At 37.7% G+C, this 72089-nt stretch overlaps 2 protein-coding genes across 2 annotated transcripts; one reads left to right on the plus strand and one right to left on the minus strand.

Annotated features, from left to right (window-relative positions):
• The first annotated feature begins 36826 nt into the window (after positions 1-36826).
• LOC140235941 (phosphatidylinositol 4-phosphate 3-kinase C2 domain-containing subunit alpha-like) lies at positions 36827-49061 on the plus strand. The gene is made up of 11 exons (XM_072315933.1): positions 36827-36850; positions 38833-39002; positions 40193-40349; positions 40595-40704; positions 41073-41195; positions 42026-42101; positions 42925-43167; positions 44864-44945; positions 45866-45993; positions 46364-46489; positions 48888-49061. The coding sequence occupies exons 1-11, from the start codon at positions 36827-36829 to the stop codon at positions 49059-49061; spliced, it is 1413 nt and encodes a 470-aa protein (XP_072172034.1).
• A 9001-nt stretch (positions 49062-58062) lies between these two features.
• Positions 58063-59364, minus strand: LOC140235942 (QRFP-like peptide receptor). Its single transcript, XM_072315934.1, has one exon. It carries the CDS (start codon positions 59362-59364, stop codon positions 58063-58065), a length of 1302 nt encoding a protein of 433 aa, XP_072172035.1.
• Positions 59365-72089: the final 12725 nt, after the last annotated feature.

The raw sequence follows: 72089 nt of genomic DNA on the forward strand, positions 1-72089 counted from the left end.
GGGTGGGATGTAGTTGGCTGGTGAACAAAGTCTATGGGGAAGTTTAGAAAGTTGATAGGAATAAAACAAAATCAGCATAGAGCAGAATCTAAATCACAATATAATATGACAAAATTCCCGACCCCAAAGGCGGTTGATTCTATGATGCTTTATGTCAAAATACATTCCACCCAAAATACATGTGATTGATAGGAGGAAAAAGTATAGTACATTAAAAGCAATATATTTCAACTAACCCCATTAGTCCAGCAGCATAATGAAATGATTGTTAAGTTTTATCGCCTTGTCAATTGAAGATGATGTTACATAATGACAATTATCAAAGTCAGCTAGATCTACTAGTATATCAAGAAACCAAAAAGAAGGGGTGGGGTGGGGTGGGGAGAGAAGAATGAAGTAAGATATTAGTATCTGTAGTTTTGGTTTTCAGTATATTCATTTTAATTTCCTTAATTTCCGTTAGGTCATCATGGATTGGAGCATTTGTGTACTAGTAATCTGCCAGGAACAAACACAAGAAAAACTTAAAGGTCCTATATATACACTTTTGGGAGAGTGACTTGAAAAAAATGTTCAGGATATCACATTTTATGCATAATATGTGTAGGTCTGGGGGCATTTCATGAAACATTTTGTCCGACAAGTTGTCGGACCAATTTGCTCTCTGCCAATCAGATGCAAGGATTTCTGTAGTTTGTAACAGTTTGTCAGAAAAATATCTGACCAAACTGCTTCATGAAATGCCCCCCCCCTGTTGTATCACAAGACATCCTACCATATACAGTTTTTGCAATCAAAGCAAACATATAAAGAGATGTCAGTGTTTTTCTCATTAAAGCATAAATGCGGACGGTTTAGTCTGGAAACATGTTATCATAGAAATATTGTTCACATTTTGTGTTATTAACAATACTTAACATTGATTATACAGATTCATTTTTACAGAGGTTCTTTCTATCCGTAACTCACACTTAAGAATAATTTTCAAGCACTAATTTTGGGTTTTTGCCTTTAGTTATGCACAAAAAGGAGGAATGTTGAGGAGATCAGGAAAATTATATATATTGATGTAGATTTTGGACCTGAAGGAGCAGTTGAAGCATTGTTAAAGGACAAGTTCACCTTCATAGACATGTGGGTTGAATGAATGCAGCAATATTAGTAAAACACATCAGTGAGAGTTTGAGCAAAATCGGACAATCCGTTCAAAAGTTATGAATTTTTGAAGTTTCTGCTCAGTCACGGTTGGATGAAAAGGCTACTATAGCTTGTGATGTCACATGAGTACAACGATATAAAGAAAGAATAAAGAAAATTCAACATATTTCCATTTTTCTCGCATAACAAAACAACACTTGACTTCTCTCTTTCAGAAGTCAGGGGGAATAATATTACCCTTAACATACGTCAGTAGCAAGTCCAAGAAATGTGCACTTTATTCAAAAAGTAAAGTTTTGTGAAATTCTCTTTTTATTTTCCTTATTCAGTTGTATACATGTGACATCATACACTGTAGTAGTCTTCTCTTCCAGCAGTGACGGCGCAGATACGTAAAATATTCATAACTTTTGAACGGATTGTCCAATTTTCCTCAAACTTTCACTGATGTTTTCCGCTAATATTGCTGGATCCTCTCAATCCTTATGTATATGAAGGTGGACTTGTCCTTTAAGAAACAATACCTTATGGCATCGTTCTTATCATCAAAAATTAATAAAGACAAAAACTCAAATGAAAATTGGAGGGGGGAAGAAAAGATGAACATAATGACATGAGACAGCTTGGTAAAGATTAAACGCTAAAATAGACAATGCAGCCTCTTTTCTCAGTTCATACTTATCCAGAGTGTGTGCTTTCTTTCCAGTACCGGTATTATTATTTAGATAGGTTAAGGGAATCCCTTTGAATTGTGTGATACATCATTTTAAAGCTTACCAGTCTGCTCTTTCAGAATCTGTCCTTAAAGGACAAGTCCACCTTCATGCACACGTGGATTCAGTGAATACAACAATATTAGTAGGACACATCACAGAAAGCTTGGAAAAATCGTACAATCCGTTCAAAAGTTATGATTTTTTAAGGTATCTGCACAGTCGCGGCTGGATGAAAAGACTACCACAGTGTATGATTTCACATGCACACATTCTAAGGAAAATAAAATGAGAATTACACAAAACCATACTTTTTGAAGAAAGTTCACATAGTTTCTTTGACTTGCTACTGACGTATAGGGTAATATTATTCCCCCTGCCTTCTGAAAGAGAAGTCGAGTATCCTTCTGTAAGTGAAAATAATTTATGTTGAATTTTCTTTAAACATTCTTTATATCGTTGTACACATGTGACATTACAAGGTATAGTGGTCTTCTCATCCAGCCTCGACTGCATGAGCAGAAACTTCAAAAATTCATAACTTTAGAACGGATTGTCCAATTTTCCTCAAACTCTCACTGATGTGTTCTACTATTGTTGCTGCATTCACTCAACCCACATGCTATAAAGGTGACAAATCTTTGTCTGGCAACTTTTTTGTTGATCAATATACCAACCCTGATGGAAATCTCTACAAATTCATAAGTTCTGAAGTTTCCTTTAAGTTTAACCAAAATCTATATATGTGACCCTGCACCTCAAAACAAACAAAAAGTCGCCAGACATGAATTTTTAGTTAAGACCATATTCTGAAAGAGTAGACTTTAAGCTTTAAAATGATGTATAACTCAAATCAAATGGACTCTCCTAACCTATCTAAATATTGGAAAGAAAGCACAAACTCAGGAAAAGTGTGAACTGAGAAAAGAGGCTCTGAAGTACAGTGTCTATTCAAGCGCTTAATCTTTACCAAACCGTGCTTGCTGTGCGACGAATGGGACAAAAAACAGGAAGTAAACCGCCAGAGTAACAACAATGAAGGGATTCTCAGATTAAACTGAAATTAAGCATGCCTCATTAACACATTCTGTCCATAATTAATGCCAACTTTCAAAGCAGTAGCACTATCCTTTAGTTGAAAGTGAAGAGTGTGGACAGGGTTTTTCAGAAATGAAAAAAAAAAATCTGAAGACACACCTAATCACACTATTCTATCAAAAATGTTCGAGATAAACCGCTAAAAAAAACACACTTTCCTGCCCGTTTTATGATACCAAATTTTAGCATTAATGTAAAAGAAGACCCGCTCTTTCAGAAAATATGAAAAAGTCAAGTTCGGCTAGGTTGACCCATTTCTCTTATTTTCAGTCCTCACGCAACATCAGTGTGTGCGACTTTATGTTCGTTTTGAGGTGCACAGTCACATATGTAGTTGCCCTGGCAACATACCACTTAACACTAATGAAAAGTATTTCAAACCTCTATACATCCCGTCGATCAGTTGTACCTATTCAAATGGAATCTCTTCCAAACTGGAAAATAGCCTCCTGTAACTAACTTCAATCAAAACCCCTAGTTTTGGGTTGCCATGGCAACGCACAAACCAACAATTATATTTGACCCCTGGTTTATACTCTTGGTACCTTTTATACAACGTTCATATCAAAGTTTGTGAAAATTGAATCTTCCTACCTGGAGAAATAAACAAAAACATGATTTTTAGAAAAAGTTCATTGACCTTTGACCTTTGACCTTTGGAAAATTCACTCCAAATTCAATCAAAATATTTTACTTGTTCTCAATATTCTTCCTGCCAAGTTTTATCCAGACTGGATATTCCTGACCTGAGAAATATCCAAAAAACCTTTTTCACAAATAAAGGTCATTGACCTTTGACCTCTGACCTCCTTCCCAGCATCAATTTTCTTGGAGCACCCTATTTTTTGAGAAGGTACATCATGAAGTACCTTTGGTGAAAAAATCATGCTTTTGTCCGCCGTGTCACGATAATTTCACTAAGCCACCCCACTATAATTACGTGTATGTATCATGCGGTTGAAACATCACATTATTGCAACTTAAATATACATGACTGATCGACAAAAACGATGAATCGAGAGGTAGCAGAATAAAGGGTGGCCCAAAAAGAACGGAACACCTAAGATCTTTAATTACAGCAATATTGTTGAAAATATTTCATTATTTTGCATATTATTGAAAAGACCCTTCTTTTTCCAATAGAATGACACCAAGTTCTTTAATTTTGGTTAATGCGTTAGGATTTTAGGACCATTTTTGTGAACCCTTGCACTTTTCAAAATGTGATAATTTTGCACTCTCAAAGATACCGAAATCAGCGATAATTCGGCTTGCCATAAAACCAATAACGTTCACACTGGGCGTTTTCACATCAGCCCGATGTTTCCAAATAGCGCAATATTTTCTGACTTGGAAAATTAACCCGATCACGAAATAGCGCGCTATTTGATAATGTGAACACAAATTAGCGCGCTAATTGTATAGCGCGCTAATTGTATCGCTCTGATCGAGAAAATTTCTCGAGTCCAACTCGGGAAATTTCTGAAATAGCGGGATAGTAGCGCGCTATTTGATAATGTGAAAACGACTCGAGAAATTAGCGCGATGCATCCCATCATGCCTAGCGTGTGTGACCCGATCGATCGAGGCAAACTGCACACAAATCATGAGAGATATTTGAAAGTCCAGACATTACTGATGCTGTGGAATTAGCTCGAAATATTTTCGGGCTAATTCTCTTCGGGCTGATGTGAATAAGAAATGAAATAGCGCGCTAGTTCGCAATCTCTAAAAATATCTCGAGCTTGGATTTTTGTCGGGCTGATGTGAAAACGCCTACTGTGTGGAATGTGGAAAACAGCTCTTTACTGTGAATGGAAGAGAGAGTGGGCGGGGCGGACGGTGTGATTGTCATTGTCCATCATCATTGTAAATGACACGACATGTTGGGCTTAATGAGATGCAAAATTTAGCTGGAAAATAGCGAGGTTAAGTCAAAGGCATGATTGGCAGTGACGTGAGTTCACGACTGGTTTAGGAATATTCTAAGCACGTACTTTTCTGATTGTAAGTATATGCATTGATAAATAAAGTGAGAATATCCCTGTATCTATGAGTGGGTTCATACCAAGCAAGTTCTATAAAATGCACACTAGGTGGTTCTGTGAACAGAGGTGCAAGTACACGAAGGGCATTTTTTTTTTCACAGCCATTCCCCCCCCCCCCCCCCCCGCTCCCCCTTTCGCGCTCTTCGTCGCTGACATGGAAAATGAAATATTCGGGTAGGAAGCCGGGTGCTTGTGGATTCGGCCGAATTCGGGTCCTCTTTTTTTGTGCAAAATCCTGGATCCGCGCCCGCACCAGTTAAGCAGTTGCATAGATATCTTGATTATAAGGGTCAGAAAGCTCAGATTGAGAACTTTTAAAATCGGTCAGCCACATTGTGTCTTTCAATTTCTTGCACGACTGCATAGCTCGGTGAGACCGTAATTTCACAAAAGACGTCTCAGAGTCGTAGGCTATCGGAGACACCTCTGCAATTTACTGCTCTACAGTCGCGAACTAGTTTCAAGCCGGGTGAGATACCTCTTAATTCGTTCATAAACCGACACAGCAACATTCTCAGTTCTCGCTGTATTTATCAATGTATACTTAATCAAAAGTACGTGCTTTATTCCTAAACCATTCATGAACTCACGTCACTGCCAATCATGCCTTTGCATTAACCTCGCTATTTTCCATCTAAATTTAGCATCTCATTAAGCCCAACATGTCGGCTCATTCACAATAGGCGTTTTCACATGTTTCGAAATAGTGCGCTATTTTCTGACTTGGGAAATTAACCCGATCACGAAATAGCGCGCTATTTGATAGTGTGAACACAAATTAGCGCGCTAATTGTATCGCTCTGATCGAGAAAATTTCTCGAGTCCAACTCGGGAAATTTCTGAAATAGCGGGATAGTAGCGCGCTATTTAATAATGTGAAAACGACTCGAGAAATTAGCGCGATGCATACAATCATGCCTAGCGTGTGTGACCCGATCGATCGAGGCAAACTGCACACAAATCATGAGGAATTTTTGAGAGGGCACACACATTACTGACGCTGTTTGCACATACTCAGCTGTCGAATTAGCTCGAAAAAAAATTCGGGCTAATACTCTTCGGGCTGATGTGAATAAAAAATGAAATAGTGCGCTAATTCGCAATCTCTAAAAATATCTCGAGCTTGGATTTTTATCGGGCTGATGTTAAAACGCCTAATGATAACGGACAATGACAATCACACTGTCCGCCCTGCCCTCTCTCTCTTCCATTCACAGTAAGGGTGGGATTTCACGGAGCACGCGAACGATTTGCGAAGGACGTGAATAGCAAAATCCAGCATTCGTATTTTAGTCTGCAAAAGATCGCCAAACGAACGTGAGGGTTCGGAAGCGTCGTCAATTGTTCGCGAATGTCGTTTTTACTTCTGTAGGGGGGCCGAGTGGGCGGAGAATGAGAAGAGAGATATGGAGAAAAGGGCGAGATGATGTGAAGACGGTGTGGGTGTGTATGTGTGTCTATGATGGAGATGGTTATACGGCACGCGGGTTCGGGTGGGAGGTCGTGCAGTCAATAAAGACAAACACTAGACAGGAGTCCTGTGAACAGCAAGCAGAGAGGTCTCTTTTATTGACTCATAATAAAGTCACAACACAATTACAGCTCCTAAAATGTACTTTAGGAGAACCCTTGATACACTATGTTGTGCACATCATCAAATCCGCACATGTTTAACACCAAAACAACTCATTCATTATAACACACAGATACCAAGTGAATTATTGTCTCTATAACTACAAAAATCCACAATGGAGTATCAATAATAGTATCATAACTAGTGAAAGCATCTGCCATATAATCAGCTGTATGTGACATAAGTCTCTCTCTCTGTATTATTTCACTTATCATGACTGTTAAAAACCATTTATAATACATTAAACAGACTGTAAATGGTTGGGTACAAAATGTTGTGGAACCATTTGATACAATGTAAATGTGTTGTAACAATATCTGCTTTTTGAGACTTATGAGTTGCAACACTGTGATGTCTATTCACATAAAGGGCTCACTCTATGGAATGAAATCATACTCTCCACACTTCATGATAAGCAGCCAGTGTCATGTCCACTCTGTTAGTGTAATGTCAGACCCCATATAGTAGGATAAAGGCGTTTTACATGTGTGACTACCAGTCCTTTCATATACATATACAATACATATCTTATTCATCATTATTTGTGAAAAGAATAATACCTGTTTTGTTTTAGAGTCCAGCGAAGATCTGACTCAAACTATGCTATTTTGTTTAAATAATAATAAAAACAAATGAGACAGCAGTTCTCTCTTCAATGATTTGAATTGCTGAACAGTTTACCAGAGCCTGAATGCATCCTATTATTAACACTTCCACATAACCCTTCTATAAGATCACCTTTGCTCTTAGATAAAAGTCACGCAATATCATATGGATAAATCCTCTCTTCCACCAGCCATTCCTAATATCTACAGATCACTTCGTCACAGTCAAATCACCTATCCCTACTCAAAACAATTACAATCACACATCTGATCCATATAGGTCCCACTACATCAAATCTAGAATGTCAGCAAGATAAGATGGGGGTATAATAATGCTGAAAAATTACATTATACCAAACTACTGCGGATCTTACAACTTTAGATCACAGGGTACACCAACTATGAAAAACAAATGCAAATCTACACAATGTCTCAACATGACAAACCTTAAATGATGGTAACGGCAGTGCAATACACCTGTATTCTTAAGTCCTCCATTGTGTGTGTCAAAACTATTATGATCGATACTCGGGTGACTTCTTAAATCTCTTGCTAGACGACACACCTACAAGATACCCTTGTCCCTATCAATACAGAATCTTACTCTATTAGGGGAAATAAAATGAATAATATTCCCTCTTACAACCTCAGTGGTATTACATCATAAACCCACAACACTGTACCTACACTGTACATCTCTGACTCTATCTCTAAACTCTTCCACCTTAGATGCATTACCAAAATGTAATATAGGTAAATAGCTTCCATCAAAAACCATCAACTCAGCATCTTATCACACTATTATAGGCACCCCATACTACACAGCACCATGTAATACCAGAGTACACAGATCACACTAAACGCCCTATACTGTTACACAGCGCTACATAATACACTGTTCAGTACCGTAATTAGTCACGTACACAAACCTACGCAGGCCTGCAGCCCTTGCATTGTACTACTGCACTACGAATACATTGTGCGCACAAGACTACGGCAGCCGCAATTAACTACATATGCCCGTACACACAACATACGTCCGTAGACTGACTTAACACAGGTACGTACATACATAAGTTACCGTGCATTCAGTGCCACTGAACAAAACCACCATCAACCAGAGACAAATAGAATGGCTTCATGTAAATTCTGACAAACACTCTCACTCCACATAATATGCCTGTTTTGCCCTTAAAACTCTTCATAACAATTACCAATACTGATAATACAGCACCGTAACATATAAGCACTGAAATTCTTGAGTAATTTGTGACGTTCTCATTTCCATCAACTCACCTGTGAACAGCAAGCAGAGAGGTGCCTGCCACATGGGGGCGCCCCTCTGTTGCTGATGTCTCTGCATAATTAGCACATCCCCACAACTCTTCCCCGCTTAGAGGTCATCGTCCCTGATGACCAATTATGTAAGTATGTACACACACATGTACTTCATGGGATAACTATGGACGCAAAGTTACTCCATTTGTAGGCCTAAGTACCTCACATATTTAACACTTCAAGAAACAATGCTGCTTCCTACATTAAAGGAACATTGTTAAACCAACTGAACATAAGCTAAATGCTTTACCCTCAGGCTTTCACAATAACTACTCTATGTATACCACTGTGATCCTGTAATTTGAATGCACGCAAATTTGCATTCATAAGTCCTAACCATACACTGGACTTCAGCAGCCACAACAAAATTCATGAATATATAACAAGTGCAATAACTACGCGATTAAACAATAGCCAATGTAATGTTATCCAGACTGGACAAACTTCAGAAACGAATAAAACTTCTTAGGGAGATCAACTCCTCCCAAAACATACGACTGCGCACCACGGTGAGCTTCCTGCTTCACTTCCCCGCTTAAGCTCAGATCACGTGGGAAGTGTCCATTCCTTCCAAACAGGAGGCTTGCTAACAGCACAGCGCTTACACTTGGCGCACCATTGTTTCACCGACTCCTCCATCCCATGCCAGAAGAACCTGTCTCCAACCAGCCGATAGGTACGTCTGAACCCGAAATGCCCCGCCTCGTCATGAAACCGGGTGATAGCCTCCTCTTGAATGCTCTGCGGGGCAATGACCTGCAGGTGCTCTGTACCATCGTTCGGGCGGCGCCTCCTCCGCAAAAGAACACCATTCCGGATGAACAGCCTCTTCCAGTCTCGCAGGAGAGCCAGACTTCCCGGTAAACAACTGCCCTTCTCCTCACGCGAGGGTGGTGTACCCCTGGACACAAAGGAGCGCACTTGATTGACAAGATCATCCCTCTCTTGAGCCTCCTGCAGATACTCAGCTGAGAACCCAGGCATGCACGCTTCTCCACCTAGACGTCTCTCCTCAATGCAGGTATTCAAAACAACTGGTATGTCTGTTCCTTGAGAAACTAAGTCAAACTGGGCACGGATTGTGTCACTACTCACAATCATCTGTCCTTCTTCCTCAGGAGGATCCAGACGGGATAGGGCATCGGGGGCTTGGTTCTGCTTACCCGGCCTGTGTCTCTGCCTGATCAGTGGTGCACCACCAGTCTCTATGCGATGAGTGATACGGTCAGGGTAACCAAAGTCCATGTCACCATGAGAAAAGGCACCATGATGCTTTTCAAGAAGGTCTCTTTGGTTGTTTGTCTTATCCTGATCCTCCGTCTGTCGGGTATGAATAGCTTGTAGTGCCTCTTGCCATACTGGATCTGGGGTGGGCCAGAGTATCTTGCTCATGTGTTCCTGCCCGACAGCTACTAACTGACTCCACACCTCCTGCAGTACGTTCATTCCTAGTATCCCTTGCACAGAACTCTGACCACGCCTCATGGCCATGTCATCTTTCAACACCAAGACAATCCTGGCTGCGATCGGATGTCCCAAGACCTTGACATCGACCTCAAAACACCCCACATATGGGATATCATCCCCACTTGCTGAGACCAAGGAGAAGGACACTGGGACATCCTTCATCTGAATACCCACTGGTTCTAACTTTTCTCTGAAGTACGTCTCTCCTATGGTAGTTACTTGGGAGCCGGGATCCAGGAGACAGGGCACGGTGACACCCCCAAACTCAACGTCAACTGAATAGCACTCTCCAATGGCCCTGGACACAAAGCCGTCATCTCCTCTAGTACCGTTAGGGACCACCTCTACCTCTGACATACGTCCAACTGAGGCACCTGATCCATGTGGTCCTGCAGAGGGACTCCCTTGTCTGGTGGTTCCACCACCTGTACGATCTGGCGGACTCACATTCTTCTGGGAATTTGGGGTATGGGATGCCTGGGGGGCTTCCTGTCTACTGGAATCAGGTTGATGTCTAGGCATGTCTTGCCTTTGTGAACTTCCCCTCTGCTCTGCAAAATCAGGATGACCCCGATTCCCATCTGGTCCTCCCTGGAGGTATGTCATTCCTGTTCTTGGGGGAAAATCCTGGCATCTACCGTCTCTGCCATCGGTCCAATGTGGATTGGGAGAGTAATTCCTGCTCCTGTACAACTCGTTGAAATGAGGCGCACCAGGCTGTGGAAATCCATGCTGCCAACTCTGATCAGCAGGCCGAAACTGTGTTCCACCATAGTCTCTACTGGGACAGTCTCTAGCAAAGTGTCCAAAATTCCCACATGAAAAGCAGGCACCTCTTTGCCGACTCGCACGAGGGTTCCACGTTCGCACGGCTGGTGGTGCCAAGGGGGCTGTAGGCATCGCATCTCGGACGGCTTGTACTATCTTGTCACCCATCTCCTGAATTGTCAAGAGGACATCTGATGGTTGAGCTGGGTGTTCCCCTTGCCGAGCCCGTACAGCAGCCTGGCGTGCACCCTCGTGGCCTTGCGTGCGACACTCCTCTTGCCCTGACCTACGGATGGCAAACTCACGTAAGACCCGAAAGTTTGTGTTACCATCCCGCTCATACCGATCCCTGCAAGCACTTCGCAGGACAGGGTCCTCTAATCCTTCAATGAACTGTTCGACTAGGATCCCGTTGGGGTCAGCGTACAGCTTGGCCTCGCGACCACACAAATTGTTGAATCTCCGTTCTAGATCTACCGCAAAATCACGAAGTGGTTCCCCTCTCCTCTGCTTTCGCTCCAGAAAAAGCCGCTGCAGCTCACCCAGATTTTGCACACCTGCATACGAATCTCTCAGAAATTGCAATATTTCCTCTGCTTGCTTCCCCTCGTTGATCAGGGCCCTCACCTCCATCTTTGGCACTCCTCGAATGTAGTCTAGCAAGTAGGAAGCCCGTTCCTCCTCCGGTACCCCATAGCGGGAAAAGGCTGACTTCACGCCGGAAATAAACTCTTCTACATCTCCTGCCTTCCCATCGAACACTGGCATTTTCCTCTCGGGCGCCATCACCAGTTTGGGGGGTCTCATCGTCAGTTCCCTGATCTGCGTCTTCAGGTCCGACAGCTCCTGGTTCACGTCATTTTGATCTGCCGCTGGAGTGGAGGGCGAATACACCACTCTGTCGTCCCAACCATCAGGTGGTGGCTGGATATGTCCCTGTATGGCAACTGTCCTTCTCTTTCTTCCATCCTCTGCCATGTAGACAAGGCCATTTGCACGAGGATGCACCGCTTGTAGCACTTCCAGCAAGAGATGACCTTCCTTCTCCAAAGGATATTCTGTGACATCCCCTGGGCCATCTTCAATCTGTAAAAATAACATCTTTGCCATATCCTGAATATATATCAATGTATCACAAATATCCCAAGCCAGACAGCTTTCACTTAAACCATATGCTCACAAGTTAAAACAATGCAAGCAATATGTCTCAAATATCCACTCACATTGCAAAGAAAAAAAATTACTAAGGCATCAGTGTGTACGAAGGAATACACCCCGGAAACAGTACTGAAGTCAGCATATACAAGTAAATGCCAAATATCTCTGAAATACAACTTAAGTTCCCAAAAGAGGATACAGTCCTGAGAAGGATCAGTAATAAAGGGAAACCAGCTCTATAACCAAATCCTAATGAGTGGTGTCCAACATTAACACTCCACTGAATGGAAAGGACACTAATACTACACCTTGAAAAAGATGTTTCAATACACTTATATCGCTGGTTGCATTTAAATACAGGCACAAATACCCACATCAAAGCAGTACAACACTACCTCATGACCTACTGCAGTAATACCGCAAACCTGCCCAAAACATGACAGTTCTAACTTCAATAGCCCTTCACAGTATAATCACTACAGTCAGTCCCACATTCATAAAAAATCCCCTGTGTATACTCGCAATGTCTGCAATACTCTGTACACTCCGTATCAATACCGTACCAAATAGTTTAAATCTCAGGACTGACACTACAAAACTGAGTCCATCGACCAATTACCTATTTACCCTTGCCCTTAAATCCGGTAATAACTCTATCCACACATGATAGGGCAAAACCGTATGTAAATCACACAAAAACGTCTACTAGCTCAGCAGGTTATATCAACCTCAAATTACACCATGTCCTTTCTCCATGAAAGGTGGTAAAAACTACCTAAACAGGCTATCTACCAGTCCAAGCAGGGATAATATCAATTACATCATCTCTTCTAGTATCTAATAATGTCGGACTGCACCAGTTCAAATTCACATCCGTCTACTCGAAATTGCCTGTCTGCCGCTACTTCATCCACTGCAGCTGAACTTCCGAGTCCTCTACATCACCACCTCGTCATCCGCAAACAGTCCTGCAGCTACCTGGAACCATCTCCTGTCCATCTCTGGATCCCCTTCACCACCAGTTCTTCCTATCTACCCGTCCTAGACGCCCAGGAGCACATCACCACCTAATCTTCAGGAAGGACCCCGATGCACTGGAACTCCCCCTTTATGTCCTATACTTCCCGCTGCATCTTTCACTAAGCCATCTAGGAGCATCCAGGCCGCATTAACTCAGCCCAAGTCCTCTCAGTAGTGACATCCAACTATGCTGTATCATCCCATCCCATCCTCGTCGCCAGTTGTAGGGGGGCCGAGTGGGCGGAGAATGAGAGAGAGATATGGAGAAAAGGGCGAGATGATGTGAAGACGGTGTGGGTGTGTATGTGTGTCTATGATGGAGATGGTTATACGGCACGCGGGTTCGGGTGGGAGGTCGTGCAGTCAATAAAGACAAACACTAGACAGGAGTCCTGTGAACAGCAAGCAGAGAGGTCTCTTTTATTGACTCATAATAAAGTCACAACACAATTACAGCTCCTAAAATGTACTTTAGGAGAACCCTTGATACACTATGTTGTGCACATCATCAAATCCGCACATGTTTAACACCAAAACAACTCATTCATTATAACACACAGATACCAAGTGAATTATTGTCTCTATAACTACAAAAATCCACAATGGAGTATCAATAATAGTATCATAACTAGTGAAAGCATCTGCCATATAATCAGCTGTATGTGACATAAGTCTCTCTCTCTCTGTATTATTTCACTTATCATGACTGTTAAAAACCATTTATAATACATTAAACAGACTGTAAATGGTTGGGTACAAAATGTTGTGGAACCATTTGATACAATGTAAATGTGTTGTAACAATATCTGCTTTTTGAGACTTATGAGTTGCAACACTGTGATGTCTATTCACATAAAGGGCTCACTCTATGGAATGAAATCATACTCTCCACACTTCATGATAAGCAGCCAGTGTCATGTCCACTCTGTTAGTGTAATGTCAGACCCCATATAGTAGGATAAAGGCGTTTTACATGTGTGACTACCAGTCCTTTCATATACATATACAATACATATCTTATTCATCATTATTTGTGAAAAGAATAATACCTGTTTTGTTTTAGAGTCCAGCGAAGATCTGACTCAAACTATGCTATTTTGTTTAAATAATAATAAAAACAAATGAGACAGCAGTTCTCTCTTCAATGATTTGAATTGCTGAACAGTTTACCAGAGCCTGAATGCATCCTATTATTAACACTTCCACATAACCCTTCTATAAGATCACCTTTGCTCTTAGATAAAAGTCACGCAATATCATATGGATAAATCCTCTCTTCCACCAGCCATTCCTAATATCTACAGATCACTTCGTCACAGTCAAATCACCTATCCCTACTCAAAACAATTACAATCACACATCTGATCCATATAGGTCCCACTACATCAAATCTAGAATGTCAGCAAGATAAGATGGGGGTATAATAATGCTGAAAAATTACATTATACCAAACTACTGCGGATCTTACAACTTTAGATCACAGGGTACACCAACTATGAAAAACAAATGCAAATCTACACAATGTCTCAACATGACAAACCTTAAATGATGGTAACGGCAGTGCAATACACCTGTATTCTTAAGTCCTCCATTGTGTGTGTCAAAACTATTATGATCGATACTCGGGTGACTTCTTAAATCTCTTGCTAGACGACACACCTACAAGATACCCTAGTCCCTATCAATACAGAATCTTACTCTATTAGGGGAAATAAAATGAATAATATTCCCTCTTACAACCTCAGTGGTATTACATCATAAACCCACAACACTGTACCTACACTGTACATCTCTGACTCTATCTCTAAACTCTTCCACCTTAGATGCATTACCAAAATGTAATATAGGTAAATAGCTTCCATCAAAAACCATCAACTCAGCATCTTATCACACTATTATAGGCACCCCATACTACACAGCACCATGTAATACCAGAGTACACAGATCACACTAAACGCCCTATACTGTTACACAGCGCTACATAATACACTGTTCAGTACCGTAATTAGTCACGTACACAAACCTACGCAGGCCTGCAGCCCTTGCATTGTACTACTGCACTACGAATACATTGTGCGCACAAGACTACGGCAGCCGCAATTAACTACATATGCCCGTACACACAACATACGTCCGTAGACTGACTTAACACAGGTACGTACATACATAAGTTACCGTGCATTCAGTGCCACTGAACAAAACCACCATCAACCAGAGACAAATAGAATGGCTTCATGTAAATTCTGACAAACACTCTCACTCCACATAATATGCCTGTTTTGCCCTTAAAACTCTTCATAACAATTACCAATACTGATAATACAGCACCGTAACATATAAGCACTGAAATTCTTGAGTAATTTGTGACGTTCTCATTTCCATCAACTCACCTGTGAACAGCAAGCAGAGAGGTGCCTGCCACATGGGGGCGCCCCTCTGTTGCTGATGTCTCTGCATAATTAGCACATCCCCACACTTCGGCGAGAATTTCAAAAAAGTTTGAAATTTTTTGCGAACCTTTTCCCCACACTTGGTCGTGATTTGCTCGGGAATTGTTCTCGAAGTGTCTTTAAAGCCTCGTCATATGCGCAAGACCTTCGCAAGACACGCGCGATGTTCGCAAAATGTTCGTGAAACCCCAAACAGACTCCGAAACTTTGGAGAATGTCTCGCGTATGTTACGCGAAATCTGCGAAGTTTTTCCGATCATTTTACGACGTAATCGCAAGCTATTCGCGTACCTTTTGAGATATTCTCGCCAACGTTTAGCGCACGTTTGGGGGATGTATGACCTATACGTTTTCTACAAATAAAAATCGTAACATGCATCTAACCATCAAACAATTATTAACAACTATAGTAACAAAAGAAATTAAAGACTAGCAAAGAGAAATAAATGTTTGATATACAAAAAAAAAATATCGTAGAATACACTTAGAATTAATCTAAAGTATGTAAAATTTCAATTGAACTATAGAGATTGTGTGTTGGAGGAACTGCAAAAAAAAAAGATCAAAGGCTTTACTAGTGGAGATATGTCCTAGTAGTGGAGCGGCATAGCTTGAAAAATTAGAGGAATTGTGCATTTTATGATAAAAGCACCAAATTTCGCACACATGTTGACAATGACATTTGAAATAAATTCAGATATTGGGCCATCGTAAATAGCGCCCTCAGCGGCCATGGCAGCCATTTTTCAAAATGGCCGCCATAAATGCCATTTTTCGTAAAATTTACAAATTTCAGAAGGGAAAATCAATAAGATTCTGCAAACGAGTGGGAAATAACATTCAAAATAAGTTCAGATATTGGGCCACAGCAAATTGCGCCCTCAACGGCCATGACAGCCATTTTTCAAAATGGCCGCCATAAATGCCATTTTTCGCAAAAAATTCCAAATTTCAGAAGGGAAAATCTGTAAGATTTTGCAAACGAGTGGGAAATAACATTCAAAATAAGTTTAGATATTGGGCAATCGTAAATTGCGCCCTCAACGGCATTAGCAGCCATTTTTTCCAAAATTTCCGCCATAAATGCCATTTTTCGTAAAAATTTACAAATCTTAGAAGGGAAAATCGATAAGATTTTGCAAACGTGTCGGAAATAGCATTCAAAATAAATTCAGATATTGGGCCATTGCAAATTGCGCCCTCAACGGCCGTGACAGGGATTTTTCAAAATTGCCGCCATAAATGCCATTTTTTTTCTTAAATTTTACAAATTTCAGAAGGGAAAATCAATAAGATTTTGCAACGAGTGGGAAATAACATTCAAAATAAATATAGATATTGGGCCATCGCAAATTGCGTCCCATAACGGTCATGGCAGCCATTTTTTTTCAAAATGGTTGCCATAAATGCAATTTTTTGCAAAAAAATTAAAATTTCAGAAGGGAAAATCAACAAGATTTTGCAAACGAGTGGGAAATAACATTCAAAATAAATTTAGATGTAAGGCCATCGCAAATTGCGCCCTCAACGCCAATGGCAGCTATGTTTAAAATTGGCTGCCATAAATACCACCTTTTTTTCTGAATTTACTAATTCCAGAGGGAAAATTTAAGAATGTCTTGCACTCAATTTAAAAATTTCGTTAGAAATATATCTTGCGCCTATGTATTTCCTTTTGTGTAAATAGCGCCCTCAATGGCCATTACAGCCATTTTTCAAAATTGCCACCATGGATTCCATTATTTTTAATTTCCTGATTTCACAAAAGGAAAAGTCAATAAGATTTTGCACACAATTTGAAAATTATGTTTGAAAAATAAATAATAAATATAATACTGCCCTCAACGGCGATGGCCGCCGTATTCCCAAATGGCTGCCATTGTTAAAATCATTTTGTTTTGAAAAATGGTAATTTCAGAAAGAAAAGTCAACAAATGTGTACATAAATTGAAAATCATGTTTAAAATCAAACAATATATCTAGATTGCATTAACTCTAGAAATTGTTCCCTCGCAAATTTTCAATAAGAAAAAATTTGCTAATAACGGTAATAGCAGCCATTTTCCAAAATGGCTGTCATACACGCCATTTTTCTTTTATGAAAATGTCCTAATGCCGGAAGAAGACAATAAACATTTTTTGCGCAAGTTGACAATTTCACATACAAAGAATTTTAGACATTGAGCCATCATAAGTTGTGTTCTCAATGGCTATTTCAGCTATTTGTCAAAATGGCTACAATACACTCTTCTTCTTTTTTTTGTCTTGAATCTTTGCTTAACTTCAGAAGGAGAAGACAGTAGAATACTCACAGAGACATTATATAATCTGAAATATGGTGTTAAAGAAATCATTTGAGGAGCAACTAAAATAAAGAAGGCAAATGCTTAGAGATTATATCTCACCAATTATGAATGCATATTTTAGGTGGCAAACATGAAAAATTTCCGAAAAAGAGTAATATGAATATCCAGGGATAATGGCGCCATGTATTAACTTTGACAGTAACACCATACCATTGAATATATGGGACTATCTGACGTGTATCTATTCTAAAATGTAACTTCCTAAATATTCTTAAGCCAGATATGAAAAAATGGCCTTTCATTTTACGAAAAAAAAAATAATTTACTTGATATGCTTCCATAAAAACACATACCTTTGATATCCATACTGTTAGCTGTCACACGCGGAATACTGCAATTAGAATTAAACTGAAAACATGAATTTAGAACTGACCCATCGATGAAACCTTTTTTGAATGTAAATTTCTTTGAACACCAGATTGCATTAGATATAATGGCCGTTTAGCAGTATTCTATTGCTTTCTCCTTCTGGAATAGGCAAAGAAAAAAAAAAGAAGTGAGTGGAAGCCATTTTCGAAGAGCTGCCATAGCCGTTTGGGGACGATGTTTAAATGGTGGCTCAGTTTAAATGGTGGCTCAATATCTTCATTTCAAATTCAAATTCAAATTCAAACTTGAATTTATTTGAATGTCTTTTGCCAATTTGCACAAGAAATTGTATTGTCTTCCTCAGGCATTCTCATATTTTCAAGAAAGAAATAGCATCTATAGTGGCCATTTTGAAAATGGCTGCCATGGTGCCATTTGTAATGACCTTATATATCATTTTCTTTTGAATATGATTTTCAACATATGTACAAATTTCATTGATTTTCTCTCTGAAATTAGCAAATCTTTCCTCAAAAAAGAAAAGAAAAAAGAAGCAGACATCCATGGCGGTCAGCATGGCCCTTGAGGGCACCTTCTAAGAAGACCTTATACCTGAATTGATTTTTGAGAATAATTTTCAACCTGTTTGCAAATCTTATTGACTTTTCCTTCTGACATCAGCAATTTTTTTGCAAAAAATAAGGGGGGGGGGGCATCCATGGCAGCTGTTTTGAAGCTTGGCTGCTATGGCTGTTGAGGGTGCACTTTTGGATGGCCTATTATCAAACTAAGTTTGAATGTAATTTTCCACCTTTGTGGAAATTCTGATTGACGTCTGCATTTTGAAAAATGGCTGGAATGGCCACTGAGGGGGCAATATGCAATGGCCCAATACGTTTACTTTTGAATGTAATTTCCCACTAGTTTGCAAAATCTCCTTGGCTTTCCCTTCTAATATTAGTAAATCTTTTCAAAATATAGCATTTATGGTGGCCATTTTGAAAAATGGCTGTCATGACCGCTGAGGGCACAATTTCCGATGACCCAATATCGAGATTTATTTTAAATGTCATTTCCCATTTATAACCAAAATTTCATTGACTTTTCCTTTTGAAATTAGCATTCTTTTAATGAAAAGGTGGCACTTATAGTGCCCATTAAAAAAAAATGGCTGCCATAGCCATTGATCAATATACCAACCCTGATGGAAATCTCTACAAATTCATAAGTTCTGAAGTTTCCTTTAAGTTTAACCAAAATCTATATATGTGACCCTGCACCTCAAAACAAACAAAAAGTCGCCAGACATGAAGTTTAAGTGAAGACCATATTCTGAAAGAGCAGACTTTAAGCTTTAAAATGATGTATAACTCAAATCAAATGGACTCTCCTAACCTATCTAAATATTGGAAAGAAAGCACAAACTCCGGAAAAGTGTGAACTGAGAAAAGAGGCTCTGAAGTACAGTGTCTGTTCAAGCGCTTAATCTTTACCAAACCGTGCTGGCTGTGCGATGAATGGGACAAAAAACAGGAAGTAAACCACCAGAGTAACAACAATGAAGGGACTATCAGCTTAAATTGAAATTAAGCATGCCTCATTAACACATTCTGTCCATAATTACTGCCAACTTTCAAAGCAGTAGTACTATCCTTTCAAAAGTTATTAAAGTTGAAAGTGAAGAGTGTGCACAAGGTTTTTCAGAAATGAAAAAGGGATTCTAAAGACACACCTAATCACATTATTCTACCAAAAATGTTCGAGATAAATTGCTAAAAAAACAACACACTTTCCTGCCCGTTTTATGATACCAAATTTTAGCATAATGTAAAAGAAGACCCGTTCTTTCAGAAAATATGAAAAAGTCAAGTTTGGCTAGGTTAACCCATTTCACTTATTTTCAGTCCTCACGCAAAATCAGTGTGTGCGACTTTATGGTCGTTTTGAGGTGCACGGTCACAAATATCTGGATTTATTTTGGATGTAATTTCCCGCTTGTTTGCAAGAAAGGGAAAAAAATGCTTTCCCTTTAAAAAAAGGCATGAATGTCGGCCATTTTGAAAAAAAATGGTTACCATGGCCGTTGAGGGCGCAATTTCTGATGGCCCTATATCTAGATTTGTTTTGAATGTGATTAACATTTATGGGCAAAATCTTATTAAACTGTTCCTTACGGGAACCTGGTTTACCAACTGATATACGGTTCCCAAAATGAAGACAAGGGTGCCTGCTTCAGTGGCCTAAATTCATGTTTCTTGGTGTTAAAATGCTCAGAAAAGTGGGTTTGATAAAAAGATCAGAGTTTATTCTATCAGGATTTGTTCCCCTGCTGTTTTAAAAAAAGGGTGGTTTTACAGTATTATGTACCTTTTCCTGATTTAGTTTTTTGCTTGTTCTGCTGTAAACTCGTACAAACATGTACATAATGATCAAGGCTGAGATCAGTTAGAAATGCGGGTTCGCTGACCCCGGTCACCTCATTCAGGTACCTGGTTTTGTGTAGAACAAAAGATTCTGAGAGCTCATCAGCGCACGCTCTATTCATACCTCGCACCCGATCGATATTTCCATTGTTCACGGGCACATGTAGTTGACCGTAGAAAGGGGGACACAATGAACCGCTTGACTGCCTTCACACAGCTGGATTACCAACCTGTGTGCCTCTCTGTCTACGGGCGAAAAGAATCTCGTTTGGGGGCATTAAAGGCACTCAGAGAATTGCGGAAGGAACGGGTTAACTTTTCCCTTCTGAAATTTGCAAAATCATCGAAGAAGTGGCACATTAGACAGCCATTTTGAAAAATGGCTGTCATGGACGTTGAGGGCGCAATTATCAATGGCCAAATATTTCAATTCATTTTGAATGTAATTTCCCACTTCTTTGCAAAATCTCACTGGCTTTCCCACCTGAAGTTAGCAAATATTTTGAAAAAAATTACATTTATGGCGGCCATTTTGAAAAATGGCTGCCATGGCCGTTGAGGGCGCTATTTCCGATGGCCCGATATCTAGATTTATTTTGAATGTAATCTCCCATTTGCAACCGGAATCTTATTGACTTTTATCTCCTAAAATTAGCAAATTTTCACGAAAACATGGCATTTATGGCACCCATTTTGAAAAATGGCTGCCATGGACGTTGAGGGCGCTATTTGCGATGGCCCAATATCTAAATTTAATCTGAATGTGATTTTCAACCTGCCTACGAAATTTGGTGCTTTTATCACAAAATGCACAATTGTTCGGCTATGCCGCTCCACTATAGGGAAAATATGTAGGCAAGCACACGATAGAGAAATGAGAGAAAAAGAAAGGAGAAATAGAGGAAAGAAAAAATTCAACTCAAGACAGCTTCCACCTCTCCTTGGGTACATTTTCTCCCATGATTATTGAAAATTTTTCGTTGTTCGCATTTCCGTCGCGTGCTCTTTCGTGTACGTAACATGCTGTACTTTAGCAATGATACACACGACATTCGCACATACGTCGTGGAAACTTCGCACAAATTGCGCAAGATAGTTTTCGGCTTCATTGTCGGAAAACATTCGGAGAAAAACTTTTCCGAATGTTGGATTTTGTCATTCGCGTCCTTCGCAAATCGTTCGCGTGCTCCGTGAAATCCCACCCTAAAGCGCTGTTTTCCACATTCCACACATTGTGAACGTTATTGGTTCTATGGCAAGCGTCGAATTATCTTAGGTGTTCCGCTCTTTTTGGGCCACCCTGTATTTGCACATAGACGGCACGCGGAATTTCAAACTTGACGCCAGTGCATTCCTTTGTTATAGGTCAAAATCGATCGGAAATCAATGGATATCTTTTTTCATGTTGCTTACGCGCTGTGCGGGCGAAAATGCGCGGACGGACGCGTACGCGGAGATTTTTTTTTTTTTGAAACGCTTAAAATTGTCTGAAACGTCGAGATTTCCCATTGGGAGGTCGTTTTGAGCATTTTAAAATTTTGACGCGCGCGTACGCGCGCGTAATGATGACCTGGGTAATTAGCATACAAAAGGAAGATCAAGCTTGACCTGTACTTAATGTCTACCAAAAATGATACAGAAATTACATTTATTTATGAAGTTATGTACGATTATGTGACATTGTCCGAAAATCACAAAATGGCGCCTAGATGACGTCAGAGATTATTATGTTATTGTCATGACAATGTTATTGTCGCTATGGATATTGTCATGAGATAGGTTGACTGAAAATTTCATGTTATTCCGTCATGTCAATTGTGAGATATTCACAAAATGTGGCCTAAAGAAAGAAGAATAAAAAGAAAGAAAGGAAGATTTTGACAAACACAATAGGTGATACGCTGATAGCGTATCACCTAATAAAGAGAGATTTTGATAATCACTATAGGTGATACGCTGATAGTGTATCACCTAAAATGGTAAAAGTAAGACTTATCAGAATTTATGTATACGTTTTGTATGAGCTTGAAGACGACGAGAAGGATCCGGCTGTTTGTTCGACTTATGAATCCAGTGTACTAATAATATAAATGTTAAGGCATTCTTTCCTTCTTTTTTTTTTTGTGTCTAGCTATGAATCACAATGTTTAACATTTTTTAGAAAGTCACTGGGTGAAACCGTGCAAAAATATGACAAAATCCACTTCTATACAAATTATCACAGTCATATGACTTACGTTCCGTTACTCATTGACAAACATGCCTTTACCAAAAGTTTTGCAACAAAAGACACATGTATCAACATGAAGGCAAATCATCATAGGTTAGAAAAAGATGCTTACAAAAAATCTGTTGAATGACTTAAGACCAACTTTTGCGTACCGTTAGCACACTTTGGAAGATATATGAGAGTTCAGATAAATCAAAATAAATGATGGATGCCGGAAAAAAGTATTGCAATATAGACACAGGTAAGCATTAAACATGAAGGAAAACTACTAGATTACATGCAGGTACAAGATATTTTAAACAATTCCTGCCACATGAACATGTTCAGAGGCTTAATCTGAAGAAAATGTAACGTGAGTAGTACAGTACTTTTAATCAATGCAGATTTACTATTTTTTTTTTGCTATCAATTTTTACTATTGTAGGTGAAAGATAATCGTTAAGGTTGTGAATGGTATTATGCCAACATTTTGACCTTGAACTCATGGTTGCAGGCATGACAGAACGTTCTGCAGGTTGTACACGTCTATATCTGTACAAACTTGAGTATTCACGGTAGGTCACCTTGTATACGTGTATATCTATATAAACTTGTGTAGGCCCTATACACGGTAGTAAATTTGAAGAGATTCATAGAATGTAAATTCATGCATACTTTTAGCGACTTATTCCTGAGTGTACTACAGATGATTCTTAGCAGTAGAATTAAGACCGCAAACAATAACGGGCCAGTAACAGATGAAATAATATACGGAGATACGGGCTTGCAGTGGTAACATAGCAGCCATTTTGCATGTAATTATATATAAATATATGCAAAAACTATATATGTGACTCTGCACCTCAAAACAAACAAAAAGTCGCCAGCCATGAATTTTTAGTTAAGACCATATTCTGAAAGAGCAGACTTTAAGCTTTAAAATGATGTATAACTCAAATCAAATGGACTCTCCTTACCTATCAAAATATTGGAAAGAAAGCACAAACTCAGGAAAAGTGTGAACTGAGAAAAGAGGCTCTGAAGTACAGTGTCTATTCAAGCGCTTAATCGATACCAAACCGTGCTGGCTGTGCGATGAATGGGACAAAAAACAGGAAGTAAACCACAAGAGTAACAACAATGAAGGGATTATCAGATTAAAGTGAAATTAAGCATGCCTCATTAACACATTATGTTCATAATTAGTGCCAACTTTTAAAGCAGTAGCTCTATCCCTTCAATAGTTATTAGAGTTGAAAGTGAAGAGTGTGGACAAGGTTTTTCAGAAATGAAAAAGGGATTCTAAAAACACACATAATCACACTATTCTACCAAAAATGTTCGAGATAAACTGCTAAAAAACACACTTTCCTGCCTGTTTTATGATACCAAATTTTAGCATAATGTAAAAAAAACCCCGCTCTTTCAGAAAATATGAAAAAGTCAAGTTCGGCTAGGTTGACCCATTTCACTTATTTTCAGTCCTTACGCAAAATCAGTGTGTGCGACTTTATGTTCGTTTTGAGGTGCACGGTCACATATACGGATGGTTGAAAGTTACTACAGACATGACAGAAACATGTATCATCATTGTATTCCTTGACCTAAAAAACAAAGATTTAGGCACCGGAATTTACTTTCTGCGGGCTACATGTCCCGAGATATAGAAATAAATATGTTGTATGGCGGCAATTTTGAAGTTATGCAAATTAGACACTGATCCACCACTCGAATTCTAGGGAACTTTTACTATGTTAATTCAATAGCTCTTCCAGGTCAAATGCAAATGGAATCTTTTCTGTTGCAATTAGTTTGGGGTTAACCCACTTTTTGTCGCATTTTGACTGGACTATAACTGTATGGCTCAAATCCACTAACAGCTGCACCGTAACAGCGCACGTGCCTAACAGCGCTCTAACAGCGAAAAAAATATTCGGCCGCAAATATTTTTTTCGTACAGGGAAACGCTATAGGCAGTGGCGTATCTAGGGAAAACGGCGCCCGGGGCAAGCGCGAAAATTGCGCCCCTAATTTCTGAAAAAGTGTTCCACCCCAACCCCATCCCAGTAGGGACTTTAAACACAGTCCACATGATGTACTTTTTCAAGCACTTAAAAGGGGTCTTTTTGAGGATGATTTAAATGTGATGAATTTTGAAAAATTTTGGCGAGCGAGCGTAGCGAGCGAGCCGAAAATTTTTGTATTTTAGCTAACAAAACATGGAATTCTTGTCATTTTTTGCTTATTAAATCTTACAATTCTAATCAAGATATAGTGACGACGATAACGATTTATACCAACAAACTGAGGACTTTAAAAAATACTCTAAATTAGTAAGCGCGAGTGAGCTGAAATTTGTATATTTCCGCGGCATCATCATGATTTGTTCTTAACTCTTTTTTTATACATTTTGTCGAGCTAGCGCAGCGAGCGAGCCGAAAAATTTGTATTTCAGCTAACAAAACATGGAATTCTTGTCATTTTTTGGTTATCAAATTTTACAATTCTAGTAAAGATATAGTGACGGCCTTATAGATAACGATTAATACCAACAAACTGAGGACTTAGAAAAACTACTCTAAATTAGTACGCGCGAGTGAGCCAAAATGTGTTTATTTCCGCGGCATCATCACGATTTGTTCTTATCTCTTTTTTTAATAAATTTTGGCGAGCGAGCGCAGCGAGCGAGCCGAAAATTTTTGTATTTCAGCTAACAAAACATGGAATTCTTGGCATTTTTTGCTTATTAAATCTTACAATTCTAATCAAGATATAGTGACGACGATAACGATTTATACCAACAAACTGAGGACTTTAAAAAATACTCTAAATTAGTAAGCGCGAGTGAGCTGAAATTTGTATATTTCCGCGGCATCATCATGATTTGTTCTTAACTCTTTTTTTATACATTTTGGCGAGCGAGCGCAGCGAGCGAGCCGAAAAATTTGTATTTCAGCTAACAAAACATGGAATTCTTGTCATTTTTTGGTTATCAAATTTTACAATTCTAATAAAGATATAGTGACGGCCTTATAGATAACGATTAATACCAACAAACTGAGGACTTAGAAAAACTACTCTAAATTAGTACGCGCGAGTGAGCCAAAATGTGTTTATTTCCGCGGCATCATCACGATTTGTTCTTATCTCTTTTTTTAATAAATTTTGGCGAGCGAGCGCAGCGAGCGAGCCGAAAATTTTTGTATTTCAGCTAACAAAACATGGAATTCTTGTCATTTTTTGCTTATTAAATTTTACAATTCTAACCAAGATATAGTGACGACGATAACGATTTATACCAACAAACTGAGGACTTTAAAAAATACTCTAAATTAGTAAGCGCGAGTGAGCTGAAATTTGTATATTTCCGCGGCATCATCATGATTTGTTCTTAACTCTTTTTTATACATTTTGGCGAGCGAGCGCAGCGAGCGAGCCGAAAAATTTGTATTTCAGCTAACAAAACATGGAATTCTTGTCATTTTTTTGGTTATCAAATTTTACAATTCTAATAAAGATATAGTGACGGCCTTATAGATAACGATTAATACCAACAAACTGAGGACTTAGAAAAACTACTCTAAATTAGTACGCGCGAGTGAGCCAAAATGTGTTTATTTCCGCGGCATCATCACGATTTGTTCTTATCTCTTTTTTTAATAAATTTTGGCGAGCGAGCGCAGCGAGCGAGCCGAAAATTTTTGTATCTCAGCTAACAAAACATGGAATTCTTGTCATTTTTTGCTTATTAAATCTTACAATTCTAATCAAGATATAGTGACGACGATAACGATTTATACCAACAAACTGAGGACACTAAAAAATACTCTAAATTAGTACACGCGAGTGAGTCGAAATTTGTATATTTCTGCGTCATCATCACGTTTTGTTCTTATCTCTTTTTTGGGGATAAATTTTGGCGAGCGAGCGCAGCGAGGGAGCCGAAAAACTTTGTATTTCAGCTTACAAAACATGAAATTCTTGTCATTTTTTGCTTAATAAATCTTACAATTCTTACAAGATATAGTGACGACCTTATAGATAACTATTTATACCAACAAACTGAGGACTTTAAAAAATACTCTAAATTAGTACGAGCGAGTGAGCCGAAATTTGTGTATATCCGCGTCATCATTATGTTTTGTTCTTATCTTGTTTGTTTTGAGTTGTTTGTTTTTTTTTGCGCCCCCACCCCCCCCCCCCCGTATGTTCGAAACCGTTGGCGCCTTCTTTTGATCCAATTGGCGATCGCTTCAGAACGAAAGGAATGACAGCCGCTGCTCCGTGAAACATTTTGCCTGCTAAATATAAAGTGACATGTGTGAAGACAATAGACATTGTCATTTTGTCCATGTCATCATCACGTTTTGTTCTTACCTTCTTTTTTATACAAATTTTGGCGAGCGAGCGCATCGAGCGAGCTGAAAATTTTTGTACTTCAGCTTACTTACAGAACATGGAATTCTTGTGTGAACACAATAAACATTGTCATTTTGTCGGCGTCATATTTTTTTTTTTTTTGGTCTTGTTTGATTTGGTTTTTTGGCCCCCCCCCCCCTTTTCCGGGCGAGTTTTTTTTTTTTTTCTTTTTCTTCTTCTTTTTTTTTTTCTTCTTCTTCGTTTTTTTCCCCTTTTTTCCCCTTCTTCTTCGTTTTTTTTTTTTTTTTTGCGCCCCCGGGGACACGTGCCCCCCTTGCCCCCCCCCCCTAGATACGCCACTGGCTATAGGACATGAATTATTCATAAGATTAGCTGAAATTTTGAAGTGCACAAGCGAGTGGACAAATTTCTATAGCTTTGGTCAATTTGTACCATGAATGGACTCGCATAGGGGCCTACTGCACATATGTGTGCATGATCACGTGTGATCACTGCATGCGTACGTACGTGCTCGCTATTCAATTACATTCGATTCGCAGTCGGTCAGTGTTCGCAGTTCATCCCTACTATACGACTGTAACCCTGCTGGAAATATGCGGGGAGCGAGCGGAGAGCATTAAAATCGCTGCTAGTCTGCTAGCTCGCGCCGTGATTGTCAGCCAGGGCAGCCGCCGGCGCGCGTGGATGGGAGAGCAGGTACACGCGTAGCTCGCGTGAAATGTACAACTTTACAAGTCACAACCTCTACGGCCATAGGCTTGGAATTGATGCCACATTACCACTATTCGTACATGCATAGATGACCGAATAAGAGCTCTTCCGAAATCTTTTGCATGACGTTTTTGCCGATCGGGTACTACTACATGTAGTATTCGTAAAAACACCGCCACCACAATAGGCCTACTCCGTACTTCTACTTGGCTATGATTTATGAAGCGGACGTGTACAGTGTATTCACAATCGACTTCTCAGTGCTGCCAGTGACTCGAGCATCTCGAATGCACTTTCGAATTGCAACAATAAGATCATTACCAATCCACATGTAAACTAATAATAGTAGACCGAACTTCGGTAGAGTCTAGTTCTGCATTTTCAAACTGGTTAGTCTATTAGACATACGTGATTGAGCGTGATTCGTTGTGTCCGATGTAAAGAGTGCTATGTGTGTGAAATGCGATGTGACTGTGTGTTGAAGTGCCAGCTACTAGCTATCGCAAGCAAAAGTTCAATTTCCTATTTGCATTGGTCTATATCACAAAAAGTGTTGGTTGATTGTATGTACAGTACATGTATTTTATCCTTTTTGGTTTGAGGGCTCCTGCTGCTAGGCTCTGCGCGCGATCCATTTCAGTGCGTGGCTGTGCTGGATGCTAGCTAGCTGCAAGCAGTTAGGAATGAGGGATTCGACTGGCAAGGCTGCTGGCAGGCAACAACGTTAGCTGCAGTAGTGTGAACCATGAAGTCATGCCCACCATTCTGTTTTGCAGTGGAATGGATATCCTCCTGACCAGTTAATATCACTACCACAAAGAAAATCAGCGGTAACGCCGGTAAGTTTTATTTTGTGTCTGGTCTAAGTTTGATGTAGTCTATTAAACTATACGCAGCCCAGTCGCTGTAATGTAGCCGAAGGTAATTCGCACAGCATACTAACAGCGTCTGGTCGGGCTAGATCTAGTCCAACCAGACTCCGGGCGAAGTACGGCGATTGGGCTGTAGGACCTAAACGCAGTCAAGTTTCATCGAGGTACCTTGGCAATTGACATAAGTGCGCTTCGCCAGTATAGGGTCCATTACTTTCAGTATGTCATAATAGATTTCACTAAGATTTAAGAAAACGATGATTAAAGAAAAGAGAAAAAGAAACTCAGCAAGCTAAGAAAATAAAGAGCAAGCTAAGAGAATAATAGCCTTGCCTTTGGCTGGGCTTTGCAAAACGTAGCCCATAACGTTAGTAGACCTATAATAGTAGGCCTACTAGTAGGCTAGTGGTGGATTGGCGTGGTATACGATGGTGTGGTTGTGGTTGTGGTTCTACTAATTAAACTTCTACTAATACTTGTGGTCTTACTCTAGTAGATCAACACTGACTGTTAGAGATTTATCTAAAGTAGCGCAAATAATTCAAGTGTACCCGAATATACATGTATACTGTTATGATCATTGACATCATTCGACTTGACGTCTTCTACCTAAAATTCAGTTTTCGTCTAAATGTCTAAAAGATACCCGTAAGTAACAGCTTTAGAGTAGACAGTAGACTCGACCACAAACAAATGACAGTAAAGCTTGATAGCGATGAATTCCATTTAGCCTTCATTGACAAGGTAAACTGATGGCAGACGATATGTTCCAATAGTGACGTTCACATCATTACATTAGTTTGGCAGAAAAGTAAGGACAAAAAATAATGTTTTGTAGTCAACATTGGTTCAACAAAAGTATCTTTGTCTCTTAGATCTTGTTTATTATTTCTTGAAAGGATTAAGAATGTGATTGTGGTGTTTTCAGACATACAGGAATTTTACTCACTTAAAATTGGTCTCATAGTTCTAGTCAAAGTCAAATTCAATGGTACTGTGTACCTTCTAACTGTGGAGGCCTGATTTCTTTTCCTCTTTTTTTTTTTCTTTTTGTGCAATTTTAGTTAGCTGTAGATATTCTTTAAAACCATAATTTAAAGTTTTGGTCGATTTAATTTTTCATGTTGATACAATATAATGCAATATAATGCATTGTAGACATGGTAGATCCTATAGATGCTCTACGTTCCACCCCCCCCCCCCCCCCATAAAAATGTTGAGGGCAAAAGAGCGTGGAATTCAGATATTTGTTCTTAAGTAAGGTGATTTTAAATAATATGGAAAAATTCAAATATTCAGACCCAGGCGTCTGCTGTTGATAATGTTAACATTCGTGTTGAAATACATATTTGCTTGTCTCTCTTTTCAGTGTCCACAACAACTGCCAGCCTGGACCAGCACAAAAAAGAATGCAGTGTATCAAGTACAATAAAAGGTACAAGCTGAATAATCACTTATTAATTCATACAAAAAAAAAGAAAAAGAAGGAGAAGAAATGAATCTCACCTTTGTCACCATCACTGCCCACACAAGCCGGCATTTGGAAAACTTAAAAAAAAAAAAACAGAATCCATGATGATGACTCTAAGATAATTGGAGAGTACCACATTTCACAGTTTATTCCTTAACAATCAAAAAAGAAAAGAAAAGAAAATAATAATGATAAAAACTGGTGAAATAGTCAGCATTCCCTCTCAAAAACAAACACACAGCCTTTAAAAACCTCAAGGGGTATTGTATGATGTCTAATAATAAATGTTTTGAGTGTATTTGAATATTTATTCATTCTCATTTTCCTTGATTTTTTTTTTTTTGGGGGGGGGTTCTCTGAGAGAGGATTTTTTACACATAACCATGTGTAATGAAAAAATAATAATAATAAAAAAAACTTAAGCAGAGTTGAAATTTACTAGCTGTTCTGTATGGAAGTAACAGAGTGTCTTATTTTGTGTTAATTATTCTCTCTTGTTTCTTTTACATTTTCCTGCAGTGGTCTGCCGAGCAGTTTGAAAGCAGAGGAAAGAGCAACTACAAATTTCAGAACAGCATGCTAGTGTCAGCGACATGTTAAAAGATCTTAAGTGGGAAACTTTGGAACAAAGACGCCAGGACCAAAGACTCATCACATTTCACAAGATGTTCACGGGGGAAATAGACATCAATCCGGAAAACTACATTAGACCTAAAGTTAGCAGATCAAGACGCTCGCATACAAAGCAGTTCCGGATAAACCATTACACATCCAAGCCTTCGCCAACAGTCGTTCTTCCCGGAAGTAATCTCCGCCTGGAGCAGGCTATCCCAGACTGCCGTTGATTCCACATCAAACCAAACTTCAAAAATCACATTAGAACCGCCGACTGCACTAACTAAATAAATAGACCAAACCAATAACCACCGTCCAGCTCTTGTCAACCTCCAGTTATTTTCCCCAGAGGAAGACCTTAGTGTTCCGGAGGTCTGTTTCTACAAGGTAAAAGGTACAACGTATAAGCTGTGCACGCCAGCCAGAATGTCATGAAAGATGGAGTGGATTGTACAATAGATCAGTCAACTCTAGAAGAAAAAATAACACTCGGATTGTTTATACAGTCTGTATAGGATCAGGTAAATCTTTCACAGTTAAATCAAGAACTCGCAAAACTCAACTGTGAAGTGTTAAAGACTATTCTCACGTTATGAAGGCACAAGAAATATTTTTTTTAAGATATTGATATGAAACTAAAGATCTCTATTTCGAAAAAAAAATATGATGAGGGCTCATTGCCCTTTGAAATGATGACTATCAACTTTAGGTAAAACTATCACTTGTTCATATGAAATATTGTTGTAAATGTTTGCCTCAAAATCAATATGTCGATTGGATCATGTCAACATATTACAGAAGACCAGAGAAACAGTAACATTATTTCGGGCAAAGTTTTGATATATTTTGCGCCTAATCCCTCCGGGAGCTCTCACACAATGCAGATATATTGCAGCACAGCAAATCGCTTGTATGATAGGACATTTACGCAGGTGTGTTTTAAGATGAATTCTGTTGCAATTTCTCTCTTCTTTTCACCTGCCTAATAATTGTTCTTTACCCAAGTATTTACTTCTTACTGCACAGAACTTCAGCAACAGTAAGGATTAAAAATGTTATGTGCGCTATTTATAATTGTAATTTGTAGATCTATGTTCTTATCTTCCAAGGTAAGACTGGGTGCAAAGGTCTGATGTGTTTTGTTCAACTGTAATACTCATGTAAGCCCCTTTACTAAGGAATCAAATGACATTTTTCTTATGATTATTTACCATTATGATAATGTTTAGTTACCGTTGATTTGCTTTCGTTGTGATTAAAGCATAATGACATATCAAACTCTTAAATTGTAAGAAGAAATCGTAGATATCTATTTCATATTCTTAAGACTTGAAAATAAGCGAATGATTTCTGTAAAATGCTGTTGTCTTGAGAAACAGATGTACACAATTTTTTTTTTCTGATAAATATTCAGCAGATGTAAATCAGTGTCTGCGTCTACATTTCTGTCATGTCTGTCTCACAGTTACTCTACTGAGAGAATGTTTGCACCTCTGACAAGTCTGTGTTTTTTGTGTGTGTTTTGTGTTTTTTGTACTTTTTGTTTGTGTGTTTGTGTGTGTGTGTGTGTGGTCAAGGTACACCTAAAAACATTAAAACCTGGATCCATAATCACCTGATATATCATTATTATTGTTGTTGTTCAAAGACTTCAGGCATATTATTGTTAGAGGTGTTGGCCTTACGTATACAATTCATGCAATCAACCAAATATTAAGAACTTTTAACAAAATAACAAAGTACACTGTATGCAATATTATTCTTTCTCTTTGAATTCTTTCAACTCAATGAAAATTCTTAAAATAAGCCAAATAAAAAATATAAATTGAAATTTTACACTTATAATTTCAAATGCGTGTTTGTGTCTGTGAAACGAGGTGTATTATAGATGTCCAGACAATTTTAATACCCATTTTATTTTTTTCTTTATATATCATGTCAATTCCCATACAGTCGTATACTTTTGTTGCTACTCATGCATTGTCATACAAAAAGTTATTCTATTTCAAGTTCATCTCATTTGCATGCCAGAAAAAAAGGTAATGAAATCCATTTCACATACTTTACCCAAACTGGCATTTTATTCTTCAATGTTAATCCAAATCTATGTATTTGTAACAACGAATGAAAACTCTTATATCAAGGGATTAAAAAAAATCAAGCAATTAATGATAACAAAAAAGAATGGACATCTCAATATCTATTGTATATGCAAATGAAGTTAAACCAAAATTTACTGTAATTGGCAGATAACAAATAAGTACATTTAGTACGTACTCGATAACTTGTCAAAAAGAAAAAAAATATTTGAAAATGTTCAAGGGCATCAATAGCTTTGCAAGCGACTGTATTCTAATTAGTTTTAATTAACTAAGTTACGTTACATAGCCCCGGGACCCTCCTGCTCACTTCGTGAGCGGGCTGATCGCCGTAACCAGGGAGGTGTGAGAGAGATACACCTCCCTGCCGTAACATTACATGTATAATAGACTGTAGGTATCTTATTCTACTAAGTTAGACTAGGCCTAACTTTAGATCTATCATCTAGAGTGTGTTAGTCTGTATGGTTGAGTCCTAGTTTCGGGAAAATAGTGATTGTCAGCCTCCTAATAGTGAAAGTATTTTGCGTATAAATTATCTGAAATTTATCTCAAAATGTGTTCGATCTATCTAGACTCTAAAACCTGGCTGTAGATTGACATCATGTTGTCGCACTGTCGATCATAATGATAAGGCTTATTTTTCACGCTGCACGCTGCAGATACGTTGTTCTTCCTTGCTACTGCCGTGGTGCGCAGAACAACTTGCGTTGTTTTGCCTAATCACGCACGTGATCCGAAGTTTGGGGTGTTTCGGCAAAACAACTTACCTACGCTGCACGCTGCAGATACGTTGTTCTGCCATGCTACTGTCGTGGTGCGCAGAACAACTTGCGTTGCTTTGCCTAATCACGCACGTGATCCGAAGTTTGGGTGTTTTGGCAAAACAACGTATCTAAAAAAATTCTTTGATATTTTGAACAAAAAATCTCTTTTTGACTTAACTTTTAACTAGATACTAGAAGAATGATATAAGGCATATCTTTTTTAAAAAAAGTGTCTTGGAAAATTATTCGACTGGAGAGAAATGGGAACAATTCTAGTACTTTGTAGCTTCAAAATCTAAAATCGCGAATATCTCGGAAGTAGCAAAACGCAGATACGTTGTTTTGCCAAATCACGGCCGGACAGGACATGTGGACCTACAAACTGAGCAAGCCGTAAACATAACATCATAACAAAAACACAGATGATCAGGGTTCGGTATTCACACTCTCTCTTTCGACACCTGCCTCACACACTATCACACGCCCTTTCGCTCTTTGTCACTTTCACTCGCTCTTTTTCTCATGTTTTTGCATACGCACCTCTACACTCGAAAAATATATCAGTACATTATTAGACCTGCTGATTTCCTATTCTCGTTGCACCCCTTTGATTACTCTCGTGCACCTGATCATCAAAGCCTATACTGATCAATGAGATTCTTCTCGGGAGATAGGCCTATCCACAATGAATGCCTATTGAAATATATTACACTGAATTGATTACGGGGGATTCTGAAATGTGCAAAGTATATATAATTCCACTCCCCCCCCCCCAAAAAAAAAAAAAAAAAATAGGGTGAAAAACAGCAATACATGTTCCAGACAATGAATTGGTGTAGTTGAGTAGAGATAAATAGAAAAATGAGGAAAGAGGGAAAGAGGGGCATGGGTTGGAAGGAGAGATAGAGACAAATCCGGGTAAGCAGAAGAAACAGAGAGGATAAAAAAGAAGGAAATAAGAAGAAGGTGTATACCAACAAAGCGCCTATACGATATTGAGTGGGATATACATGCATGCGAGAACCAAGAGAGGTCAAGAGAGAAATAGGAATCGAAATGTCGGCTGCAGCGAAGTATTACACAGTTCTGCGTGGCACGTGACACCTGTACATTGTGCATCATAACAAACAAATTATCCAATAATTGAAATAACACGCAAAATTAACGCTTTCGTAAGTGTAAGCCACAGACCCTACACGCGCACATTACTAGTATACCTCTTTACACAAAATATATAATCATTGTGGTGTAAATAGGAAGAAATAAGAGGGATCAAATCAATGAACATAGAAATTGATCAAAGTGACACGAAAGTCATTATCCAAATACGACATACGACATGTTGGGTAAACTAGTTCTTCTTCTCGTAAAATAAGTGTATACACGTACAGTTAAATATGATTATCGTTGCATTAAAAAAAAAAACAAACATACAAATGTACTACAATCATACAGTACAAAAAGCACTGCTTAAAGCCGAATATGAGAGAAGCCGGAAAGGCCAAGAGAAAACGGGAAATAGGAGTATTGATCGCAACATACACACAACGGGAAATAAAAACCTACCCATTGCAAATAAAAAGCTACAAAATGAAATGTCATATTTATGTGACCGTGCACCTCAAAACGAACATAAAGTCGCACACACTGATTTTGCGTGAGGACTGAAAATAAGTGAAATGGGTCAACCCAGCCGAATGTGACTTTTTCATATTTTCTGAAAGAGCGGGTCTTTTTTTACATTATGCTAAAATTTGATATCATAAACCGGAGAGGAAAGTGTGATTTTTAGCAGTTTATCTCGAACATTTTTTTGGTAGAATAGTGTGATTAGGTGTGTCTTTAGAATCCCTTTTTCATTTCTGAAAAATCTTGTCCACACTCTTCACTTTCAACTCTAAAAACTTTTGAAAGGATAGTGCTACTGCTTTGATAGTTGGCATTAATCATGGATAGAATGTGTTAATGAGGCATGCTTAATTTCAGTTTAATCTCATAATCCCGTCATTGTTGTTACTCTAGTGGTTTACTTCCTTTTTTTGTCCCATTCATCGCACAGCCAGCACGGTTTGGTAAAGATTAAACGCTTGAATAGACACTGTACTTCAGAGCCCCTTTTCTCAGTTCATACTTTTCCTGAGTTTGTGCTTTCTTTCCTATATTTAGATAGGTTAGGAGAGTCCATTTGATTTGAGTTATACATCATTTTAAAGCTTAAAGTCTGCTCTTTCAGAATATGGTCTTAACTAAAAAGTCATGTCTGGCGACGTTTTGTTTGTTTTGAGGTGCAGGGTCACATATATATACCCCGCATCGTTGTATAAACAAATCATCGATGCAGTATAGACATGTAGATAAAAGGGGGACAACCAGTCAATGGTCATAAAACTTGATCAAAATATCGTTGGTTCGTCATCCAAATACACGTGCATCAAAAATTGTTTTGCGTGAGATTATTATACTTCTCATGACATGAAAATGCTGTATACAGTATCGTACAAAGAAAGCAATGATACGGTTAAACACAAAGGGCTGCATGAAATACCATCATGAGTAATGGTACAATTATGATAATTTCCGAGCAATTTTACGAAAATTGGCAAAACAATGCTCACAATACAAGGAAACATTACAAGGAAGTAATATTTGCCGATGAACATGATGCAAAACAAACGTAAGACTTGTATAACATCATTTGGAATTAAATAGTTTAGTCATGAATATGTGTGTGTGTGTGTGTGTGTGTGTGTCTGTCTGTCTGTCTCTCTTATGTTGGATAGGGGATGATGACAAGTTTGATAAGCTGACATACTGGCAACAATGACAAACTTGTAGTTTCTCATAATGATACTATGAAGATTTTTATCATTCAGTCTACATGTACTTCCTGTGACTTTCCAACATGAGAAACATTTTATTGCTCCTTTAGAAATCTCTGTTGGTCAAAATCTTCCTCCTACCAGTGATGTACTCACTGATTTTGATTTGAAAATCAAGCAGTTATAGCGAGAGTTTTTAAGTTTAATTTTGTCGTGAAGCTTAGGTGATACACTGACTCAAGTGGAGAACCTTTGGTAACACTGAGTCAGAAATGGTCCAGAGAAAAAGAGAGATGACCACAATGAGGTTGAAGTTTGTCTAAGTCTTCATGAATGTCTTTGTCGTTGCTAGAGTAAGTGTGAGTAAATACATTGATCTTTGCTATCACTTAGCTTAATGTTAATAGATAATGTTAATCTTTGCTACCATTCATTTTACATGTACATGTGAATGAATGTTTTGGTCTTTGCTCAAAGTGTGAATGAATGCATTAATCTCTGCTACCAGTCATTTGGGTGGTGATGAAAGTATTGATCTTTGCTACCATTTAGTATTGGTGGACCTGGTTCCAGAGTCAGAGACCCTTCGAAAGATTAAGGTAGAACATGGAGTGACTGGTTCCTTTAAGGACAAGGCGCTAGCAGAGTGGCTTCAGAAACACAACCCTATATACTGAACTCAACTACAAGAAGGTAAGTTGGAATGTTGATATAGCTGATGTAACATTTGATATTCTCATTCTACTGTATTCAAAACTTTGTATATCGTGCACCACTTGTGTCTTTTTGTCTCGCCCACCGGAGGTGAAGGCGAGACTAAGGGATCCAAATGGCGTCCGTCCGTCGTCCGTCCGTCGTCCGTCCGGCGTCCGTCACAAATGTTAAAGTTTACCTGCAAGACTCTCTTATGATGCATAACTTGGCAACTGTTACAGCAATGGCAACCACACTTGGGTGATAGAAGCACTAGGGGTAGGCCTATCTTCATGTCATGGTGTTGTCGGAGGTCATGTAATGAGGTCAAAGGTCATTTGAGGTCATATATTAAAGGGTATGTGCAATACTCTCTTTTCTATGTTAAAGTTTACCTGCAAGACTCTCTTTTGACAAATAACTTCACATAAGTTGCTTGGATTACAACCTAACTTGGGTCATAGATGTACTGGGGGTACCTTCATGTTATGGTGCCGTTGGAGGTCATAAGATAAGGTCAAAGGTCATTTGAGGTCATACGTTAAAGTTTACTTGCAAGACTCCCTTATCACACGTAACTCGACACATGTTGCTACAATGGCAATCAAACTTGGGTGATGGATGCACTGGGGGTACCTTCATGTAATGGTGCCGTAAGAGGTCACATGATAAGGTCAAAGGTCATTTGAGGTCATACGTTTAAGTTTACTTGCAAGACTCTTATCACACGTAACTCATCACATGTTGCTACACTGGCAATCAAACTTGGGTGATGGTAGATGTCTCTTGGGAAGTTGAAGGTTACCACAAGGTCAAAGGTCACAGACAGGGGTCAACGAACTTTTAGGGCCCAATGTTATGTTTTTAGGGCGCATTTTTATTGTGGCTCATAACTTTTGATCCCTATGTCCGTTTGTGACCAAACTTGGACGGTAGATGTCCCTAGGGGAGTTAAAGGCCATCACAAGGTCAAAGGTCATAAGCAGGTCAATTAACTTCTGGGAGTTATAAAAAATATTAATTCCTTGTACGCGAATGGACGAGACACAATTTGGCAGTTGCCTTGTTTTTTATCCTCTTGATTTCAACAAAATGTGTGCCTTGGCCTCATTAAGCAGAAACAGGGGATGCCAGAATGTCAGCTAAAGTAATGGACTGAGCACGACTGTGTCATTACATGAACCACATATCTTGGATTAATTTCAAATTTAAACATGTACATTCACCATTTCTACTTTAGTTGTCTAGAACATCATACACAGGTTAGATAGGACTTGATGTCATTTTCTAGACCTCACTGTAGGATGATCCATCGATTATTCACACATGAAGATAGAATGTTGAAAGGGTTTGCTTCTTTTTCGTCTCTTCTCTACAAGTATGGTGGAATGTTTTGAGGTTTCATTTTTTTTTTTTGGCTGATGTCAGTTTTTTTTTTTTTTTTTTTACCTGATGACCTTCCAATCGTGTTTCATTCAATGATAAAAAGGAGAATATTTCCATGAAACAATGCCATGATACATGTGGATTAAAGGAAAGCATGTATTTCACTGAGCAATGCAAAGTTAAGCGGTGATATATTCCTGTTGCCTACTGAGCTATGCAAAGTTAAGTGGTGATATTATTTTCCTGTTTCCTACAGGCGGTAGAGAACTTCACCTACTCCTGTGCTGGTTACTGCGTTGCAACCTACGTTCTTGGTATCGGTGATCGTCACAATGACAACATCATGGTGACAAAGACAGGTCACATGTTCCATGTCGACTTCGGCAAATTCCTTGGCAACGCCCAGATGTTTGGAAACATTAAGAGGTACATATGTGACGAATGTGACATGAAATGTTTTCAATCAGAAGGCCACAGGCTCCAAGTTCATCGCACGGTGAACCACAAATCTCATGATATTCATACCACCATCCATACATACATCATGTACCTGCAAAAAAAAAACATGGAATCTTCTCGACTCTGTATGGAAGATTTCATGTCAAGTGAGACCATATGTGACCCGCTACGACAAAATGGTCCTAAAGTCGCGCACGGTCGAAGCCGTGTAAATCGACTTTGAAGTCAGAGCATCAAAATTGGTCAAAACTTACGATTTTCTGAATTTGACATATTATTAGAGTCTGACATGTCTTCTATCATCTGTCGAAATTTTGAAGCAAAATGATGGAAGGAAAGACTAAAAGATAGCGTTTTTCTGGGCCATGTTTTTTTTGGCGTTTCAACGAAGCAGAAACTGGTTCGAACATTTGGATTGAGCGCCACACATAGGCTCCGCCCCTAACAACGGCCAGAGTGATATCATTGGTCAGTTTGCTGCTTGCCGCTAACCGAAGCGTAAAGCTCGCACACTGCCCAGTCGACTGGTGCGTGCTGGCGGGGTGCGCTATGCCCAGCCACTTCTCCTGGCCTCCTGGTCACTGATTGGTCGGTGAGGAGACCGTCGACGCTGTGTTTGAATGAACATTGCGGGGGTTACTAGGGCTTACCTTCTATTGTCCGGAGGTGAATACTGACTTGCGTGTCCCTTGATCGTGATTGCGTCGCAAGGAGAACTTTTAGGGCGCTTTTCTCGAAACAGTGATTTCCCAGACGTCTCGACATGCTCTTTTTTAAACATCGATATCTCCGCAGCCGATTATTTTTATAAGATGTGTTATATATCAATTTAAAGCAGAAAGAGTAGGGAATTGTGTCATGCAATTTTCAAATAATCGACCTCGCCCTACTTTAGGATCATTTTGTTGTAGCGGGTCACATATTGTAGTTTTTTGTTGAAGGACATTACATTGTACTTAATGTTATTGATTTAATTTCAATGTAAGTATTGGATACCAAAGCATGCCATGGTAGCTGTACACTAATGTCACTTTATGGGTCTACCATTAGAGTGCAATTTAAGTTGTACATTTGTACGTAGAATGCTACTACCACCTGTCTGTGCATGTATTCTTACCAAGAGTCTGACAGCCTCTCCCACTTTCCCTCCCTCCCAGGGACCGAACTCCGTTTGTTCTCACGTCTGACATGGCCTATGTCATCAATGGAGGAGAGAAGTCTAGTAGTCGCTTCCAAGAGTTCATTGACCTCTGCTGTGAGTCATTCAACCTGGTGCGCAGACACGCAAACCTCTTCTTCAATCTCTTTGGCTTGGTGAGTAATAGTGTGATGACCCTTGGCTTGATTAGTGATAGTGTGATGACCTTTAGCTTGTTGAGTAAAAGTGTGATGGCCTTTGATGTACAGTGTACATTATAATGCGTTTGTCAGTGTCATGAGGATACTTGTATGCTCACTGCTATTGCTTTTGATTGGAATAAATTAGTCACTAAAGCTATTTAACATTGTTATAATCTAATCATGTGACTGTAAACAGCAAAACTCCTGATTCCACTCAGATGCTGAACACTGGGATATCTCAGCTGTCAAGAGCTGAAGACTTGAAGTATGTCCAGAATGCTCTTAAACCTCAGGCTAGTGATGTGGAGGCCACAGCCATGTTTACCAGGTGAGTTTAGTCTGTTGTGTCTAAACAACTTGTGTGCGTACTGGTTGAGTTATTAAAGTCTGGTGTGTCTAACATCTTGTATGTTTACAAGGCGAGATAAGGCTGGGGTTTTTGACAGCCTGTTTGATTCCAGTGTACATGCAAAGTGAAATGAGACTAAATATATTAAGTATGAGATGAGAAAAGGCTGGGGTCATTATCAATTTGAGTCTTTGTTCATATCAATTTTGTTGACAGTACCCCCCCCCCTCTTCACCCAGAAAATAGACAAAATATTCATGCCAAAGGATAGATATTATCAATTATGATGATTTTGTTACTTTATTTAAACACTCACAGAATGGTATGTGATCTTTTCTTTCCTGTAGAATGATTGAAGCAAGCCTCGGAGCCAAGTCAACTCAGATCAATTTCTTCTTCCATAATCTGGCTCAGATGAGCTTCTCTGCATCAAGTAGCACAGAACTCTCCTTTGCTCCCAAGAGATACAGGTGAGATGTGTGTGCTTGTTTTATCTCTACACTCAAATTACTACATGATTTCATAGTATCGTCTAGTTTGTCAAGTGCCAACTGAATGGACTCCAGAAATCTTGCCAGGTCTCCTGTAGAAGTTTGAAGAATGGAATGTGGTTACTATTGATGTTTGCCTACTGTGCCTCTGCCCCTAAAGGGTGATGACAGCATTATACCTTTGTCTATCTTCTTGTCAATCCACTCATCTGTATCAATAAGAGGAAACATCTTTTGGCACTTTTGTTCATTCTCTGCCACCAACAAAGGAGAAATCATATAGCAATTAGTATTCATAGCTTTGAAGTATCCATTGCCGTCGTATTGATACAGTTTGATAACTCCCCATTGTTCACAACATCCATTCAATCCTGAGAATGGTCTGTCTGTCTGAAAAAAAAAATCTATCTTCTCTAGGAATGAGTAATGTTAAATTGAAGGAGGCCACAGTGTGGATATCATGATGTGGAATGTAGATATTGTGTTGTGTGACTCACTCCTATTGAATTTGTATAATGTAAACATGTCAAATTAATGTCAAAAGGACCAGTTTGTGTACAAGTATGGACCAGTAGTAGTATTTGCTATTTGTTTCCCAGGGACTTGTTCAAAAGTTTATTTCAGTTATTATAACTGGTTTTTCCATATTCATAGGGCTTAAAAATATCCATTGAATACTGTGATATTTAGCATTCCTCTTGATTGTATGCAGTCATCAAATTTGTCATCTATCCTTGTGTGTGGTACTTTCCTGACAAAGTGACTACACTAACATGTAGTATGATTGTTTTGTTCTCTCCATACATCAGTCTTGCTACTGATGGGAAGATCACGTCTGCAGCTGTGTTTGGCATCCAGAAGAGATATGAAACAGAGAAGTATTATGTGAGTGTCCAGAAGAGATATGAAAACAGAGAGAAATATAAGATAAACATAACTGATCTTTGAACTAACATTGAATGGATGTTAGCTGAGTTAATGGGCACTTGTTACTTTTTTATTTGTCATGGTGACAGGATGTTAGATGTTGGCTGTGATGAATTGACAAAAAACGTGTGTGGCTGGATCAAGGCTGTGTGAGCTAAAACCAACTGAGGATGTTATATGAAAGACAAGATGGCCCCACCCCCCCCCCCCAAAAAAAAAAAAAAAAGAAAGAAAGAAAGAAAAAAAATGTTCTTGAATGCTGAGGACTCATCATGCTGCCTTGATGCTGTATGCTGGTGTCCTGTTCAGACTGCGGATGTTGTATAGATGGTAGTATAAGGTTCTTTTCCCATCACTACCGGTAATTGATTTATGCAGCAAACGCCACCCATCGTGTTAATTTTGTCTTGCTTTCAGAGTAGAATTTAAACATACCTATTTTTTTTTTTTTTACTTTCTAGAATCACCAGACTCTTTGGCAGATACTTGTCCTACAGATTCATGTGACTTTTCGTGTGAAGTTACCTGATATTTCTTCCTCATACTGTCACATTGCTCTTCACCTAATTTTCAGGAAGTCACTGGACTGCACAATATTCTCTTCCCCACCTCTTTTCTGCAGTAGACAGTTTCCTGGTGTTTTACTGCAAGAGTCACTGATTGTGTTATTTTCTACGTGACGTAAAGAAATTGGAGTACTACGTAACTCTCGTAACTAGCCATGCCACAATGACTACTTTGTGTTCCCTAAACTAACAAATTTCTGACTGCTTTCTCTCAGGTCTACATTGTTCGTATCCTGAGGGAGGGGTCCACCGTGCCAACATTTATCTTTCGACGGTACAGTGAGTTTGAGGAGCTCCATGACAAGCTTGGCTTGCTGTACCCACAGTATGGCCTCCCTCCTCTTCTCTCTCATAGGAGGGTGGGACGTACTCATGTCAAGCAGGTGGCTGAGAGAAGAAAGAAAGAACTGGAACGTTACCTGCAGTGGCTCTTTACTATGCCTCCAGCTGTCTCACAGGTAATCATTTAATTTTGGTGCACAATATTGATTTGTTTCATATTTCATTTCTAATAAATTTGGTTGCATTTCCTTGGACGGTAATGAGAGATGACATTTGACATTTTTATCTCATCCAGTTTATGAATGCACAGTTCTGACTCATATTCCTATTTTTTTGTTTTTGACAAAACAAAATTTTCAAATCCTATAACTCTTATCATGTACATCTCTATATGTAATTAATTTTGAAGAAACTTCTCTTGTCTGTGTGTGATTTTACTTTGTTGATAAAAGTCAGTGTAATATTGAGCAAAAATTCACTTTGATAATCATTCTCTGCAGTAAGTGGAGTCAAGATTTCAAATTAAAATAAATTGGAATGGATCATGTTGATCAAAATTGCTGGAGTTAATCCCTTATGCTTCTCAGCTGGAGATGTACTGTAAAACACTATAATTATATTCGTGGCATGAAAATTTCGCGAATTGGAGCCTATGGCCTTTCTAGTGGCATGAAATTTTCACGAATTACCACTGGCATCCCATGCATATTGTGTAGACTAGAATTTTAGTGTGCAATTTAATTTCGCGAATGTTGACGCTCGCGAAATTCGTGAAAATAAAATGCACACAAACATTCCTCGTTTTACAGTATTGATATAAAACCTTGGCACACTTTTCACTCTGGGCAATCAGACAGTATAGAGAATAGGATGTCAATGACTGCTGAGTGATCAAATTTACTTCAATGAGAGATAGAGACAATCAGAGTTTGAGAGTACATTTATCTAACATTGTGACTTGTCTTTCCCACAGTGTGACTTGGTGTACACATTTTTACCTATCATTTTGACTTGTCTTTGCCACAGTGTGACTTGGTGTACACATTTTTACCTATCATTTTGACTTGTCTTTGCCACAGTGTGACTTGGTGTACACATTTTTACCTATCATTTTGACTTGTCTTTCCCACAGTGTGACTTGGTGTACACATTTTTACCTATCATTTTGACTTGTCTTTCTCACAGTGTGACTTGGTGTACACATTTTTACCTATCATTTTGACTTGTCTTTCCCACAGTGTGACTTGGTGTACACATTTTAACCTATCATTTGACTTGTCTTTCTCACAGTGTGACTTGGTGTACACATTTTTACCTATCATTTTGACTTGTCTTTGCCACAGTGTGACTTGGTGTACACATTTTTACCTATCATTTTGACTTGTCTTTCCCACAGTGTGACTTGGTGTACACATTTTTACCTATCATTTTGACTTGTCTTTCCCACAGTGTGACTTGGTGTACACATTTTTACCTATCATTTTGACTTGTCTTTGCCACAGTGTGACTTGGTGTACACATTTTTACCTATCATTTTGACTTGTCTTTCCCACAGTGTGACTTGGTGTACACATTTTTACCTATCATTTTGACTTGTCTTTCCCACAGTGTGACTTGGTGTACACATTTTTACCTATCATTTTGACTTGTCTTTCCCACAGTGTGACTTGGTGTACACATTTTTACCTATCATTTTGACTTGTCTTTCCCACAGTGTGACTTGGTGTACACATTTTACCTATCATTTTGACTTGTCTTTCCCACAGTGTGACTTGGTGTACACATTTTTACCTATCATTTTGACTTGTCTTTCCCACAGTGTGACTTGGTGTACATATTTTTACCTATCATTTTGACTTGTCTTTCCCATAGTGTGACTTGGTGTACACATTTTTCCATCCGTCTCTACGAGATGAGAAAGATGCAGGCCAGGCAGGAAGTGATAAGGTCAAAGGTGAGAAATAAATCTTTCAAAGTCATTGTAGATTCTGTCATACTATTAATCAATTTGCAATATTCATATTCTTACCCACTGTTGACTATTTTTGCACTGCTTATAATTGCTCTATTCTTCAATAAGGCCTTCAAAGCAACTATGCTTCAGAAGGTATTGATTGTGAATAGCTACTGGTGGCATTAGTTGTAATATTGATCTCAGTATAGCTTTCCTGGAGCTGCTGCAAAGGATTAATTTAATATTCAAATGTCAAAGTATTGCAGGATGTGGATTGTGTGGTCATGTGTTTTCTATTACTCATATGTTTTTTGTTGCTGTGGCAAAGTCCTAGTTTATGCCATATGTTATATTTGTGTATTACTGACCCACTGCTTGAGGCATATTAGATAGAAACAAGAAACCAGTGAAGAATTATGTAAAGTAAGAATGGGAAGGAAGTTAAAGATTAAAACTCTCATCCATACATAGTGTATGCAGACACATTAAGATTTCCCTCGCAAACACACACTAGGAAGACAGGAATGTATTCTCATCTGACGAGAACTAATTTTAGAATGTGATTGTATCTCGGCTACACCTGACCGGGACTGATTTTTAAGTATGATTGTATCACTGCTTCACCTGACCAGGACTAATTTTTCAATGTGATTGTATCACAGCTACACCTGACCAGGACTAATTTTTGAATGTGATTGTATCACAGCTACACCTGACAAGGACTAATTTTTGAATGTGATTGTATCACAGTACACCTGACAAGGACTAATTTTTGAATGTGATTGTATCACAGCTACACCTGACCAGGACTAATTTTTTAATGTGATTGTATCACAGCTACACCTGTTGAGACTAATTCTATAATGTGATTGTATCTCGGTTACACCTGAAGAGGACGGTTAAATGTGATTATTTCACAGCTACACCTGATGAGGAGGAAGAGGCGGCTACTCACTCGAAAGGAGGTCAGATTGGTGGTCAGGTCAAACTTGCTATCCAGTACAGACAGGGGGCGCTCTTCATCATGGTCATGCATGCAAAGGATTTGGTGAGTTTCACACCAAAGAGTCAATTCAATATGATGACAAGAACTCTGCTGTTCCGCACACATGCCTGAACTTTGACAGTGTTTCACATTTGTAAGAAAGGAAAAACCCAGTTCTAAATTATCAGTCTTTAAATAATCTGTTGAAGATTATTTTACTGGGAAAAGCTCAATTTCTATTTGATCTTGAATACGAGTTCTCTGCATGGTGGTTCTCATCATATTTAAATGAAACAATGGTCTGCCTGCTAATTCAAGTAAATGGAATATGGTTGGTTCAAAAGAATTGTACAGACTGCAGTGCACTACTTATGGAATGGATGGAAATAAGTTTCAAATGTTGTGGGTCCTGTGACCTTTGACCTGTCTCCAGGGGTCAACGGATGGAGGAGATCCTGACCCGTACGTCAAGACGTATCTGACCCCTGACCCCCAGAAGACTACCAAGCGAAAGACGAGAGTGGTTCGTAAGACACGCAATCCTACCTACAATGAAATGGTGAGTTCTTACTGGTTTCAAGAACAACACAACGTAGAAAACAAAAATGTAATACATGTATGTACCTGTTAGCCATGTGTTGTAACCAACGGACAAGTGAAGTCAGTATTTATTGTTTGTGGTTTAACCCTAACTAGGCCGGGGGGGGGCCCTCGGAGGCCCCCCCCCCCCCCCTCGACGTTCTGCGCGATGTATCGCAATCGCAAAAGCTATCGCCGCGACGTTTCATGACTTTTTTTTTTTGAGTCTCCCGCATCTTTTGACACCAAATTTGCGACGCCCGGGCGCGCAGTTCCGAAGTTACGCATAAATATGTACATGCATGTCAGGCCAAAAATTGCTCAAAAACGTTAATTCGTGTACAATTTCAATGCAAACTGTGCTTACAGGCAAATTTCATAAAAGCATGATTATTTTGGTGTTTTATTGATTAAAATCAATGAATAACATATTTTCTTGTTCAGAGCGATGTCGCGGACAAATTTCATCGAAAAAAACAGTGGAAAACATAAAGCTGAAAAAACAGAAATACAGTCAAACCTGTCTATAGCGGCCACCCAAGGGAAACGAAAAAAGTGGCCGTTATAGACAGGTGGCCGCTATAGACAGTTTATCCAACTATATGTGTGCATTGCCTATGCATGTAAATGTATCATCGCTGTATACATCGCATAGGTATATGTACTTAGTGTACATGTACATGCGTACGTATGCACACGTGTGTTTCATGCATTGAACAATGCCGGTGTTCATGAAATTGTCACACAGTAGCATGTTGTACAGTCGTGAAGAAAGCTTAACACTAGTGCATTATCATGACTGAATAAGTGACGATTTCAGCGGTGGCGATCGCTGAAAGTTGCCCATGAATGTCTGGCACGGCCACAAGTCAGAAAAACACGCTGAATTACCGGCTCTGTGGCCGCTATAGACAGGTTAAAATCTACCGCGGGAAACAAAATTTGTGGCCGCTGGCCGCGTTAGACAGGTGGCCGCTATACACAGGGTCTTTAACATGGCTTTTCTCTCGGGGGGATTTTTCAGTGGCCGCTATAGACAGGTGGCCGCTATAGACAGGTGGCCGCTAAGGCAGGTTTTACTGTACATAGGAAATAAAAAAAAACAATAAAATACTTCAGCATTTTTTCTGATATCACAATTTTTTTCATTACATTTGCTAAGGACACTAAAAAGAATATTTACACAAAAAATGTGCCTGTTTTGACCTTTATTTTGTGATTTGTACCAAATAGTCTGATTTATGCATCATCATGCATAAATTAGCATAATTTAGCATAAATGATGATTTTTTTGAAAAAATAACTTCATGGTATTTTAGATTACATTTTCGTCGCGATCGCGCGGTCGACGGCTGAGATCTGGAGGGGGGGGGGGCCTGGGAGCCCGGCCTGGCCTAGTTAGGGTTAATAGTGGAGTGATTACACTGTGACATGAGATTTGCTCTGGTCTTATTTTCTCCAAGGACCTACAATTAGGGCGAGGGTTAAGGTTGTGATAGGATTTTAGGTTAAGTTTGATGTGAGGATTAAGATTAGGGTTAAGGTAATGTTTGTGGGTAGAATGTATGTTTGGTGTAGCATGCAGATATTTTATGGAAACAATTGTGGCAGGAGCAAAGGTCATAAGAACCAATTACATAGATTCATTCAACTCACAAACAAATAATCAGCAGTTACTCAGAAATACTTAATTGTTAATAGAGAAAAGAGGTAATGGAGGAATTGAGTTGAACATGAATCACTGTCTATTAGGATTGTCAACAATTACTTTCCATTTAAGAAAAAACTCAGCCCATGTTATCCAGTGTATTACAAGCTCTGTCTTAAGTTAACACCTTTGGATGGCAAGAGATACTCATACTCCTTTTGTATGAAGCTCAACATAGTTTGGTTCACTCCAAATCAGTTCTCAGCATGTATTTATATGCAAATAATATAATGATGATACTAGCGTGATTTACCCACCATAGGTTTGGATGTTGAGATTAATGGAAAAAAATAATATGCCTTAGTTTGTGTGGATTTTTAAACTACTCATATGACAAACAATACTAATGGCAACTTTGTTTAATTCTGTGAATGTATAAATATGTGATTAATATATCAAAAGAAAACAAACAAATAAGGGGACATTTGGATTGATGTTTTTATGAGTTGCTTGATTAGTGAGGTGTCGTATGATTGACAGCTGTAGTTCATCTGCTTTCATGTCGTGGTGTAAAATGTTTAATGTCCTAGTGTAAAATGTTTATTGTCCTGGTGTAAAATGTTGAATGTCCTGGTGTAAAGTGTTTATTGTCTCGGTGTAAAGTGTTTTTCTTGTGCTGGTGTGAAGTGTTTCATGTCATCTTATTTTCCTTGTGTTCCCAATGTTACAGCTGGTGTACAAGTTTCCTCACCATGAAATTGAGAGGAGGAATCTTCATCTCACTGTCTGGAACTCAGATCTTCTCAAGGAAAATGCTTTCATGGGAGCCACTCACATCCCCCTCAACACAATGGACTTGTCCGTTGAAACGGTCAAGTGGTATCATCTGGAAGATCTTACCTAGACTTCTGTCAAAATTGATTTGTGTGTTGAAGCAGTCAAGTGGTATTATGTGAAGGATCTTATACACCATCTAGACTTCTATCAAAATGGTGGTCCATTGAGACAGTCAGGGGGGATTGTGTGAAGGATCTCATCTAGATTTCTATCAAGATGGACTTCTCGGTTGAAAAAGTCAAGTGGTATCATGTGGAAGATGCTATACACCATCTAGACTTCTATCAAGATGGACTGGTCAATTGAAGATATAGTCAAGTGGTACCATGTGGAAGATCTGATGTAGATGTCCATTCGTCAGACAGTACCAGGAAATCACCTTGACTGTTGAATCTTTGCTGACTGTTCTAACATCGCCAAAGAGAATTGTGTATGCCACTAATGGCCTCCTACACACTACTTGTGTAATCTATCTCCTCTCTCACAGACTGACTAAAAACTTGGATGTGATTCTAACATGGCCAAAGAGAATTGTGTATGCCACTAATGGCCTCCTACACTCTACAGGTGAAATCTATCCCCTATCTCACAGACTGACTAAAAACTTGGATGTGATTCTGTGACAAAAAAGAATTGCTTGATTCTCTCAAAGGTGGTTGCTGGGTCTTATTCACATACTAACGTTGTGTTTACTTCTCATATTTTATTTTTGTCGATAGATATCGACATGTTTCTATGTTGGTATGTTTCACTTTCAGACACCATGAAGTTTGCTGACTTTGATCCATGCAATACTCACTTGATCTGTCTCTGAGGTGTTTTAAATCAAAACCCTATTGTGACGTTTGACCTTAGTACAAAGTGTCAATGTAGTTGTGGATGAAACATGGACTCTGACATTTACATGCCTGTGACTTTTTTTGTGACTTTGTTTAATTAAGGTGGGTATATTGAAGGAGGGTGGCTTTACTAAGGAATCCAATTTCTGTGGCATTTGTCTCTTTACTAGCAGACACATTTTTATCTATTTAAGCTGTAAAAAAAAGAGAAAATTTATTACCCTTGATATGTAAAGACACAAACTCCTGAAATCATGTATGTTTAAGCACAATTTCCATGAGGAGAATGCTCAAATCTGTCAAATTGCATTTTGTGCTTTTAATATTGCTGAGAAATTCTGATGAACTTCAATTGCTGAGTTTACTGCCTGTTCATTGAAGACAAAGCTGGGGAGTCAACTATTTACTCTTTATTTGCACAAAAACTGAATATTTGGATAAAGACATTAGTGCAGCTGTTCCATAAGACCAATGTTTTCTTGAAAAAACTGCCCATTATAATGATATTCTATTCTATTAATGAACATCGTGATGTAATCTTTAATGTGGATTTTAACAGGTTTTTGAAATGTCACCTGGAGACTCTAACTGAAAAAAAAAAAAATTAAAACTACAATTTGCACTCACTTGGTGGAGTTTGGGGATGATATTGACACCAATGATTGAGATGGCGCTTCAGGTTTCCACCTTTTTTTCCCACCTCCTAGGAGATAAGAAAGAGCGTACTACATGTATTTGAAGAGGAATTCAAAGTTTGTTTGATGGAAATTGGTTTTGGAATAGCTGAGATATCCAAAACAAATTGATCCTAATAAAAAATGGGACCCATTTTTTTTAACTTCATTTTTGGATATCTTAGACATTTTAAAACCGATTTTCATCAAATAATCTTTGAATTCCTCTAAGAATTGAGTGCTCTTTCACATTTCTTAAAGTAATTTCTAAGCATCTTGCAAAAAGTTAAAGGCCGAGTCTTCATCTTTAACCAGTACTATACCATCCCTTCATAACTACATGGTGTCATCACTTGCAAATGTGGGAAAACTTTGAGCAGTTTACTAGTATTGGTTTCACACTGTAACGAGTAAGGTAGTTCTTTGTCCTTTCCTGGGGGTTTGTGTCAGTGAATACTAGCCTAGTACAGATGATAGTGAAGATTCTTTGAAACAAACTCCAGTCAACAAGCAAAGCCCTGAAATGATATCAAAGGTATTGACTGTTTAGCAATCTTGTAAAGTGAGCTAGATTTAGCTGTGATTCAAAACCAGCTCAAAACCCATTGAATGTCAATCTGATTTTTTTTTTCTTGATTGTTTTTCAAGTCTGAATATCTACATAGAAGTATATCTTGTCATTCATGACTGAATTTTTATATCGAGATGTGAACATCATGTGCTGTATAATCTGTGCTGTAAAAATGGCAAGTGAATATGAAATATCAAAACAAGATATGAATACTGGAGTCTGTAATCTTGTTGTCACAGGAATGTAGAAGTTAAGAAATCATGGATGGTCATGGTTGCTACCTGGTAGACTGATTATTGGTTGCCATAGCAACAGCTCCTCTATATTCTGCTGTGGCTGATGTAGAGGCTATTATGTGATATCTGTTTATTTGTTACATGAATTACAAAGCCTGTCAGAACACATGATGTGGAATGTAGAATGCTGCTGAGAGTGTACAGTGTTAACATCTCATGATGGTGGGTATTTTCATTATGTGCACTTTGCTCATCCAGCAAACATTAAAGATTGAAACAAAGTTACTAGACCAGAATACTGCCAAATTAAAGTCTTGAAAATGAATCTGCACATCTTCCAAAACGAAAAACAAGAAACTATTTTATCTAGTTAACTTACATTCTATACAGTGTTACTTTTACATGATGTCATGGAATAATGTAATATGTGGCAAAAACCATGCAAACGTATACATGGTACAGCAAGCAGAGTGCATTCTATATAGTCAGCCATCACGATAATTATTTGCATTTATTTGAGGGTAATTTACAGGGAGTAGTGTGGATGTGACTTGAATGAATTAGCTATGATGTAGAGACATATATACATTACGCATAGAAATACGTAACTGAGTGGACCAAAGTGTTGCACACAATTCTACATTTATTTACAGGTGACATTGCAAAAAGCAAAGCTAGCAAATATATGAAAACTACAATTATGCATTTTGTTTGAATGTGTTCTTGTTTACACTATCCCACATCAAATCTCCATATGTCCTTTCCCTCAGACTTATGATTTACCTTCATCATGATCATAGATCAGAGAATATGGTGTAGAGATCCCATATCTATGACATTATATCCTATGGAAGTGTGACTTATATGAGAACTGAAAAATAAAATACATTCTGTAGAGCAACCACAAATCTGACCATGTCCATACTTCACTACATCTTTATGTGAACATAACTACACGTATGTTATATATGTAGATATTACTGTAAAATGTATTATGTACTGAGGTCTGTATATCCTTACTGTAGATCACTCGAACTGACAGTGAGGGATGCTTGGCACTCAATGCTTATTGCAATCTGCTGATTGGAAACCTTTGTTCTTTGGGACTGCTCTGTATATAGTGGCATATCTTGACTGGAATAACAGCTTTGCACATGGTGAATGATGAAACTCAAAGGTGTAGTCCAAGAATGCTCCAAATATTTTGTTTGTCAATGTTTGTAACTACTACTATGTTTGTCAAAGTGGAACCTTTCCTTTCAACGTTTAGTGAGTGTTAAATAGCGTGTATATGATTCACTTATTCTACACAAATGCATACTCTAGTAATTTAGTTTTTATTAATCCAGATTTACAATTTGTCAGACAAATTATTAAATACTGATCGACCATAAACATATATTTTTATATTTTGCCTGTACATTAGCTTGACTTTTAAAGTCAGCTTGAAAACAAGAATGTGATGAATAGAAAATTGCAGTATGAGAAATTATTGATGTAAATGATGCCATATAGCTTTCTTGTTTTTGAAATCTAGTGTTTATATCTGTGTTGAGCAGACAAAGAAATGAAACAAATGTTATATTGACCTTCCTTACTCACTGTAGGGATATAATGAATAATTAACTATTAACTATTCTTCTTTTTGGAGCATAATTATGTTGTGACATTATTTTGCAATGAATGGAAGGCTAACAGCAAGTGTGAGGTATAATTGTGGTGACATGATATCAAACAGATCTCATTCTAATAGAATATGCACCTTTTGAACATTTGATTTTATAAATTCATGGCTGTATTATGCAGAACTACAAGAAAGAAACAAGATAAATCCATGGTTGTCATGCAAAGGCTAAATCATGTATGTAGTATTGTTTGTACCTTCCTTTTTGTATGATAATAATTGTGAAGTCATCTAAAGAAATCACAACAAAACAACCTCCACTCCAGGATTTTGTTTGACGTAGGACCTTGAAACAATCTGTTTGTGACATACTAGAATGGGAGAGGTTAAGTTGAAGGGAAACTTTAAGTAAGTCAAGGAGGATGTTTTGTTCCTCATTTCATTTCCTTTGATTACAATGAATTCATTCAATTAGTGTTGTGGTATTATCATTTATTCTATGAATGTGCAGAATAGTCTTGTTACCAGGCACATTGCTTTTCTTAATGTGTTTGAAAGTTTGAACTGGTTGAATGGATCTAGGCTGTGTTTGAAATACAGTGAAGATGTCGGTAAAGTTGATGGTAACTTGTCTTTCTACCTAATCTTTGATAATACAATCTGTAGCTTGTAATCAAACATGCAATGAGATACATGATGATAATTATAAACTAGTTTAGAAAAGATAGAATTATAGAGTGTTAGTCATTAAAGGGTGTGTACAGTTCTGGTCAAGGCAAGGATTTAGCTTTTAGTGTTTTGCAAGATATTCAGAAACCACTCTATGAGATATGTCAAAGAGCATGCAATTCTAAGGGGTATCAAAAGTTTATTTGATGAAATTGGTTTTGAAATGGCTGAGATATCCAAAAGAAGGTGAAATAAAGAGATCCCAATAATAGGCGTGACAGTTGCCTTTTAATATTATCACTTTTTTGGATACCTCAGCAATTTGAAAAGCAATTTTCATCAAATAAACATTGAGTCCTTCTTAAAACTGCATGCTCTTTCATATTTCATAAGGGGTTTCTCATTTTCTCACTTAGAAATGTTCAAAACATGAATTTCCACCTCAACCAGTACTGTACAGTCCCTTTAAGACCTGCATCAGACTGCTCAATAAACACATTGGTCATTGATACTCAATGTGTTTGTTGCTAGAGTAGGAAATGCCACATGAAACCACAGAATCTTTCACTCCTCACTGTAAAGTTTCATGGGATATGGTGAATCAGAAGGATTGGCTGTATACATGTAGATCACATACCATGGTAACTCACATCATCACAAGACAACTAGCTGTATTAAACGAAGGCCCAGGTACAAAGACAGACGTGCAGAATGTCTATAAATTATTTATTTCATTCATTTAGTAGATTAGAAAGGTTATAACGTGTGCTATTTTCTCTGCCCAAGTGAAACATACCTATAGTTATGTAGATTTGATGATCCAGTGGTTATGACTATCTAAAGTGTTTTATCTTACAAATGAAAACAGTGAACTCTCTTTTCATTTTGTCAACTGGTCACTTCCTTTAACTGCATCTTTTCTTCTAAAAGCTATTATACATGTATTGCATTCTGAACATTTGATAGACAATAATTCTATCATGTCAAACTGTTTAAAACAGACCAAGAGGAACTCAAAACATTTCATCTTGAGGTGTGGGCATGTTTTACACTGTGTATGGATGTTTGGATACTTCAGTGTAGTTTGGATGTTTGGATACTTCAGTGTAGTTTCTTAGGTGCATGATTTTCCAATGGTATTTCATGTCAGTGAGACAGTTGCCAACACATCCTGCAAGTCGAGATCAATAGCAGGAATCCAGTGTGTTCACACACTCTATGTCAATACAATAGGTTACCTGTGTCATACTGTAATGGAATGGCAAGTGAAATGCTATGTGTGTATACGTCTTACTGATGGATTGATGTTCACCAAAATTCTTACTAATTTTGTCAATAAATGTTTAAAAAGTCTCAGAGCATTTGTATTGTGTGACTGCACTTACTTTAAATCACAGATTTAGATGCTAACACGTTGCTACCTCATTGAGTATCTTCGAAGTTGACATTCACGAGGGTAGGTGCTGCTGGTGGTGGTAGATTGTGTCGTCCTTCTGTTGTGTGATTGTTTATGAATGTGAGCTGTGTATGTTTGTTCAATGTTAGTTTCAAGTACCATGTATGATACTGTGACCTATGACCTACAATCAACCACACCAAAGTGATTATGAACCAGAAAGTGATCACATGACAATTAAACATTAGTTTTACAGTTCATATAATAGTGGTGAGAATCTGGTTGATATCAGGGGTCAAAGGTGACAGGATTTTCCAAAGATCAATCTAAAAGTAGGGCATAAGATATACTAGGTGTTTCAAAAAACATTTCCCACTTTTGATCATTAATATCTCAAAAACTATTCGTCCGATAGAACTGTCATTGATATAAATAATAGCTGAATAGTGTACAATTTGGTTGGAGGTAATTTGAATGTGAAAGCATAAATCAGTTTCATTAAATCCAAGATTGATTTTGAAGTAAGGTTTCAGATTTTGGTCAAATTTTAACCCTCTGTACAAAAATTGAACCTTGCACAGGAACCAATGATGTGTATGTGAGTGTGTACTGACAATGGCCCTGAACAATGGACATGCCTGAACCACCTGTTGACTAGGCGTCAGTCTCGCGCTCCCAGGCACATGAATGCTTAATGAATAAATTCATGTGGATTGCCCTGGGCACTGCTAGTCTGGATTCATGCACGGTAAAGGGTAAACTGCATGCACGTGGAAAAAGGAAGCACACTTTTCCATGTGCTTGCAAACACCACATTCCATTTCAGCTGGCAATCATTTTCAATTTTGCTCTCACATATCACTAAATTTGGGATATAAATAAGCATAAATGATCTAAAGTTCCTCATTTTTATACAACTGTCTACTAATTAAATAGTCTGACAAATTTTTCGCTTTCTGATAAAAAGAAATCATTTTTGGTAAAGAGTTCAGCAGCATTTATCATTGGGGCGATATGTTTCACAGTAGATTTATTTAAGGCTCCATTTACACAAGTGTATACTCTAAGTGATTTTCTTTGCTTCCTGTCTCCATGTTTACAATAGAACAGAAGGTATTCATTGTAATTTCGTTTTTCAGAAGTAGGGAGAGCACTGTCGAGACCCAACGTCAGTATCGGCAGGCGTTTGACTTTACACAGATACTGCCAGAGGCTGAATAAAGACTAGTTGTGATAGTAGAATTTCTCATGAATAAATAATGAAGCATTCAAACCCTAACCATTGTTTAGGACCATTGTCAGGGTGTTAACCACACACTCCCATACACACCCATTGACCCCTGTGCAAAGTGAAATTTTGTACAGAGGGTTGAAAATAGAGTAAAATCTGGAACCTAACTGTGAAATTAATCATGGATTTCATGAAACTGATTTATGTTTTCATATTCAAACCACCTTCAACCAAATTGTGCACTATTCAGCTATTACTCATATTAATGACAATGATATCTGATATATAATTTATGAATTATTAAGAATCAAAAGTGGGAAATGTTTTTTGAAACACCTAGTACAAGCTTATATACAGTGGACACGTGCATAATGTCAATGAATTGTAATATGTTTACTCCTTTTATTGACAGGTTAAACCAAGGTTAATAAAGTGAGGCACGTAACAGGCGATCTTTTTGTGGAATACATACATATATCGAAAACAATTACAAACGTGTACCTGGTAATTGAATACAAAGTTATGGATTGAAAAAATAATCTTGTGCGTTGCATCAAACTCTGATCTACGTGAATGTGTACAACTTATCTCACTTCAGATTAAGACTTGTCTTGCTTTTGTCACTAGGGTAAAAAAATCTACACGTAGCTGGCTGAAAGCGAAAATCTCAAGTTCAGGTCAAAGATAACCAATATAATACTTAAGTGAAAAAAAATAATAAATCGAGAAAACTTGCAACTTTGTCTTTTATGAATGAGGTAAGCCAGTCTTGCGCGTCTTCTAATAATAATACCAAACTTTAAGAAAGGACTTACGATTAGAAGGCAATGGGGCATATTCTAAGTCGGGCTCGAGCCTTGCCGGAAATTTCTGATAATCAAACACTAGAATTAGCATGAAATGAGATACTCGTCATGATTGGTAGATTGGTATTTAATTATACAATCAAGTATTTCCTGTGCTTGAATATTTGTGTAAGTTCTTACGGTCAAGGGTACAGTGGGTGAACATTTTATTTTTGGTCATTTTTCGAAACATTATTATAACGTGTATCTAAGACCTTACAGAGACAATACAATACAAAATAATTGATTTGACTAAAGCTGTTTTAATGTTGTATCTATGTTAGACCTTGATGAATCAAGTTTCTTTTTTTTTTACCACAAACACAATTTCCATGGCTTTCATGAGTATTTCATGAGTAAAAAAGATCAAAATCATGCATAAATGTGCGTACATAGGACCAATATATAGCAAGAAATGAACCGATTTCGCAAATCCATTAAACATGTTGGGGGGGGGGGGTCGATAGCCTCAAAAGCCCAGTCTGATAAGGATTAAACATTAACTGTAAAACAATTATTTAAACGGCTATAGAGAAACAATGAAGAGCGCGCACACACACACACATACACTCACACATACACACACATAACATTGTCAATATCGACTTTATTCATGAGCAAATATCACATGTCCGTAACGTTTTCTAAATGATTCAGTCTAACACTGCTGTTGGAAAAAAAAAAAAACAAAAACAGAAATGCTCTTAAAAATGGTCTATTGGCCCTGTATGGATCTCACAACTCATTAATCCTAAAATTGTTTCAGATCAATGCTTATTTTTCACCACTTGTTCATTATAATTCTATGTTTGTACTAGTCAGACAAGAGTCACTGTAGCCAACGGAATTTTGAAAACTGTCTTAAATTCTAGTCGAATGAAATGTGTTCATTCAAAATTTTCTCATGTCACTTGAAATGTTAAGGGTTGAATTTGATACAACCAACAATAACTCATTTATTTCGATGAACTGAAAACATTACCTTAAACGTTATTCGCTATTGGTTGGTTGTTCACTGTTTCACTTGACTTCATGTCGATTTTCTCAAAGAGCGGAGCGTTTTTCCCAGCGCTGCATGTCATCATTTCTTTGACAGCTGTTCTAAATTCAGGAAAGCGAGCCGCATAAATAATTGGATTGGCGCAAGAGTTGAGAAAGCCAAGGAACACCAGCACCTTCTGCAGAGAACTGTGGTTGAAGGAGGCAGGGACCCAGCCTAGGTTAAAACCGAGATAGGCGATCTGATTAGGACTCCAACATATGATGTAGATGGCGATCACTATAAACATCATTTTAATGACTCGTTCTCTCGCCACAATATGGAAGGAAGGAGTCCCGCCAGTCTTCCCTCCAGTGCGTAAAACTTGGCTGAAGAGGGAGGCTTGCTTACTCAGTTCACGAGCGATGAGTATTTGGGTGATGGCCATGGTCAAGCAAGGAATGACCATCCTCAAAGAAAACCAGTAGTAGGCGATAATGACCTGGCCAGTTGGATAATGATAGTCCAGTTGACATGTGTTAGTTTCGTCATCTACAGTTTTCACAATAAATCCAAAAAGTACAGAGATAACAGACATAACCCAAACAAGTACGATAAACATTGAGACACGTCGTCGGTTAAAGTTCCGATTGAAATACAGTGGAAAAACGACGGCTATGTAACGCTCCACAGAAATGGACATTAATAGATAAGTCGACGCAGTTATTGAACTCCAAAGAAGGATTGCAGTAGAAACTATCCGGCAATAAAGCTCTCCAAGAAATGATGTTGGGACTGATGATGCAACTGGTACTGGGATGATAAGAATCGAGGTGATAAAATCTGCGCCAGCGAGACCGCCAATCAAAGTGTCTGTTGAACGACTCTTAGCTCGTCTTTTGAATAGGACGGCCATCACAAGAAAGTTGCCTACAATTCCTGCAATAGCAAATATTAGTTGGATGTATTGACTTAAAGTCCAAGCTATGGGGATCCATACCCAAGAGACTTCAGCTCCAACAGACGTATTATTGCTTTCGATGCTACTTTCACTGGATATTGATACATCAAATAAAATCAATGATTGATCTGTAGATACCGTCTTGAACGACCATTTTGAACTGGTTTCATGAAGTAGACTGCTTGTCATTGGTTCGAATCCACCCTCGTTTCGCAAGCTTGCATAGTCCGCCGTTGTCTGCGGATAGTCGCTCCTTTTTGGCGTTATTGTACCTGACGTGACGAGGATCAGTTGTGCTGCAAAAAGCATCGCATATGTCATGGCAGCAAACCTGATTGATATCATGGTTGCTGAATCTTTCGTTGCACTGAGATTTGATCTGTGGAAGGAGGACAAGGAGGGAATCTTAATATCATCACATCTTCAATATTATTGATACCTCATGAAGGTTATGCAAGGTTTACAATGTATTTCGTTGTTTTGTCAAGCGCCTGCCGCTTTTTCATGTGTTTCCGAGGTTATACACTATGCACGTGTGTATGATGAAGGATGTGTTCTACAGTGGAATCAAAGTTGGAAGTGCCAAACCGTAAAGACAATAAAAGACTATATCTCTCTACGGATCGTGCTAACTCTTCCACCCCAACCGAAACAGAAGAAGAAGAAGAAGAAAAGGAAGAGGAAGAAGACACTTTTCATGTCACAGCAACGAATAACAACAGCAAAAAGAGCAGGAAGATTTTGAATCAAAGTAGTAATGCATTCGTCAAACGGCACGGTCAAAGACATTTTATTTAGAGGAAGCCTAAAGAGAGTATCAATCAATGTAGTCTCGGTATCAAGAAAATCAGGCATATCTCTTTGGATTTCCAGACTGTGATATTACCTATATGACCTATACAAGAAACTCGATTTATGTTGCTTATTTCCCTCACTTGTACAAATTCATTTATTAAACCTCACATATTTACCATGTATTCTTAATACGCCCCTGTCAGACAAACTTGGTAATTCGCCTTCAGAAAGTAGAGCATTTGATTTCATTTATGGGAAGTTTCTTTTTGGACAATCAATTTATTCACGATTATGCATTCAATTTCCAAATTTTACTAGAGTTTGTTGGTAAGATGCATTCATGGCACTGAACTATATCTATTCGCAATCAGATCTTAATCTTTAGAAAATGAAGTTGATAGACTTGAATACTGGTTCTATTTAGTTATATTTTAGATAAGTTATTAGGCCTTAAGCTGTTAAAACCATTTCTTTCTTTCTTGCGTTTTGTTTCGTGATTTGTTTTCTCCCTCGATTGATCTTCCAAATGTTTCAAATGTAACTGTCAATGAGATAGTCACATAATATATTACATCTATATATCGCATAATTTTTCTATGCTTGTACGTCTTATCAAAAAACTAATTTTCTATGCTTGTACATCTTATCAAATAATTAGGCAGAAATGAATGTGAAAGCAATGACGGCAACAAGTGTTTTTATTTTTTCCCCCAGGTCGTTCCGTTTTACTTTGGAAATACTATAGAATATGTAATGCTTAGATGCCAAGTTCAAGATAAACAAATTGTGGTAAACAAAGTATAAATTAGTGAGAAAAACCATCACACAATACCAATCAATTACTTAAAGTAAATCAAGTAAAATCAGAATGCCTAAACAATGATATTGATTTCGTGAGTGATGACATTATGCGAAAAACTATAATTTTGATTACAAAATATCAACAGCCCTTAAATGATCGCTCGATCACTGATACGTGATAAACAGGAAAATTCATACACAGTATATGAACAGAACCAGCTCTCTGTGCTCGCAGATTCGTTTAGTTCAAATTTCTGAATCCAAATTAAATCCTAATATACCCTCCACTCACAAACTCAACGTTAGAGAAAAATGTAAAACATCATCATAGCTATGCAGTATTATGTTCTATAAGACGCCATGGATTTTGACGAATGGAATGTATTGTCTGATGGGCTTAGACGCTGTTTTTCTTTTTTTTTTATCCTATACAAAATAAGAACATCGCTGATTTAAATCGTTTGTTTACCGTACAATTTCTCTTAAAGAATTGGGTAACGTTTTCTCCTTTTTTTTGGTATATCATAATATATAGCTTCACAATTTTTAACGCTCTTACAATACCTTCTATTCTCTCAACTTCTCCCTATTCAGTTATCTAAATCCCTGTCTCCTTATATTCGTCTCTGTCTTGTTACATCTCCTTTGTCTTGTCCTCCTTGGCTAAATGTTATTGAAAATACTCGACTTCAAATTATTTACTTCGCGTGACGTTAGTTATTTCGAAGATTTGCTAATCCGAAAATCAAGTAAGGTTCGATATTCAGAAGGTTCATATTCCTCATGCTTTATTATGCTCGGGGGATGAAAATGAAAAAAAAAAAAAAAAAAAAAGGTTCATTAATCCGAACAATCCGAAGTCTTCTTGTTCCGAAGGTTCGTTTATCCGAAGACAAAATAAGGTTCGTTACTACAAAAGCCTAAAAACCATGAAAACCATGCGAGATGGTAACGAACCTTCGGATAATTACGAACTTTATTTCATTTTCGCTTTTTTTGTTTGTTTGCTCAATGAATAATAACTGAAGGAGAATGAAAACATATCATAACGTCCAGAAGCCGTTATCCCAGTCAGGCAAACTGCTTATTAGTGACAGTCTCTACTACTCTGTGCCCAAAGAAAAGATAACATTTATGTTCGTGTGCATCACAAAACCAACAAACGTCGCCAAACATGGATTTTAGTTAAGCAGATTTTGAATGTGCAGACTTTCAGCTATGAAATGATGTATATCCCAATTCAGATACATTTTCCTTACCTATCCTGATATTGGAAAGAAAACACTCTCTGGAAAGTGTGAACTTAAGAAAAAAAAAGGCTCTGAATTAACGGGAATATTTAAGCGCTTTATTAAATGTAACAGAATGAAAACCACCGTAGCAGGGACAATGAAGGGACTATCAGATTTTGCTGAAATGAGCATGTTTTATAGACATATTCTGTAAATAATTACTGCCAACTTTCATAGCAGTAGTTAGATGTGTCTCATAGAGTCAATTTCCATTTTTTAAAATTAAAAACACCCTGCTTCCAATAGTGGAAGCAGGGTGTTTTTAATTTTAAGAAATGGAAATTAGTGGAAGCAGGGTGTTTTTAATTTTAAGAAATGGAAATTGACTCTATGAGACACATCTAATCACACTATTCTAAAGAAAAAAAAATATTTGAAAAAAAAATGCTAGAAACACGATTTCCTGCTCGTTCTATGATCATAAATTTCAGTATGATGTAGTAGACGACTTGTGCTTGGAGAAAATATGAAAAAAAAATCAAGATTGGCTGGTTTGACCCATTTCACCTGTTTTCAGTGCTCACACAATGAGTGCGTGCGACTTTTTGTTGTTTTTTATGCACTGTCGCATATTATACTATTATACACGGAATGATAAAGAATATGTTATATGATTACACTGTAAGATTTTTATCAATATGATGTTAAGATTATTGGTTTTGTCTTAATGATTCCATTTGTAGAAGTGGAGGAATGAAACAAATTAAAACTGAGTCTGCAACTGAAACAAGATGTGGATGATATAACGACACCTTTTCCTTCGCGTTGTCAAAAATTTGGTCATGAAAAAAAATCAGCGTTTACAAAACATTCATGAAAGAAGAAAGAAAGAAGAAACCTTTTGAAACACGAGAATTTGATCGTTTTATCTGTAGCGTTGAGGACAGTCATGAGTTGATTTATTTAACTACAGCGTTGTTAAATGAGACGATCATGATTTATTTAAATTTCTGAATTGCGGGATTATTGTCTCTATATTTTAGACTCACTTCTAGAATCAACTCTTTCTGTGTTTTTTAAGCAAACATCACAGCATTCATGCATTCTAGTTGAAAAACAGTTCTAGCATGTAATGACGTTTCATGGTTCTAGATAGATTTTGACAAGGAAATTTGAAGTTTGATCTTCAAATCATTTCGATTATATTAATAGCGTTTACTTACGGAGTGATGAAGTATTGAGCGGAATTGAACAGAATACCCTGCTCCCTTGGCTTCGAAGTACGAGTAACCAATTCTGATAGTGCGCACTCATGTATTAATACTTTCCAATAACCATATGGACTGCTCATGCGCAGAAGATTACAAGATGATATCAGAGGCGTGGCATAACGGATAAGACTTCCGACACCCAATCGGAGGATCCGAGATCATTTCCTGCCCAGTTTTTTTTTACGTCATTGGACAAGATGTTTTACCCATTTGTATAACAAGTGTATAAATGGGTACCTGGCAACACTAGAACGGCAGGGCCCTCTGACATAGAGCAGTGGCAACACTTGAGAAGCTACCCTGGATAAACAAGACCTTATCATTAATATCATTATCATTATTATTATCATTATTGTTATTATTATTATTATTATTATTATTAATATTATTATTATTATTATTATTACTATAACTATTACTATTATCATCATTATCATTATTTTTCAGTATTGTTATAATTGCCTTAATCATAACTGTTACTATATGACTATAATTGTTCTTTTACTCCTTCGTCTCTTTTTCTCCTTCTTCTTCTTCTTCTTACTTTTATGATCATTATTATGAACATTATGTGTCAGGCGTCAATTAAATACAAAAGGTTTTCACAATGTGCACAGTAATCGATTGAAGTGACTGGAAAAACTATGAATGACACATTGGAATGAACGCTTTTGAATCGCCTTCATCGTTTGAACTGTAACTTTTTTTTTTTAATGAAGAGAAATCACATACAAAGCAATTTGTGAAAGGCTTAGTCTACTTCTTGAAAATTCAAAGGGCATCAGTTGTGAAAGTTAAAGCTCAAAAACTGAATCAGTTTGGTGTCTTCAGCTTTTATTCATCTCTGCTTGAAAACAGGTATACACTAGATGACAAAAACGGCAGGTAGCTTCGGTTATTTTAGTTTGGTATGAAGTGAAGCTATAACCACACAGTACTGTGAAGAAAGTCAAGAAGTCAAGAAGTATTGATGTTGCCTCATACATATTATTATTTGTCATGAAACTGCGCCACTGCATGCTGACATATAGACCTTCTATTTTTCTTTGTACACTATTCTTGGATCTACCGTTATTGACTCAAACAGCTATTTTTTTTCAAAGATTCCATCAATTTAACCTTTATATTTATTCATTAAATAGACTCCTAACAGTCTTGAAAGCCACTATGTTCTCATATTTCAGCCTCCTTCAAGCCAACGGCAGATGACAAAGAATCGAATAACAATAGAGACAAATGCATCTGCTCTTATTGATTTGCTGGGTGCCACCTTATGTTAGCTAGATTAAAGTATGAAAAAAAAAGTGTTCTATACAATTCAAGAAATCAATGCTGTAAAAGGTAGAGAAAGTTTCATCTTGATCTGATAGTAAGGTACAATTCTGAAATAGATCGACGTTAAAAGCACAATTGTATTGCTGTCATATGGGCCTTATTTGTATAGACTTATATATCCAAATCGTATACAATGCACAGTGATTCCTTGAAATGTGGATAGGGTACTTAAAAAGAAGCAGTGATCTTCAAAAGGCTTAGATTGTCTTCATAAGATATCAGAGTTGTATTTATTACGTGAAGTGAGAATGCTGATAACTCTATAATGGAACTCAATACACCGAATAAGTGAACAATCACGTGAAGAACCTTGAATAGTTCATGGAGACATGGAAATATGAAATTTTGCTCAATGACTGATTTAGTATATGTGTGTGTCTTTTATGGTTGTTAATGAATGTGTGTGGATGAGAAGAATACGTTCATTACAGTGCAATGGGCTATTTCAAGCTTGTTAATGTATTCATGAATACGTAACAATCAATATCACATAATATCATATACATGTATAACTATAACGCACAAAAGTGAATACAGATTCAATACATATACTGTAATGGCAATTGTAAACTGTAAAAGGGCAAAATTTGAGTTTTGTGGCATGACAATATAGCGTGTACATGGTGAGAAAGGAAAATGTTCCCTATATCATAATGTGTTTTAATTCTGAGTATTATTATCATTATCATTATTATTATTATTATTATTATTATTATCATAATTTCTTTTATTATTGTTATCTTTTTCATTATGATTATTGTGTGTATATATACTTTGATATGTTTGATAACTTGCATTTGCTGGTTGATTCTCACTTTCATTTTGTTGCCTCCTCTTGGTACACCTTATCAAGGCTGACTGCTCGACCCCACTTCCCCTTGCTATTTCACACTCTCCTTTCGCCATCCCTCTGTTGTTCCTTATATTGTTTTATGTTGCTCCTATTCATCCCTTTCCTTCAAAGGTTGCCCCCGTGATCCTCAGGATCATTACTGATCCTTCTCTGTCTTTTTGTCTGTTCACTCTCCTGCTCTAATCCCCTTCCCTTTACCTGGTGTAATAGGGCTCCTTGCCCGTGACCTCCCACCCTCTCCTTTTTTTCTTTGTTCTGTGTTGTGTGAAGTCCTTATAATGTGATTGCTTTCCCTGCTTGGTTGTCATTTTGCCTCTGACGAAGATTCTGCTAGGATCGAAAACTTAGGCCCCTTCTGACTCCGAGAAAGGAAAACGAATAAAAAGCTATGATGATCTCTGTCTTGTGTCTCATGTTTCTATAAAAAAATATTGAAATATGATTGCAATGCCCCTAATGTAATTCAAAGCTAAACGCATACTGTATTTATCATTGGACCAAGGTGAATTTTTGGAAGATTGGAAGATCGCACGAGTTCAACCCATACACAAAGCCGGAATAAATCAAGTGTTGAAAATTATCGACCAGTCTCATTACTATCAATATTGTCTAAGATATTAGAAAAAAAGTAAATGTATCATTCCAAGATTACTTAATCGAAAACAAGGTATTATAAGATAGACAATTTGGTTTCCGACCTAATCATTCGTGCGAAACCGCCTCTCTTTGTATTATTGGTTGTTCAGTGGTCTTTAAAATAACAATGTAGATCACGGATACGTAAATGGTGTTGCATTTATTGACATGAGAAAAGCCTTTGAAGCAGTGAACCACGATTTTTTTTTTTTTTTTTTTTTTTACTGAAATTGAAGTCTGTAGGTTGAACAAATAGAAGTGTACGATGGTTTACTTCTTATTATACCTCCTCCACACATAGTGTGAAGGGGGTATATAGGAATCACTGTGATGTTGGTCGGTCGGGCGGTCGGTTTTTTTTTTTTTTTTTTTTGGGGGGGGGGGGAGGTTTGTAAGACAATGTGTTGCCATGGTAACCATAATTTTACCAAAACCTTGTGGATTGAATAACTTAGATAGTACTGAAGCAATCAATTTCAAATTTGGTATCTATGATGATCTATAGGTGTAGTTATGCAAGACACTCTTTGTGTTTGTATTTGACAAAGCGTTGCAATGGTAACCGCATGTTTTCTTCGAAATCTTGTGGAGTGAACAACTTCCACAGTTTTGAAGCAATTGAAATCAAATTTGGTAGGCATTATGGCCTTGAGGCATAGATGTGGAACACATAATTTTTGTGTTTGTTGGACAAAGCGTTGCTATGGTAACCATAATTTTACCAAAACCTTGTGGATTGATCAACTTCCACATCATTCAAGCAATTAAGGTCAAATTTAGTTTGTATGATGATCGGGAGGTGTAGTTATGCAAGACACCAATGTGTTAATATAAGAAAAAATGTGTTGCCATGGTTACCACTCATTTTTGTATCAAATTGAACCATTTAATCTATGAAGGTGAAATTTGGTGTGTATGATGCTCAATGCGTTGCCATGGTAACCGCATTTTTTTTTTTTAAATCCTGTGGGGTGAACTGTCTTCTTCCACAGTTCTCAAGCAATTGAAACCAAATTTGGTAGGCATTATGGCCCTGAGGTATAGATGTGGAACACATTATTTTTGTGTTTGTCACACAAACCGTTGCCATTGTAACCACAATTTTACCAAAACCTTGCAGATCGAATAACTTTTCCATCATTCAAGCAATTAAAGTCAAATTTAGTATGTATCATGATCTAGACAGTGTAGTTTTGCAAGACACCAATGTGTTAGTTTAAGGAAAATATGTTGCCATGTTAACCACTCATTTTTGTATCAAAATAAACCATTCAAGCCATGAAGGTCAAATTTGGTGTATATGATGGTCCTTAAGTTGTAGTGATGCTGGGGAAAGCATGTTTCCGTTTGCTGTAAGTTTTATACTCAGTGTCAACTCTTTAATTGTACAGTAAACTAAAATCATTCTGTTTCCAATTCGACAAGTGCACAAACTTGGTATTAACGTTATTGCCCTCATGACATCACATTAAAGCAACACTAGGGGCGGGGGTATTAATCACCTTCAGTGATAATTCTAGTTTAAAAGGTAGAAGTCAATTTGTATCTGTAAAAGGGAAAAAGTCATCCATTATAGCAATTCACCATGGAGTCCCACAGGGTTCAGTCTTAGCACCATTACTTTTCACCATATTTATAAATGATTTACCCATGAGTATCCACAAAGGAGAAATGTTTCTTTTCGCAGACGACGCGACTTTATCTGTGCGAGGTAGAAGCATGGATGAAATTCAGTCAAAACTGAACCATGCTCTTGATGAGGTTTACACATGGACCCCAAAAAACAAACTGCTTCTGAATATTAATAAAACTAAAGTAATGGTATTTGGGTCTAGGCAAAAAGTCCAAACTTTAAATGTCAGCAGATAATATGTACAGATAAGATCAACTCCAGTCCAGTCGAATGTGTTTCTCAGTATACATGTCTCGGAATTATGATAGATGATAATTTACAGTTCAATAAGCATGTTGATAGAGTCGCCCTGCAAGTAAAGCAAAAATTAGGCATTCTTAGAAGGCTCAAGGGAGCGTTCAGCACTCATTATCTCAGCCTATTATACTGGGGTTATATCCTCCCACATGCCTTGTATTGTTGCAATGTATGGACCAACAGATCACAACAAAATTATCAAGCAATCAACAGGTTACACAAACGAGCATTACATTATAGCTGGCTTATTCATGGGAAACACCATCCGAGCAAGTTAATTGATCCAACAAATAAAACTTAATTGCCCAACGTTACACAAATTGTATTCAAAAGCAATGGCATGTATGACATTTAAATGTGTGCACCACCTTGCACTCTCTTTACTGGCAAAAAAAGTTTGTTATAAATGATACATTAGCCCAACGGGCAACACGCAACTCGCATCAGTGCAAAATTGAGGTCCCGAGATGTAATACCGAACTTTACAGGAGGTCATTTGTATGCACAGCGGTATCTCACTGGAATAATTTGCCATTGGAGACACGATGTTCGCCCAACTTAGGTTTGTTCAAATGGAGCTTAAGATACAACATATGTGTGTTGTAATATACAGATTTTTTTATTATTATTATTGTTATTTTTTTTACTCAATGACTAATACCTACGCAGTTTTATCAGTTGTTTGATTTGTGCAATAGATGCCATTGTTCATCGTATTCGCCAATTCATTTTTGTTCATTTAGAAACGTTGCAGTATTTAAATGTCTCTGAAATTGTTCTATAAGCGTTACATTATGTTTGATTTTTGATTGTATTGAAGTGTATATTATATATATATGTTTTTCTTTTTTCTTTGTTTGTTAGTAACTGTAATTCTGAAATGTTTAATGTGTTGAGTTTTAAAGGGTCCCGATGAAAACCAGCCAATGCTGACTTGGGCTACCCTTTTCTAAAGATGTCAAATAGATTAATAAATAGATAGAAATAAAGAAGGGCGAAAGTGTCCGATGACGCTATGTCCTACGTTGTAGTATATTGCAAAAAGCTATACATTTGATCTTGATCACTGTCTGATTTAAGCTAGAATGATGTATATTCCTGCACGTTTTATGGGCCATCTCCATAAGATAAAAGCAATGCATAAAAAACGAATTCATTTGTGCATTTGACGCCTATTGCCATTGTTCAACCCATCACGGACTCAAACTCCATCGAACTATGTAAAATAATAAAAGGGTCGGTGTCAGTACCATACAAAATAATATTATTTAACTCAGCCAGCGTCAGTTGCTCTATTCAGGGAAAGGCAAATGATGCTTTGTACATACTCATTTCTCTCTCATGAAATGTATCGACAATATTGACATATCTCCATACGGGACAGGGACGGATCCAGGGAGGACCGCAACCGGCCCCCCTTTATTTTTTTTTTTTTTGTTGAAACAAAAGAAATAAAAAGAAAAAAATTGGGGGAGGGTGCGTGCGCCCCCCCCCCTTTAATTTTGTAAACACGCCCCCTCTTTATACGGAATTCCTGGATCCGCCCCTGCGGCAAATGCAACCATGGGAACATCATGCGCAGTTTATCACACAGAACCCTCAGTCGTCAGTCAATACGTGGAAGTACAATATTGATGATATGCATCCATCGCCTCTGAGTTTACGCTATTTTATTATCGAAGAACTCCCTTCAGGCATGCAGTTTATTGGGGGTTATTTGATAATCAATTTTAACTCTCTACAGATATCTTCCGTGTTTAGGCAACCTATATATGCAATTAATGTCAGTATGTAAATGAAAACATGAACTGATCAACACAAGCAATTAATAATGCACACATATCACACGTATGTTTACAGTAAGGATAAAGGTCACTTTTGCGTACGATATTATTGTATAATGCCATACACGCAATTTCCGCCTCTCTATCTAATTCCCACTACCTTGAATACATGTCATCATTTCCCGCGTCAAATAAGTTTCAATGTAAGCCTGCCGAATATCTTTCACTGGGCTGTACCGTACATAGCCTATTACTTATCGTCAACCTACATGGCTTCACAACACGGAATCTTATCATTTCAATGAGTTGGTTAACCTACATTTATCTACGTTCATGCTCTGCCCGCAATTAACCTATTTCTCAATTCTGAATTTACTCTTTCGGTGAGTTAACCTACATTTTCTCTACGTTCATACAAAGCCCTGAAATAATCTATCACGTCTGAATTTTACCTTTTCAGTGTGTTAACCTACATTTCTTTAAACGTTCATACACATGCCCTGGCTTAACCTAATCAAGTCCCAGAACAAGGTTGCTGTGTGGTTATCTTTTTCTAAAATCCATAACCCCACTATTGACTGCAGGTGGAAAAAAGGGATTTTTGTGGGGAGTGAGATTCTCCTCGAACTCCAGCAAAAGGAACTTTTGCATTTTTTTAAAATTGAAATCTGAAGATCTTGTACACAGCTGTGATAGAATAGAAAGCAATATTTTTGATGAAAAAATGAAAAATAACAATTCGGGGAAATGCTAATAGATAGCTCATATATATCCTTATTGGATTGTGCTTCATTGTGCCACATGAATTGAATATTTGAAATCCACATTATGATTAGACTGACTTGATACAGGATGGTAAATGACAGTTATACCGAAATACTATTAAAATCAATTTAAGTCATTAATATTCATGCTCATTAAAAGTGTAATAACTTCAAGAACAAGCAATATAGAAATGAGCAGGTTGGACACAGAATACACAGGTGGGATACCAAAGGATAATGTACACATAATTGTTTGAAATCACGTTTGAGTTTGCAGCTAACAGTGTTTTTAAGGTTTAACAGATCTATTACACACTGAATCCCCCCTCATACAAACACACACACAAACAAATATAGACCATGTACACATGCCGCCTATTATGCATGCTGTTACCATAGAAACGAGTCGTGTATTTGGACCTTTGAAACGCAGTTTGAGACTTTTATACACTTTTCCTTTTTTTTTTGGGGGGGGGGGCAAAATATTCAATGCTCAATCCTTTACATGAGACAAGTGCAGTCTTTTCCAAAACGATATGGGAAAGTAACTTTGTAATAAACTGAAAAAAAAAACAACACGGTATTGTAAGTCTACTCTGGGGTTCCCCGTGCAAGGAAAAACGCAGTAGGGTCTTCTATATCTACCATACAAGCTACTGTAGTTAGTTAAGCGACACAGTAAAATAAGTGTTCAAGTTTGTCTAAAAGGACAGAAATCACCGTATACTTAGACTGTTGTTCTAAGTTGATTTGCATATTGAGCCATTCAGAATAGAAACAAAGATACATACATCCGATGAGCCTTTCAAAATAGTAATATAAACTGATATGAAATTGTCTGAATTTACAGATTAAGAATTACTTATGCAATGACAAGCAGAGTTCTATTCATTGCTGTTACGACTTAGAATCGCCCGTTGTAATGGGTGCAAATTAGTTTGAGTAGAATAATACACATTTCACACACACAAAAAAAAAGGTATCATTGTGACAAAGAGGCTGATTCATAGGCATGTATACCGGTTCAAATGAAATGTAAATCATATAGTTGTAGGACTCTTTATTACATGTATTAATATTAATATCAATATTATTGTTATTATTATTATCATTATTATTGACATAATTATTGTTATCATTTATTTATTCATTTGTTTTCTTTTTTTAATTAGATATCTCAGGTTTTGGTATACATTTTCCAATCAGTCTTGCTTTGAAAATATTGCTGACTGGTTGGCTCTTTGTCTTATACCCGTAGATCAGTGTTAATTTTGTTGTGAGATTTCGTAATAGGTAAGTGTCACTTTTTTTCGGACGGTGCCATTTTTGGTGCCTGTGCCCTTTTGGCTTTATCTTACTTAATATGGTTAGGGTTACGGTTTAGGGTTAGGGTTAGAGAGTTAGGGCCCCAATGTTGCAGATAATGTTACAGGTTAAGAACAGATACAGACATAATGTGTTAGAAATCCTCAAAATATAATTATTAACTCCTAAAAAATTGAAATCTTCACTCTGAGTAGTTTTTGCTGCAGCCGTTCTTAAACTTTTCCTATATATATATATATATATATATATATATATATATATATTGTACATGAATCATTTTCATTTTTTTTTTAAAGCAAATGGACTTTGATTGTACTGCGGAGTGGTTGGCTCTGGATAATCT

The sequence above is a fragment of the Diadema setosum genome, chromosome 12 (assembly GCF_964275005.1).
Source record: "Diadema setosum chromosome 12, eeDiaSeto1, whole genome shotgun sequence".
Taxonomy (NCBI): domain Eukaryota; kingdom Metazoa; phylum Echinodermata; class Echinoidea; order Diadematoida; family Diadematidae; genus Diadema; species Diadema setosum.

Bases quoted from the DNA above. Each gene is read 5' to 3' on its own strand.
- LOC140235941 (XM_072315933.1), top strand. From the start codon at position 36,827: ATGAATGTCTTTGTCGTTGCTAGA. The intron at 39,003-40,192 runs GTACATATGTGA...CCTCCCTCCCAG, and splicing joins ATGTTTGGAAACATTAAGAG to GGACCGAACTCCGTTTGTTC. The intron at 44,946-45,865 runs GTGAGAAATAAA...ATTATTTCACAG, and splicing joins AGGAAGTGATAAGGTCAAAG to CTACACCTGATGAGGAGGAA.
- LOC140235942 (XM_072315934.1), bottom strand. From the start codon at position 59,364: ATGATATCAATCAGGTTTGCTGCCATGACATATGCGATGCTTTTTGCA.